Raw genomic sequence first — 72,089 nt, 5'->3', positions numbered from 1 at the left:
CATTTTGCATTTTCATACTGTTCATGGGGTTCTCAAGGCAAGAATACGGAAGTGGTTTGCCATTCCCTTTTCCAGTGGACCACATTCTGTCAGACCTCTCCACCATGACCCGCCCATCTTGGGTGACTCCACAGGGCATGGCTTAGTTTCATTGAGTTAGACCAGGCTGTGGAATCCCTTAGAAGAAATGGAGTAGCCATCATGGTCAACAAGAGTCCAAAATGCAGTACTTGGATGCAATCCCCAAAAAGACAGAATGATCTCTGTTCACTTCCAAGGCAAACTATTCAGTGTCACATTGGTCCAAGCCTATACCCCAAGCAGTAACACTGAGGAAGCTGAACTCATACGGTTCTATGAAGACCTACAAGACCTTTTAGAACTAACACCCCCAAAATATGCCCTCATCATAGGGGACTGGAATGCAAAAGTAGGAAGTCAAGAAATACCTGGAGTAACAGGCAAATTTGGCCTTGGAATATGGAATGAAGCAGGGCAAAGGCTAATAGAGTTTTGCCAAGAAAATGCACTGGTCATAGCAAACACCCTCTTCCAACAACACAAGAGAAGACTCTACATATGGGCATCACCAATGGTCAACACTGAAATCAGATTGATGATATTCTTTGCAGCCAAAGATGGAGAAGCTCTATACAGCCAGCAAAAACAAGACCAGGAGCTGACTGTGGCTCAGATCATGAACTCCTTATTACCAGGTTCAGACTTAAATTGAAGAAAGTAGGGAAAACCACTAGACCATTCAGGTATGACCTAAATCTAATGCCTTATGATTATACAGTGGAAGTGAGAAATAGATTTAAGCGCCTAGATCTGACAGATAGAGTGCCTGATGAACTACGGACAGAGGTTCGTGGCATTGTACAGGAAACGGGGATCACGACCATCCCCATGGAAAAGAAATGCAAAAAAGCAAAATGGCTGTCTGGGGAGGCCTTAGAAATAGCTGTGAAAAGGAAAGATACAAGCATCTGAATGCAGAGTTCCAAAGAATAGCAAGAAGAGACAAGAAAGCCTTCCTCAGCAATCAATGCAAAGAAATAGGGGAAAACAACAGAATGGGAATGACTAGAGATCTCTTCAAGAAAATCAGAGATACCAAGGGAACATTTCATGCAAAGATGGGTTGGATAAAGGACAGAAATGGTATGGTCCTAACAGAAGAAGAAAATATTAAGAAGAGGTGCCAGAATACACAGAAGAACTGTACAAAAAAGATCTTCACCAGCCGGATAATCACGATGATGTGATCACTCACCTAGAGCCAGACATCCTGGAATGTGAAGTCAAGTGGGCCTTAGAAAGCATCACTACGAACAAAGCTAGTGGACAGTTGAGCTATTTCAAATCCCGAAAGATGATACTGTGAAAGTGCTGCACTCAATATGCCAGCAAATTTGGAAAACTCAGTAGTGGGCACAGGACTGGAAGAGTTCAGTTTTCATTCCAATCCCAAAGAAAGGCAATACCAAAGAATGCTCAAAGTACTGCACAACTGCACTCATCTCACACTGTAGTAAAATACTGCTCAAAATTCTCGAAGCCAGGCTTCAGCAATATGTGAACCATGAAATTCCAGATGTTCAAGCTGGTTTCAGAAAAGGCAGAGGAACCAGAGATCAAATTGCCAACATCCGCTGGATCATGGAAAAAGCAAGAGAGTTCCAGAAAAACATCTATTTCTGCTTTATTGACTATGCCAAATCCTTTGACTATGTGGATCACAAGAAACTGTGGAAAATTCTGAAAGAGATGGGAATACCAGACCACCTAATCTGCCTCTTGAGAAACCTATATGCAGGTCAGGAAGCAACAGTTAGAACTGGACATGGAACAACAGACTGGTTCCAAATAGGAAAAGGAGTATGTCAAGGCTGTATATGTCACCCTGCTTATTTAACTTCTATGCAGAGTACATCATGAGAAACACTGGGCTGGAAGAAACACAAGCTAGAATCAAGATTGCCAGGAGAAATATCAATAACCTCAGATATGCAGATGACACCACTCTTATGGCAGAAAGTGAAGAGGAACTAAAAAGCCTGTTGGTGACAGTGAAAGAGGAGAGTGAAAAAGTTGGCTTAAAGCTCAACATTCAGAAAACGAAGATCAAGGCATCTGGTCCCATCACTTCATGGGAAATACTTGGGAAAACAATGGAAACAGTGTCAGAGTTTATTTTTTGGGGCTCCAAAATCACTGCAGGTGGTGATTGCACCCATGAAATTAAAAGATGCTTACCCCTTGGAATAAAAGTTATGACCAAACCTAGAAGGTATATTAAAAAGCAGAGACATTACTTTGCCAACAAAGGTTCGTGTAGTCAAGGCTATGGTTTTTCCTGTGGTCATGTATGGATGTGAGATTTGGACTGTGAAGAAAGCTGAGCGCTGAAGAATTGATGCTTTTAAACTGTGGTGTTGCAGGAGACTCTTGAGAGTTCCTTGGATTGCAAGGAGATCCACCAGTCCATTCTAAAGGAGATCAGTCCTGATGTGTTCTTTGGAAGGAATGATGCTAAACCTGAAGCTCCAGTACTTTGGCCACCTCATGCGAAGAGTTGACTCATTGGAAAAGACTCTGATGCTGGGAGGGATTAGAGGCAGGAGGAAAAGGGGACGACAGAGGATGTGATGGCTGGATGGCATCACGGACTCCATGGACGTGAGTCTGAGTGAGCTCCGGGAGTTGGTGATGAACAGGGAGGCCTGATGTGCTGCATGGAGTTGCAAAGAGTCGGACACGACTGAGCAACTGAACTGAACTGTTGGTGGAATATTGTCAGAGATTAAAAAAATTTTTTTTGGAAAATGTTTCTAGCTAACAGACCTTTGATAGAGTTGAGTAGAAGTGGGTTGTCTTCATTAATTAAAATTAATTGGAGAAGGGAGTTTGTCCTAGAATTGTGAAGCCAGTGGCACGAGTGCTGAACACAGCTGTGTGGGATGTAGAGACAGAGTTATTAATAGGCTCAGGTCTTGGTGTGCAACATTTGGGGTGATTGGATAATAAGATCTTAAGAATCCAAGCCTGTGAGGATTGGTAATCCTGTTAATGGGAGACTTCATAATGAGGGCTGTATTGGGGAATCACATTGCTTTCAGCAGTTTATCTACTCAGAGTGGGGGATACTGATTTTACTGTGGTTAGAATGGCCAGAAGCTTTGGAATCTAAGAGGCTGCGAAGGAGGCCCCGCTTCCTTAAAGAGCTGGGGTATCTTCCATTTAGCTCACTCAGGGACCACAGACGGCAGTGAGATTGGGGCCTTTCCTATGACTTCTTCACTGAGCTCAATCGAGCCAAATCTCAAAGACCTTTAAAAGTTTGTGATATCCTAGTTCCTGGCATGTTTTCCCAGGAGGGACAGTTTCTTGGTCACCATCGGAGAAGGCAATGGCAACCCACTCCAGTACTCTTGCCTGGAAAATCCCATGGATGGAGAAGCCTGGTAGGCTGCAGTCCATGGGGTCGCGAAGTTGGGCACCACTGAGTGACTTGACTTTCACTTTTCACTTTCATGCATTGGAGAAGGAAATGGCAACCCACTCCAGTGTTCTTGCCTGAAGAATCCCAGGGACGGGTGAGCCTGGTGGGCTGCCGTCTATGGGGTCGCACAGAGTCGGACACTACTGAAGCGACTTAGCAGCAGCAGCAGCAGCAGCAGCATACTGAGTGCCCAGTGCCCTTGCATTTGTGCCTTGTATATTTCTGTGTGTTGCCCAGGCCCAGTGGTCTCTGCTGTTTAGCCCTGTTGCTCAACAGAGCACAGAAAACTGGCGAAAACATGTGGGAAAGTGGAGAGGAAGCTATTGGGGGTCTAGGAGAGTTGTGAGAGGAGGCAAATTTTGGCCTCTGGATGAGCCTTATGAATGGTATATCCGTGTGTTGCAAGCATAGTGGTGGGACCCCGTGCAAGCTCGCTCTGCCACCTATGAGAGAGGCCAGTGCTTTGAGAAGACGACTTCTTGATGCAAACAATGCGATTTCATTTTGAAAACTAGCCGACCAAGAAGATGGCTAACTAATATCTCAAAAGAGCCGTCTTGTTGGTGTCTGGATGCCAGATTCTTTTATGAAACTAAAGAAGCAGTGAGGAAATAAAGTCAGAAGGGAGGATCGAGAGGGAGAGGCAGTGGGGAAGTAAGGTAAAAAGGGCCATCAGTAAAGGGCCATCAGTCTTGCAGTACATCTCAGGGACAGCCAGCCTTCTGTGTTCATCTCTTCTTTCCTGCAGGCATTCACACTTTGGGAGGTCAGAATATCTCCCTGTGAGCTCAACAAAGGCACTTTAGTTTAACAGTCAGGCCAAGAGGTAGGGTCCTCTGAGGCCAGCCATTATGGATGATTACAATAACCACAGCAGTGAGAAGCAAGGCAAAGAAACCGTTCCAACTTGGAATCAGCATTGGCTCTTCCCTGCAACAGTTGTAGAAACATGTTGTGTGGAACTGTTGACAAGGGTGATCTCAGTTTTGACTGGAGGACCTGGATGTGGGCTCATGGCTAACTGTGGGTTGCCTGGAAGTGGGGCAGGCCACAGTGTCTTAGCTCAGTTTCCCTGGGACACAGATGCTGTGACTGAGGTTTGTGTACTTTTGTTGATTGGGAAAGTCATGATCACACTTACGAAGGAAGGAAGAAAGTGGAGTTGGGAAGAGGACTGTTACCCTGCAGTGTGTTAGAATCAAGGCCTGAGCTGAGCCCACAGGGAGGGATGGGTGCATTGGCCCTGGAGGTGGAATCCAGAAGGTTCCCCACAGCATTGACTCCATGGAGTGGATTTTGTGATGTCTTTTGGAAGGGCAATAATCATTATGCAACCTGTAAAATTACTGTTGGTGAAATCCCAGAGGGGCTTCCCTCATAGCTCAGTTGGTAAAGAATCCACCTGCAATGCGGGAGACCTGGGTTCGATCCCAATACCAGACCATCTGACCTGTCTCTTGAGAGATCTTTATTCAGGTCAGGAAGTAACAGTTAGAACTGGACATGGAACAACAGACTGGTTCCAAATAGGAAAAGGAGTACGTCAAGGCTGTATATTGTCACCCTGCTTATTTAACTTATATGCAGAATACATCATGAGAAATGCTGGGCTGGAAGAAGCAAAAGCTGGAATCAAGATTGCAGGGAGAAATATCAATAACCTCAGATATGCAGATGACACCACACTTATGGCAGAAAGTGAAGAGGAACTAAAGAGCCTCTTAATGAAAGTGAAAGAGGAGATTGAAAAAGTTGAGTTAAAGCTCAACATTTAGAAAACGAAGATCATGGCATTTGGTCCCATCACTTCATGGGAAATGGATGGGGAAACAGTGGAAACAGTGTCAGACTTTTGCGGGGGGGCCTCCAAAATCACTGCAGATGGTGATTGCAGCCATGAAATTAAAAGACGCTTATTCCTTGGAAGGAAAGTTATGGCCAACCTAGGTAGCATATTTAAAGTCAGAGACATTACCTTTCCAACAAAGGTCTGTCTAGTCAAGGCTATGGATTTTCCAGTGGTCATGTATGGATTGAGAGTTGGACTGTGAAAAAAGCTGAGCGCCAAAGAGTTGATGCTTTTGAACTGTGGTGTTGGAGAAGACTCTTGAGAGTCCCTTGGACTGCAAGGAGATCCAACAAGTCCATCCTAAAGGCGATCAGACCTGAGTGTTCATTGGAAGGACTGATGTTGAAGCTAAATCTCCAATACTTTGGCCACCTCATGCGAAGAGTTGACTCATTAGAAAAGACCCTAATGCTGGGAAGGATTAGGGGCAGGAGGAGAAGTGGATGACAGAGGATGAGATGGCTGGATGGCATCACTGACTTGATGGACATGGGTTTGGGTAAACTCTGGAAGTGGTGATTGACAGGGAGGCCTTGCGTGCTGCTATTCATGGGGTTGCAAAGAATCGGACACGACTGAGTGACTGAACTCAACTGAACTGAAAATCCCGGAGATGATTTTGTTGCTTCCGTTTAGTATTTTCTGTTATTTTGAGTTGTAATGAAGAAGGTTTCCGGTTCATTTGGAAGGACAACAAAAGAGACCTTGGAGTGTATCCTTGTTAGATGTTGAAGTCTCACTGGAGCATGTACATCAGCGTACACATGTACTTTTTATTATTAGAGTTTGGAGATGACAGTTTTTGGGCTGGCTGAGGTCACTGTGACTGATAAGAAGCTGTCTTGAAACCAGTTTGCTCCTTGGGCGCCTTCATGTGTATTATTCCATCGTAAATGCATGAGTTGTTAAACCTTGGAAACTTTCTGGGGATTGCATAGCACGATGGATGGATTATTACTGCATGTGTGGATTGTCTGTTGAACCAGATGAAATTTCATAAGGGTCTTTCAACCTAGATGGAAAATGATGCTAAACTTTGATGGTAGAGGGATTTCGTGAGGGAGGGGCCATAAAAAATCTCAGGATGTAAGGAAGGATCGGGCTCCCCAGGTGCTGCTAGTGATAAAGGATCACCTGCCAATGCAGAGACATAAGAGCCGCGGGTTTGATGCCTGACTCGGGGGGAGGGCATGGCAACCTACTCCATGGGCAGAGGAGTCTGGTGGACTACAGTCCACAGGGTCGCAAAGAGTCAGACATGACTGAAGCGACTTAGCTCACAGGCACAGGGAAGGATTATTCATAGTCTCCAAAAACCATCAGCTCCATAGCAATCTGGAGTACAAAGGCTTATTCTGGAGATGATGCAGCTGTTATTTCTTGATGCCAGTGCAATGGGGTTCTCTCCATGTCTTTCCAAATCATGTGCATGTACCACATACCTGCACAATACAGATACACAGGGACTCTTGTGAATGGTTGGTGAGAATGTAAATAGTACATGGAAAACAGTACGGAGTTTCCTCAAATACTACAAATAGAACATGCATAGGACCTCACAGTCTCACTTCTGATTATTATATCCAAAGGAAGCAGAATCAGTATATTTTTAAAGAATATTTGTTCATTTATTTGACTCCAGTGGGTCTTAGTTGTGGATCATGGGATCTTCATTGCATCACACAGGACGTTTCATCGTGGCATGAGGGCTCTGGAGTATGCAGCCTCTGTCTTTGCAGTGCCTGGGCTTAGTTCCTCCATCTCATGTGGGATCTTACATGCCCATGTTATTTCTGAGGCTGCTATATCTGAGGCTCCAGAAGCAAAAGCAGGGGTGTGCCCTGCTTTTATGAAGGACTGAACACGAGTTCTCTTTGTTGCAAGGCAGATTCTTAAGCTAGAATTCCTGTGACCACCAGGAATGTCCTGTGAAAAATCAGTGATTTGAACGAGTTACCTGCATTCATATAACCAATATTTCTTTATTCACAACAATCATTTGTTGTAGAAATAAACTAAATGTCTCTTGACAAATAAGTCAATTATAAAAACGTGTGTGTGACAGGCTTCCCAGGTAGTACTATTGGTTAAGAACCACCTGCCCCTACCGGATACATAAGAGATGAAGGTTTGACCCCTGGGTTGGGAAGATGCCCTGAAGGGGGGCGTGCCAATCCACTCCAGTATTCTTGCCTGGAGAATCCCATGGACAGAGGACCCTGGTGGGTTAAGGTCCATAGCGTCACAAAAAGTACGACATGACTGAAGTGTCTGAGCACACAGCACATGAGACACACTGTGACCTGAGGCCCTTTACTGCAGGGCTTGCTCCTGGACAAATGTCTCCTTGGGCAAAAGAACACAAGGACACTGGAAGGGAACAAAGAAACTGTAGTCACCCACATGCGCAGTCAGGGCAATTCTGAACGATAAGAAATTAAAAGGCCACAGACCAGCTGCTATTTCTGAGGTTCCAGAAGCAAAAGCAGGGCTATGCCCATGATCTCTGCCCACAGCAGCCCCAAAGGGAGTGGAGGGGAGGGGCAGATCACCTCAGCTTCCGTCCTGCCCAACCCACGAATCTCCCCCTACCCTCACCCCATTTAGGGAACCGGCCTACCTCCCACTCCCACCTGTTGGAAACAGCAAGGGAAACCTACTTTTTCTTGCTCTTACTGCGGCAGGAGCCCCAGTGAAGCCTTGTCTGAATTTGTCCTCTGGTCTGTTAATTATTTCCATTTATTAAAGACGCTAAGGTTCCAGGTAAGTTATGTACAAACACACACACATATACATGTATGTGTGTGTGTGTATATATATATATATATATAAAATATATGTCCGGAAATAATATATATGTTATATATATATATGGACATATTATTCAGCAAAAAAATGTAGATTTTTGTCTCTTAAGTGGAATGAATGTAGAGAACATTATTCTAAGTGAATTAAGACAGAGGAAAACACGTATGTGCTAGCTTACATGTGGAATATGAAGAAGTGACACTTAGTAGTACCAGACAGTAGGATGGTAGTTATCTGGAAGTGGGACATGGTGAAGATATATGGGAGATGTTGGTCCAAAGGTAGGGACTTTCAGATGTAAAATGAGTATGTTCTGGGGAGCTATGTGCAGCTTGCTGACTGTAGTTAATCCTACTTTGTTACTACGGCTTGAAATTTGCCAAGAGAGGAAATCCTGTGTTCTCACTGCAAACACACACACAAAAAAACATGGGAATTGAGAGTTGATGTGTGTTTTGAGTTGCTAAGTCATGTGCAACTCTTTTGCAACCCAATGGACTGTGGCCCGCCAGGCTCCTCTCCCCATGGGTTTTCCCAGGCAAGAATACTGGTACGGTTGCCATTTCCTTCTCTAGGAGATCTTTTTGAGGCGGGGATTGAACCCAAAACTCCTGCACTGACAGGCAAATTGCTACTTAGCCACCACAGAAGCCCATCTTGATTACTGGATTGTGATAAATATTTCACAGTGTGCATATGTCATATCATCACATTGTGCATGTTATATGTACACATACCCTTTTCATTAGACAATTCAACCTCAATAAAACTGGAAAAGTGGGCAGTATGCAGGGCTTGATTTCTTGAGTGCTGCTCATCCAGGCTGTAAATTATGGCAGTGAGGCACTTTGCAAATACCTTTGTACCCTGATTAGAGATTTTCCTTCAGAAAGTCTGGGTGGGGCTGATTCCCAGTGATATTTAAGGGGCCCCAGTGCATCTAGCCTTGAGCATCAGAACTTTTGAGTCCTTCACTCCTGAAGGCTGAGGTGCTCGACTCTGCATGAGGATGGACTTGAGCCTGGTCTATGACCTCAAGGGAATTATTGGCTCAGCTGAGGTCCTCAGCGCTGCTGTTTATATGTGACCTCATCTGGAAGGAAGTATGGTTGAACAAAGTGTGTAAAAACTCCTTGTTTTTCTCAGTGTGGGTGTTTACTGTCCTGAGTCCCTCCTGTGATAGTGGGCAGTAGAGGACTGTCTGTTCCACACGGTGAGGTCTTCCCTGTGTGTGGTTGGGGCATGGGAAGGGAATGTGTTAACTGTAAGCATTAAACAAAATTTTTTTGGCTGGCCACTGTGAGCCATTATCTAGGGGATACTGAGGCCAGGCTTGTGAACACAGAAAAGTGAACTGCTTGGAGCGGATATCTCCCTTTAGTTTTAGGGTCCGCAGGTTAGCCAGCAGGCACTCTAGGGGGTGGAATATTGGGGATCGGGTTTGGAGGCTGTGGATCCCATGGCGATCACCAAACGGAGAGTAACCCTCACTGCCCGAACGTCTTCGGGTGCCAAGGGAAGCCGGGGATCCGCACAGCCGTTCGGAATGTCTTCCTCCCGTACTGAGGGACCGAGGAAGGCCGAAGCCGGAGGGTCCGTACAGCCGTTCGGGACGTCTCCCTCCCGAGCTGGGGACCGAGGAAGGCCGAAGCCGGAGGCCGAAGCTGGAGGTCTACACAGCCGTTCGGGACGTCTCCCTCACGAGCTGGTGACCGGGAGGACCCAGTAAGTGGCCACTGGTTACCGGGTCCTAGGAAGTGGTCGCCAGGGAGGGCAGGCTCCAAAGCCGAAGGGACTTACCCCGTATCCTGCCGTCCGGGGGGTTGGTCAGCCGCCTGGGTCCGGGGCGCTACCGCGGCGGTGGAGCTCGAGGGGGCCTCAACCGCGAGTGCCGGAAGGCCTCACCTCGAGCCCCACGTTGGGCACCAGATGTAAGAAACACCGCGGGAAGAAAGAGCCACCTCTATGGACCGTTGGTGAAGGCCTTTATTGGGCGGTCGCTCTCGGGCAGAACTCCCTGGGGCGGGGAAGCAAGGAGACAAAGGGAGTCTGCGAGGTAGGAGGGGTGAGGAAAGGTTTTATAGCTAGGGCTGGGTTCCCATATAAGGAAGAAAGCGCGGGTTTCAGCGGTGTCTAAGGGCTCCGTGTCGGCTTCCTGATTGGATGGCTTGGTTGTCGGCCCGCCTCCTGGGCTTGTCTGCGGCTCTCTGCCGGGACATGTCCCGACATGTCCGACCTTGCCCTTACCTTTCAGTTGCCTAACTTCTGGGGATGGCTCTGTCTGTTCCTGGCATATGGGGACATCAAATAGTAGGCATCCTTTTTCAAGAGTTAGCCATATGACCTCATCCCATATTTGATAAACATCAGGTTGAAAACCATCAGATCTAGTCCCATTTACCTTCTTATATGCAGCAAAATAGTCATTAAACCAAGTTAAAATATAATCAAAATGAAAAGTCACATTATGTCCATAGTTAAGGTATGATGTGTTATTCCAGTCCATCTTATGGTTGCTAGATGTCATCAGATTTGCAGAGTTGAAAAAAGTCCTTCCCTTGAAGCAAAGAAACCCACCATGTGAAGCCTTCAGTTGATGAGGAGGTTGAAAAGCTGAAAGCTGAGTCACATAGTTCATTCTAAGGCTTCAGGATCGATGAGAATATCTGTACGCAGAAATGGTCTTCTGTGGAGACATTCCCTTTCTCTTATGGGCATGAAAGCCATGGATTAACCTTTAAACCAACTGTATTGTGTTTTCTGAGTTAGCGTATGCAGATGTCCCTTAATAATGTCATTAGCCTTTTCAACCTTTCCTGAAGATGGGGTCTCTAGGAACAGTGTAAGTGATACCATATTCCTAGAGCTTTTGACACCCCTTGAGTTACAGCAGCTTTAAAGATGGAGCCATTGTCACTCTGCACTTTGGAGTTAAGATCCCACTTACAGCATGAGAAGTCAGTACAATAAGATATCATCCATCATTGAGCTTGATAACGATAGGAACAGTATTTTGTGCTTGACCCACAATTTTTTCATCAGCCCACACTCTAGGATTTACATTTTGTTCGGTTAAAAAGAGTGAGTTCCATAGTCCTGAAAACAGAGACTTCAACCTTATTCAGTATATCCCTCCCTGAAAGGGGTGAGGGAGACTCTGGCACAATTAGAAACTTGTGAGAAAATAGTAGAGTCCCAGTTGCAGCTTAAAGGATGACTGAAATAATAGCATTTGGCTTGTCCAGGCAGTCCTGTTATGGTAGTGGATTGAGAGGAAAGCAGACTATGGGCTTCAGTGAGCACAGAGAAAGTTGCCCCAGTGTCCAAAAGAAAATCAACTGATTGGCCTCCCACAGTTATTAATACCTGGGGTTCCTCAGGTGTAGTTAGGATGGGAGCTTGTGTGGGGACCCCTGGGCACTTTCAGTCTCGATTGTCCTGAGAGTCTGACCCCTGGGACCTATGCCTCATAGGGCAGTGTCTTCTCCAATGTAGTCCTTTGTAGACTGGACAGGGAGTTAGGGGTGGCTTAGATGTTTGAGGGCAATCCCACTTGAGAGGCCTCTCCTTCCTACAGTAATAACAAGCTTATCCCTTTTCACCTGGTTCCCTCTGGGCATTTTCCTCAGGCTGTTTCAGAGCAGGTCTCACAGCCATTGTTGGGGCTTCATTCTTTTGCCTGGTTCTTTTTTGCCTCCTATTTTCTTCATCAAGTTCTCTACCATAATATACTGTCTGAGCCAGCTACAACGGTTTTTCTAAAGACTGATTTGGTCTGAACACCTGTTTTAGTAGCTTACAGTGGATATCTGGAGCTGAATAAGTGAGAAATCTATCTTTTAAGATCATTCCTCCCTCTGCACTTTCAGGATCAATGTCAGTAAACTTGCAGAGAGCTTCCTGTAGTCTATCTAGGAATTTACCAGGAGCTTCTTTTCCCCCTTTTCTATGTCAGCCAACTTAGCATAGTTTAAAGTCTTAATATGTGCTCGCTTCAGTTCTTCAAGAATACATCCAGCAAAGTGGCTCTGTTACAGAAACTGCTTGGCTCCTAGTAGGGAGGAGGGCTATTTTGTGTTCCCTCTTTCCTCTTGTCTCACATTCAAGCCATTCATCTCGTAAGGTAAAGTAGGTCCTGTAAAGCCTCCTATGTACTTCTTGGGTCCTCTAAATAGTCTTGACCACAGTTGGGACTGTTTGAAATTCTACTGAGACTGAGGCAACCTCTCTTGGAAGAGTGCCTTGACTCTCAGCCTGTTCAGTTAGGAGTCCCAGATACAGGGGCAAAGTAAGAGGACAGGAGGGAGCTGAAGGTTTCACACCCAAATATGCAGCCTTAGGACACAAGTTATGGCACTTCTGGAACTGTTTACCTCAGGTCAGAACTTGAGCCCACATGGCTGGAACTCGAGCCTGGGTATTTGTTGGGGTTGATGCAGCCTGACCCATTTCAAATCCAAACTGGAGATGATGTCTCTAACTCCTGTTCTATTCAAAATTTTACCCTTAAATCAGAATCTACCACACTATTTGATCAAGATTTGCACTTATGATTTTATATGCTATCCCTTCCAAGGGAGTCTCCCAACCAGTTGTTAGTGCCCAAAGTTGTCACAAAAAATTGGCACAAAGACTTCCCCAATGGTGTTGATGATGAGCTGGAGGTAATTTAGCTATAAGTTGGGAATAAAGGGTCAACACTTGTAAAGCTTAGAGAGAGGGGATAAAAGCAATCTTCTGAGGTGAACAGAAGAAACAGAGCAGAAATGAGCAAGAACAGAAAAACCTCAGAGTCAAACAGTATAATTATGTCTTGGACCTGCTGTTGGACATGTGTAAGAATACAGGATTGACGTGCCTGTGGAGGAGCTGGAAGGCTCTGAGCAAATACTGAAAATGTATTTGCTCCACTCTTGAGGAAAGTTGGAAGCTGGACTGAGCATAACAAAGGGTTATGAGCCTTCATCGAGTGCCTGAGGCTGGGAACGGATGACGAAGGGTCATACGCCCTGCCTTGAAGCGTTCAAAGGCTTCATTTTGACCACCTATTTCTTGTAGCAAGGGCTGTTGTTTCTTGATAAGACTCCCCTTAGAGTTTCGCCAAAGCTATGTTATGTCTCCGGCGGTGGGAACTGTATTTTATGCTTGAATGCTTTGATGTTTATCGAGAAAGGCTACGTGCAAGTCTGCTTTATGCTCTGTTCCCTGAGACCATAAAACTGCGCAGCTGGATAATAAACTTTGTCAGTCCACTAGAGGCTGTCCCTGACTGTTCCTTTCAGAGCGCGGTTCTCCGAGCCTTACATGTGCCAGTCACAAATAAGCAGACAACAGCAAGTATTTTCCTCAGCATACCTGACTCAATGTCCCAGGGACCTCTTTAGGACCAAGACCTGACTCTAAAACTTTTCTCACCTTATCACCGCCCCATCTGCATCACCAGCTGATACCGTTTACCACAGCCTGTGACTCGAACCCAGCCAAAACCCAGTTTGGGACTTGAATCCACATGGCTGGGACTGGACCCAAGCCCAGGCAAAACCCTGATTGGGACTTGAACCCATGTGGTAAGCCTCGAACCCAGCCAAAACCCTGCTTGGGACTTGAACCCACGTGGTAGAGACTTGATCCCAGCCAAAACCCACAGTACTGTTTTCAGGACCTGATGAAGCTCAGGTTCTTGATGTCTTATCACAGAAAGAATTCAGTGAGAGACAGAGTGAAAGGTAAGAAATGGATTTATTCAGATACAGAAAGAAGCACACTCCACAGACAGAGTGTGGTCCATCGCAGAGGGCAAATATAGCCAGTGAAATTTGATATGGTTATTATAGACTGGGTAATTTCTTATGCTAATGATTGGGAGGATTATTCCAACTGTTTTTGGGCAGGAGTGGAGATTGTCAGGATTTGGGCCACGCTTCCCTGGTGGCTCAGAGGTTAAAGCGTCTGCCTGGAATGCAGGAGACCCGGGTACGATCCCTGGGTTGGGAAGATCCCCTGGAGAAGGAAACGGCAAACCCACTCCAGTACTCTTGCCTGGAGAATCCCATGGAGGGAGGAGCCTGGTAGCCTACTAGTCCATGGGGTCTCAAAGAATTGGACACGACTGAGTGACTTCACTTTCACCGTGGTCTTTTAACAGTGGGTGGAACTGTCATGGCACCTCTGGGTGTGTCACTTCACTTTCTGATTGAGGATTAAGGTCTAGTCTTGTCTGCCATCTTGGTCCCATTTGATTCTAATCGGTTTATGTTGTGTCCTTGGGCTATGTCATCCTTTGACATAGTTGTGCCCTGCTGCTTTCCTCCTGTTACACTTCTACTCATTTCTCTTGTTTTCTACAGAAAATTTGAAGGAGTGGTTCTTGGAACTGCTAGCTCCCATGTATAAGAGAGAAAAAAGCTACATCCACAGCTGTGGCTTTTTTCCACCAGAAATGTCCCTCCCTCTTCCAGATGGGGATGTAGACAGACTTTCCACCAAAGCTTTCCTTCTGTGGTTGGACTTGATCTGTCCCTTACTGACACAGGTGCCTTGCTCATCCCTCCTGCTTATATCACCTAGGTGGGGTGGAGATGCACTAGGGGTAGACCTGATGGCATCCCAAATTGATTTCTAGTTTCTTACCACCAAGGCATTGTTTGATTTGCCCTGTTCCTCTGATGCCCCCTGGGGTGGAGCAGAGTAGCTTTCCCAGAATGTTTCCCAAGCTAGGAATACTAGAGGAAGCATCCATCTTATGTGTGCCTTTCCACATTCCTGAGTACAGTGCTGACCACAATAGAAGCATTGAGTTATCAAGGGATGAACAAAAAACCCAAGGTGTCTCTTCTGAGTGTCACCACACCAGGATATGTAATAGCAAAAGGGTTGGCCAGCAAGGAGAAAGTGATTTTTGTCCTTAAGCTACTAGGGCCAATTCTTCCCGTTCATTTCCACAGATTCCACAAAAGGAATATATAAGAGGAGTTGAGACAGAAGCCACTGGAGAGCTTTTTCTGGTCTGCTAACAGCTAGCACCACCAAAGGAAGAAGACCACTGTACTTTTAATCTGAGATTCTGAACATATGTTCTTCGAAACTTCATGCCTGCTATCAGTATGTCCATCCATAAAGTTTGGAGACACAACTGTAACAAAGAATCATTTTCAGATGACTGGCCCCTGAGGCAGGCAGGCAAGAGAGTGACCGCTAGCTTGAGGGACCTGAGGGACGTTCCTGGAGTTAGGGCTCCGCCTCAATCCCAAACATGCTTTTGTAAATTTTGGCTCCTAGCAGGGCTAGGCGCTTCCACACTTGGGGTCTAAGTAAAAGTCCATAGTAACAGCACGGATCTATATCTGCTTTATTGGCTATGCCAAAGCCTTTGTGTGGATCACAAAAAACTATGGAAGATTCTAAAAGAGATGGGAATACCAGACCACCGGGCCTGACTCTTGAGAAACCTATATGCAGATCAAGAAGCAACAGTTAGATCTGGACATGGAACAACAGACTGCTTCCAAATAGGAAAAGGAGTACGTCAAGGGTGTATATTGTCACCGTGCTTATTTAACTTATATGCAGAAAACATCATGAGAAACGCTGGGCTGGATGAAGCACAAGCTGGAATCAAGATTTCTGGAAGAAATATCAATGACTTCAGATATGCAGATGATACCACCCTTATGGCAGAAAGTGAAGAAGAACTAAAGAGCCTCTCCCTCTTGATGAAAGTGAAAGGGCAGAGTGAAAAAGTTGGCTTAACAACTTTCAGAAAACTAAGATCATGGCATCCGGTCCCATTATTTCATGGCAAATAGATGGTGAAACAGTGGAAACAGTGGCTGATTTTATGTTCTTGGGCTGCAAAATCACTGCAGATGGTGACTGCAGCCATGAAATTAAAAGATGCTTACTCCTTGGAAGGAAAGTTATGACCAACCTAGACAGCATATGAAAAAGCAATGACATTACTTTCACAACAAAGTTCCATCTAGTCAAAGGTATGGTTTCTCTAGTATTCATATATGGATGTGAGAGTTGGACTATAAAGAAAGCTGAGTGCCAAAGAATTGATTGTTTTGAACTGTGTTGTTGGAGAGGACTCGTGAGAGTCCCACGGACTGCAAGGAGATCCAACCAGTCCATCCTAAGGGAAATCAGTCCTGAATATTCATTGGAAGGACTGATGCTGAAGCTGAAACTCCAATATTTTGGCAACCTAATGCAAAGAGCCAACTCATTTGAAAAGACCCTAATGCTGGGAAAGATTGAGGGCAGGAGGAGAAGGGGACTACAAGGATGAGATGGTTGGATGGCATCATTGACTCAGTGGAGATGAGTTTGGGTAAACTCTGGGAGTTGGTGATGAACAGGGAGGCCTGGCATGCTGCAGTCCATGGAGTTGCAAAGAGTCAGACACGACTGAGCAACTGAACTGAACTGAATAGCATGGATCACAAGTCCCTTGAAAGTTTATAATCTGACAGATTAGGTTAGGAGTTCTAATTTCCCACGCAATTAGGAAATGGTCAAAGGGATCAGGAAAAGGTGACCAAGAAAGGAAAGCTCAGTCCACACACTTCACCCATTTCTGGCCATTCCCCTCGCAGGGACATTCGGTGTCTCTTGGCATTGGCAGGTTGGTATAACCCCCTGGCAAGACTCCCCTTTGGGGGGCTGCCTTCAGTCATTATGAGGCACCCCAAAACCATAGAGCAGGGCTCATCAATTGCTTCGCACAGGGCATGTCATTCATTCACACAAGCACCCTGTAGAGTTAGTAAAGCAGAAAACATGTATACTGAGAAGCAGAGAGGCTAGAGCTCTGAGCGTTCTTACCTTGTCCTGAAGATCCGGGACGAGCCCCAACGATGATAGCTTACAGTGAACAATGTCAGATTCGTGATCTCTGAAGAAGATTTAGCTTCGGGACCAGGGACCAGGCTTGAACATGCAAGGGCTTTGGTGTAGCAGAGTTTTATTAAAGTATGAAAGGGGACAGAGAAAGCTTCTGACATAGACATCGGAAGGGGGCGGAGAGTGTCCCCCTCACTAGTCTTAGTAAGGGAGTTATATACTTTTTCAATTGGTTATTACAGTAAGTCAAAAGAATGTCTCAAGGTTGTAAAGGTCTTACCAGACCCACTCCCACAATTTACATTTCAAGATGACGGGATTAGTCACAAAGTTCTCAAGAAGGAGAAACCTGTCCTCAAGCAGGATACATTGTTGTTATATAAAAAGCCTCTTGATGAAAGTGAAAGAGGAGAGTGAAAATGTTGGCTTAAAGCTCAACATTCAGAAAACGAAGATCATGGCATCCAGTCCCATCACTTCATGGGAACTAGATGGGGAAACAGTGGAAACAGTGTCAAACTTTATTTTGGGGGGCTCCAAAATCACTGCAGATGGTGACTGCAGCCATGAAATTAAAAGATGCTTACTCCTTGGAAGGAAAGTTATGACCAACCTAGATAGCATATTCAAAAGCAGAGACATTACTTTGCCGACTAAGGTCCATCTACTCAAGGCTATGTTTTTTCCTGTGGTCATGTATGGATGTGAGAGTTGGACTGTGAAGAAGGCTGAGCGCCGAAGAATTGATGCTTTTGAACTGTGGTGTTGGAGTAGACTCTTGAGAGTCCCTTGTACTGCAAGGAGATCCAACCAGTCCATTCTGAAGATCAACCCTGGGATTTCTTTGAAAGGAATGATGCTGAAGCTGAAGCTCCAGTATTTTGGGCACTTCATGCGAAGAGTTGACTCATTGGAAAAGACTCTGTTGCTGGGAGGAATTGAGGGCAGGAGGAGAAGAGGACGACAGAGGATGAGATGGCTGGATGGCATCACGGACTCGATGGACGTGAGTCTGAGTGAACTCCGGGAGATGGTGATGGACAGGGAGGCCTGGCGTGCTGCAATTCATGGGGTCGCAGAGTCGGACACGACTGAGTGACTGAACTAAACTGAACTGAATCTTAGTACAGAGTTTAAACTTAGTTTTTTTGTTGTGTAATCATCAGCTCCGGGCTTAAGGAAGAAAACATTTGTCCTTTTCTTCTCCTTGAGAATTCCAGACCCCTATCTATCCTCCTTGAGAGCCCCAGACCCCTCTCTCCTCCTCGGGTACCCTGGACTTATCAACCTATCTAGGAATTGACTCTCTCAGATCTTTAACAAAAGAGAAGTTTGTTTATTAAATTCTTAGAGGAAAGTTAACCTTTCCCCGAGTCCTCAGCCTGTCCTTCAACATATGTATTCTTTCACCCTCCAGTGGTGCTGCAGCTCCATCAGACACAAAGGCAAGGTTTTTATGCACAACACTCGCCATCTCCCTGCTGTGAGCTGGTTGTTCTTGAGTTTGAGGAGCATGACGTGGGCTGCCTTACTGGGCTGTCTTGACCCCTCTTCTTTGTGGGCTTGGATCTATTGGCTATGCAATTCTTAATCCATATAGATCAGAGCTGATGCCCCTAGTGTCTAACCCCTGATCCGGTGCTGCTTTCATCACAGTTGTCTTATTTGGAAGATATAATCGGAAAATGAGAAAATACTGGCTGCTCTTTAATTTTATCTGGCACCTCAGAACCTGTATGGAACTGTCTCAGTCCCTGTCTGCCTCTTGAGATCCCTCGGCCGTTTCTGCTGTTCTCCTTTGGCTGCCATACATGTCAGAGTGTGTGAAATAGCCTGTGGAATGGATCCTTTGTGCCTGTTACTTAGGAAAACTATAAGGACAGCAGTCGAACAAAGGGAAAATGTGTAAATCTTTTGGGCTCTTAGCTTGGCATCTCTGGGTGGACCAAATAGTCCCATCTCAAGGTCTTATGATATGAGACCCCCACATCTTGTAGTTTTCCGCCCTTGTACTGGTCTGTCTAGTCTGGGAGTGTAGACTCTTCCTGACTTTGCTTTCTCCTTAGTTTGTATAATTTTTCCTTTTAAATTTGACTTTCAAGTATGTGGTTCTAAGGTCTGAAGTCATGTCCAGTTTCTTTGTGTGTTTACGGGGCAGCTCCTCATGGACTCTCTGTGTTGTGGGTTTACTGGGTAAGAGAAAATTTTTAAAGGAGAATACTTTCCCTTATTGGTTGTAATATTTTCCTGCTGCATACAGAATTACCACTTGAAGCTACTTAGTATAGTGGTCATCATGTTCTGTGATATGAGAAAGCATCTGAAGACCTTGACCTGTACATCTTTTTCTGGCTTTGAGTGATGTCAGAGAAGCCTGTGTGAAGAACACTGTGATAATGTTGTTCATGTGTACTATCACCATACTCTTTGAGCCTCACCAAGAGGTGTAGGAACTTCTCCTAACAATGGTATTGTCCAGGTTCACATCCTCATATTTGTGAGGCTGTTGACTTAACTGTTGCTGTTGCTGCATGCTGGTCACCTGGGTGCTATTGATCATTCTGCCTCCACACTTAATTTTGTAGTAACTTAATGACAGAGCTTAGGTAGTGGAGTGATAAGTTCAGTGATGAACCATCATTTGTTTTTTTTCAAGGCATTGCTACTTTCTTTTTTAAAAATTTTTATGTATTATAAATGAATGTCTTTTATTTTTTTATCATTAAGTTTCTATTTGATGTTACTCTTTGTGTTTTATTTGCATTATGGTGGGATGGTTGGTTGAGAAAGTGCCCCCACCCCTATGATGGAATTGGGGATCAGTACTTTTTAGAGTTCTTTATGTATTCTTGATGTTAAGCTATTATTGAATATATGCTTGGCAAATATTTTGTATTATAGTGTACATTGTTTTTTCACTCTGCTGAGAATAGATTAGTGCACAATACTTGATAATTAGGATGTGTTCTGTTTATCTTTTTATTTTGTTGGCATGAGCTTTTGTTGTTGTATCTAATAAATCATTGGTGAGTCCACTGTCAAGAATCATTTTTTGTTCATTTACTTATAGGAGCTTTATACACTAGGGACTGAGGTTTAGGTCTTTGAAGCATTTTGAGTTAAGTTTTGTGTATAGTGTATAATAATGCTCCAGCTAAATTCTATATATGAATATCCAGTTTTCACAACACCTTTGTTCCATAGATTGCCCTTCCCCCTTTACTTAGTCTGGAAACAATTGTGTAACAATATGTGACCTTACACACTAAAGTATTTTTCTGAATCTGTTGTGTTCCTCAGGTGTCTGTCCTTATATCGGTACCATACTGCTTTGATTAGTGTAGTTTGGGAATCAGTTTTGAAATAAAGACATGTGAGGCTTCTGACTTTGCTTTCTAGTTTGTTTTTGCTGTTCATTGTCTTCTGTGATTCCATAGGAACTGTAGGATAGATTCATCTGTTTCTTAAGCAGAGTTTGGATTTCACTAGGTATTGTTTTGAATCTTTTGTTAACTTTGACTATTATTGACATCTTGACAATATCAGCCTCACAATATCTCTGAAGCATAGGGTGTTACATTTATTTGTGTCTTCTCTAATATTTTTCAGAAGTCATTAGTTTGCAGTATAAAAATTCTTCCCTTCTTATATAATGTTATGATGAAGTATTCTTTTTTAAATTTTCTTGTCAATTGAATTACTTTGATTTTTCATTTTCAATCTTTAGAAACCCAATTGGGTTTGCATGTTGATATTGTATCTTGTAATTGCTTTGAAGTCTTTCATTATTTCTATATATTTTTTTAACTTGTTAATGTTGCAGAATGTCTATTATGGGTGTGTCATCTTGTAGGACATATTTAGAAAGATATTTTGTTTCATAAAAACAGTACTATCGAATTTTTTTCTCTATGGTATATATATTAAAGTTCTAAATAGCAACATATTATTAGATAAACTCATTTTGGATTCTTCAGCATTACAATATATTGTGTGTTCATTAGCATTTATTTGTGTACAGTAAGTATGCAGAATATATCTATAGTAGAATACATTTTTCTCCTCAATTATGAGACTGTAATACGTTTACTGTTAACTGGTACATGCTTTGAAGTCATGGTGGAAAAATTGTGTTTTTGTGTGAGCTGACATGTTTTACTAGTGCAAGTGTTTTTGTCATAGGCTGTTTGCAAGTATTCTTCCCTAAAATCAATTTTAATTATCTTTTACAACTCTTTTTTTTTTTAGGAAACAAGCTTATTGCTCTAGTGTTTCTAAGAATGTTAAGATCATATTTGGAAAGATTCAAAAATTTTTGAAAATGAAAAATATTACATAGTTGGGAAAAGTTTTATAACTGTGATAGATGTATTGCTTTTGGTGTAATAGACACTGAGACACTTATTGATGAATTTTAGTGAATAGATTCTTTATGTCTTGTAGATCTATCTATCTGATACATGTGGTCAACCAATTACAACCCAAAACAGACAGTGATACAGGAGAAGTATTCCAAACAGCAATCTTGGGAAGACCTAAAAGTCATGAAATCAAACATTACCTCAGAGAACTTCAGGAAGACATGTATGACTTTGAGTGTCATTGGAGAAGTGGTGGAAGAAATAACAAAGGAACGCGTATAATTCATGATGGAAATCTCACTGATGGCAGAGGTCAACAGTGTAGAAAGGACGTGGAAATCAAGCCTTTTGTAAATAGGCTTGGATTAAATGTGCAGGATAAACTGCAGATATTTCAAACTGACGGGATAGTTTCTGAATGTAATAAAGTTATGAGGTAGTCAACAGTAGTTTGTCACCTTCACCATTTCAAGGAATATCTCCTGGTGTCCAAACTAACGTTTCTAATATATTTGGGAATGATTATTTGCATCCTTTGTTACTGACACAAGATCCAACAGCATACCAGGAAAGAGCTTCCAAGTGTATTGAGTGTAGGAAAATCTTTAGTCATGTCTCAGCTCTCAGGAATCATCAGATAATTTATTCAGATGAGATATTACAAAAGTGTGGCATATGTGTCAAGGTCTTCAGTACAAATTCACACCTTGCAGTTCATCAAAGAATTCATAAGGGAGAGAAACTTTACAAATGTGATGAGTGTGGCAAGGTCTTCAGTCATAAAACAACCCTTGCAAATAATCAAAGAATTCATACTGGAGAGAAACCTTTCAAATGTAATGAGTGTGGCAGAAGCTTTAATCACTCCTCAAATCTCTCTGCTGCTGCTACTGCTGCTAATTCACTTCAGTCGTATCCGACTGTGTGCGACCCCACAGACAGCAGCCCACCAGGCTCTCCTGTCCCTGGGATTCTCTAGGCAAGAACACTGGAGTGGGTTGCCATGTCCTTCTCCAGTGCCTGAAAGTGAAAAGTGAACGTGAAGTAGCTCAGTCATGTCCCACTGTTAGCGACCCCATGGACTTGCAGCCCACCAGGCTCCTCCATACATGGGATTTTCCAGGTAAGCATACTGAAGCAAATCTCTCTAGACACCAGATAATTCATATAGGATGTATATTATATAAATGTGAGGTATGTGGCAGTGTCTTTAGTCGAAAACCAAACCTCAGATCATCAGAGAGTTCATAGTGGAGTAGAGCGAAGAAAAGTGGGAGAAGGTTATAACTGTAATTTTTGTGGTAAGCTTTTTAGTTACAGTTCATTCCTTTTAATTCTTTAGAGAATCTGAGAGGGTAACAGGCAGGAAGGCCAGGGGTCTCCAAATGGAGGAACTAGGCTGCAAATGCCTGGAGAATCCCAGGGACGGCGGAGCCTGGTAGGCTGCAGTCCATGGGGTCGCTGAGTCAGACACGACTGAGCGACTTCACTTTCACTTTTCACTTTCATGCATTGGAGAGGGCAGTGGCAACCCACTCCAGTGTTCTTGCCTGGAGAATCCCAGGGACGGGGGAAGCCTGGTGGGCTGCCGTCTATGGGGTCCACAGAGTCAGACATGACTGAAGCGACTTAGCAGCAGCAGCAGCAGGCTGCAAGCGTCAGACATTTTTATCTCTTTTAAGCTGCAGTAGGAAACAAATTGGGTCTGCAAACAGAGGAAATAGGCTGTAAGTGTCAGACATTTTTAATCTCCCTTAAGTGGCAGGAGGAAACAAACTAGCGATATTTTTTTCCTTCTGTATATAAATTTAAAAGGAGGTATCTCTTAAAATACTGTGTTGCCACAATGACACCTGGTTTCTTCTGAAGTTAACTATTCTCAAACCTTGAGTTAACCAATGCATTTTTTTTTAATGGAAATGTTTGTCTTAAGCTATGTTAATGTACTACTCATTTACCCCAAACTCCGTTTTCAAGTCAGTTCTGCCTAATGGCTCAGAACCTACTTGACAAACCAGTATGTTATACTCAGATATTGTTCCCCTAATCTATGTAAATGAAACTATTCGTATGGTAATCTGCCCTTCTACAAGATTCAAGTCAATCACTTTATGGCCCGGGATGAATTGTCTGGTGCCAAGATTATCCCGAAATGCATCTTATGGATGAGGGGCCTGGTGCCATTCTGAGTTTCAAGACATTCCTTTCTTTCATTAACAGACTGGTAGTGATTATATAACATCCAGCTGAAGACTAGCAGGGGGGTACTCTTTCTGCCCCCTTCTGATGCCTATGTCAGAAGGTTTCTCTATCTCCTTTATACTTTAATAAAACTTTATTACACAAAAGCTCTGAGTGATCAAGCCTCGTGTCTCGCCCCAGATTGAATTCTTTTCCTCCAGAGGCCAAGAATCCTGGCGTCTTGTAGGTCAGCAACAACCTTTCAAATCCCCATGGGAGAGAAACCCTACAAATGTAATCAATGTGGAAAGGACTTTAGTGAAAAGGCAACCCTTGCAAAGCATCAAAGAATTCATACTGGAGAGAAACTTTACAAATGTAATGAGTGTGGAAAAGCCTTTAGTCAAAAAGCACATCTTCAGCTTCATGGGAGGATACCTACGGGAGAGAAACCTTACAAATGTAACGTGTGGCAGATGTTTCAGTTGAAAATCACACCTTACAAGTCATCGGAGAGTAACATTTTGTAGAGAGACTTTTCAGATGTTTTGAGTGGGAAAAATCCTTTACTCAGGTCTCAAACCTCACTAAACATCAGAAAATCCACAAATAGGAGACATCATCCAGGTGTGATATATGCTGATCTTTAACTGTCAGAGTTCAAAAGAAACTATACCAATGTCATGAGTGTGGCAAAACTTTTGTGAGTGGAAGCCTCACGATCAGATAATTCATAGAAGAGTGGACCATTACAAATGTAGCGAGGGTCTCAGAGTACTTAGTCTGCATGGATACCTTATGATCCATATTAGAAAGAAACATTAAAAATGTAATGAGTGTGGTAAATTCTTCAGTGCACTTTCAAGCCTAACTCGCCATCAAATGATGTACAGAGGTGAGAGCCCTTGAAAATATAACTGAGGTTGCTCTGCTTTTGGCAGTGGTTCATATGTTATGCTTCATGAGAATATTCACACTGGACCGAGTGCAGATGATATTGAACGTGGTCAGGCCGTTGAAAATCTAGTCATTCTCAAAAAGTTCATCACCAGTGCCAGGAATGTGAGCAGTCTTTTCTCATTGGTCCCCGTTGCACCAGTAATCAAGTTGTTTGTACTGCACCAAACAGTACTAATGTTCTGAATTTTGAATAGCTTTTAGCTTCTTCCTGCTGCTACTGCTACTGCTAAGTTGCTTCAGTCGTGTCCGACTCTGTGCGACCCCAAGGATGGCAGCCCACGAGATTACCCCGTCCCTGGGATTCTCCAGGCAAGAAAACTGGAGTGGGTTGCCATCTCCTTCTCCAATGCATGAAAGTGAAAAGTGAAAGTGAAGTCGCTCAGTCGTGTCCGACTCTTAGCGACCCCATGGACTGCAGCCCACCAGACTCCTCCATCCACGGGATTTTCCAGGTAAGAGTACTGGAGTGGGATGCCATTGCCTTTGCCGTCTTGTGCCTTAAACTTACCAAATATATCATGATTTAAATCGCAGTGAATATGGCGAAGCTTCATGTTCTTGTTCATTTATCACTAGATGGCAGAATGTTCATCTTGAAGAGAAAGCACACAGATGTAAAGTGTGTGGCAAGGCTTTTACCCAAAGATCACAAGTTGGGGGAACTACTGGAGGAACATCTCCCAAATACAATGAGTATGGGAAAAGCTTTACGTTGAGTTCAGGTATCAGGACTTGAGCAATCTGATCATGAGAATGTTCAGTTTCTGACCATGAAGCCTAGCCATGAGGAAAGCTCAGTTTATGAGTCTTTGGGATGGACTGGATATGGATCCCAGGTGCCAAGTCATAGTGATGGGAGCTTCTAATCATGCTATGCCAGCAAACATGGAAAACTCAGCAGTGGCTTCAGGACTGGAAAAGGTCAGTTTTCATTCCAATCCCAAAGAAAGGCAATGCCAAAGAATGCTCAAACTACTACACAATTGCACTCATCTCACATGCTAGTAAAGTAATGCTCAAAATTCTCCAAGCCAGGCTTCAGCAATACGTGAACCGTGAACTTCCTGATGTTCAAGCTGGTTTTAGAAAAGGCAGAGGAACCAGAGATCAAACTGCCAACATCCACTGGATCATGGAAAAAGCAAGAGAGTTCCAGAAAAACATCTATTTCTGCTTTATTGACTATGCCAAAGCCTTTGACTGTGTGGATCACAATAAACTGTGGAAAATTCTGAAAGAGATGGGAATACCAGACCACCTGACCCTGCCTCTTGAGAAACCTATATGCAGGTCAGGAAGCAACAGTTAGAACTGGACATGGAACAACAGACTGGTTCCAAATAGGAAAAGGAGTATGTCAAGGCCGTATATTGTCACCCTGCTTATTTAACTTATATGCAGAGTACATCATGAGAAACGCTGGGCTGGAAGAAGCACAAGCTGGAATCAAGATTGCCGGGAGAAATATCAATAACCTCAGATATGCAGATGACACCACCCTTATGGCAGAAAGTGAAGAGGAACTGAAAAGCCTCTTGATGAAAGTGAAAGAGGAGAGTGAAAAAGTTGGCTTAAAGCTCAACATTCAGCAAATGAAGATCATGGCATCTGGTCCCATCGCTTCATGGGAAATAGATGGGGAAACACTGAAAACAGTGTCAGACTTTATTTTTGGGGGCTCCAAAATCACTGCAGATGGTGACTGCAGCTATAAAATTAAAAGATGCTTACTCCTTGGAAGGAACATTATGACCAACCTAGATGGCATATTAAAAGGCAGAAACATTACTTTGCCAGCAAAGGTCCATGTAGTTAAGATTATGGTTTTTCCAGTAGTCATGTATGGATGGGAGAGTTGGACTGTGAAGAAAGCCGAGCGCCAAAGAATTGATGCTTTTGAACTGCAGTGTTGGAGATGACTCTTGAGAGTCCCTTGGACTGCAAGGAGATCCAGCTAGTCCATTCTAAAGGAGATCAATCCTGGGTGTTCATTGGAAGGACTGATGCTAAAGCTGAAACTCCAATACTTTGCCCACCTCATGCAAAGAGTTGACTCATTGGAAAAGATTCTGATGCTGGGAGGGATTGGGGGCAGGAGGAGAAGGGGACGACAGAGGATGAGATGGCTGGATGGCATGACCGACTCGATGGATGTGAGTTTGAGTGAACTGCAGGAGTTGGTGATGGACAGGGAGGCCTGGCATGCTAGGATTCATGGGGTCGCAGAGTTGCACACGTCTGAGTGACTGAACTGAATAAGGAAAAGAATGCCTATGAGATTTCGAATCAAATAGCCTGCTCTGAAACAAACCTAAGCGTTGGAGTTGGCTACTAGAAGGGCATCTAAGAAGATATTGCTAAGATTGAAATATTTTGACATGTGTTTTGGAAAATAACGTGTAATCTGCCATTTTTGAATGTTCTGAAAATGTTGATTAGATTCCATGATTTGATGGGGGTATGGTGCTCGTCCATAAATCCCAGATCTTCAGAAGACTATATTTTTCAGACTTTGTTACCCACATTTGAGAGAACATTGTTGTTCATTTGGACAGTTATGTCTGACTCTTTGCAACCCTGTGGACAGCAGCATGCCACCCTTCCCTGTCCTTCATCATCTCCCAGAGCTTGCTGAAACTCATGTCCATTGAGTTGATGATGCCATTCAGCCATCTCATTCTCTGTCTTTCCCTTCTTCTCCCGCTTTCAATCTTTCCCAGCATCAGGGTCTCTTCTAATGAGTCGGCTCTTCACATCACGTGACCAAAGTAGTGGAGCTTCAGCTTCAACATCAACCCTTCAGTGAATATTCAGGATTGATCTCCCTTAGGATTGACTGGTTTGATCTTGCGGTCCAAGGGACTCTCAAGAGTCTTCTCCAACACCACAGTTCAAAAGCATCAGTTCTTCGGCGCTCAGCTTTCTTCACAGTCCAACTCTCACATCCATACATGACCACAAGGAAAAACCATAGCCTTGATTAGACGGACCTTTGTTGGCAAAGTAATGTCTCTGGTTTTCAATACGCTATCTAGGTTGGTCATAACGTTCCTTCCAAGGAGTAAGCGTCTTTTAATTTCATGGCTGCAGTCACCATCTGCAGTGATTTTGGAGCCCCCCAAAATAAAGTCTGACACTGTTTCCACTGTTTCCCCATCTAGTTCACATGAAGCGATGTGACCAGATGCCATGATCTTCGTTTTCTGAATGTTGAGCTTTAAGCCAACTTTTTCACTCTCCTCTTTCACTTTCATCAAGAGGCTTTTTAGTTCCTCTTCACTTTCTGCCATAAGGGTGGTGTCATCTGCATATCTGAAGTTATTGATATTTCTCCCGGCAATCTTGATTCCAGCTTGTGCTTGTTCCAGCCCAGCGTTTCTCATGATGTACTCTGCATATAAGGTTTAGAAAGGGAAATAATTTTAGAAAGGGAAATAATTAAAACACGTTGAATAGAAGAAACAACAACACGGTTTATAATTATTTAAAGTGTCTTGCTCTTTTTAAGGCTGTGGTAAATGACCCAAATGATCACATCCCTTAAGTTCTCCATCTCAGACACCCAGGTACTGACCCTGAGTTTGTTGAACTGAGCACTATGCTGAGTTTGCTGTTTTGTAGTGTGTCACTAGGGAATAGCCCATTTCTACTTAGGGAGAGTTTTGTGTTTGGAATTTAGACTCGTCCCATTCTTGTTTCTTAAAACTGCCCAAGTACCCAGATACCTGAATTGCTTCAGCCTCTCTAGCAGGGTTTGAGCGCACCATGCTGTGAGAAACAGCTTTTTATTGAGAATAAACCCTTTCAGGCTTAAGAGGAAGTATCTTGGCTTCCGACATAACCTGAAGCTTTTACCTGAGCACTGTTACAGAAGGTAACTTAATGTTGTCAGGGTAACAGTCCCCGCCCTCTCCGCGCCCCGCCCCTCCCAGGAACAGTGCACACAGCGGGTGCTCGCCCCGCCCCTGGTCGGAAGCCGCGGCTCTAAAAGCAAGAGCCCTTTCACACGGAGCCGGAAGTTGGAGAGCGCGGAGCTGAGGTCCCCGAGCGGCGCCAAAGCGTCCTTCTAGAGTAAGTTTGCAGAGCTCGCCACCCCTCCATCCCCCACCTCCGCCCTCGCTCACTCGTCCTCATGGTGTGGGAATTGCCAGCGACCTGAAAACCCTGGCACCCGGTGCTCGGCCCCGAATAAACGCTGCTGCTGCCGTTGCGGCCCAGTTATCTTTTCGTTTGGGTTTTAAGTGTTGCTGAGGCGGTTTCGGTCCTCGGTGCGCGTAGACACCGCCTCTGGCGACATTTTCCTGCTTAAAACCCTTGTTTCCTCTGGCCTCGCCAAGTAAAGCCCTCTCTCGCGAGTTGGAGCAGCAACCCGCCGCGTCGCCTTCTCGACCGCTGGAGGCAGAGCCGGTCGCCCCCGCTCCCTGAGAGGCCGCGCCCTCTCCCTGGTCCCGGGATTCCGCAGAGCCCGCCCCGCTCCTGAGCCCCCTCCCTCCCAGCCCCTCTGTCCTCGCGTCTCCTGAGGCCGCTCCTTGTGCCCCGCAGCAGCCCCCTTTCCTGTCAGCCCGTCCCCTCACCCCTCATAGGGCAGGTGACCTGGGCCAGCCATGTGACAGCCAGTGCTGTTGCATGCCCAGTTCAACTCGGTCGGAAAAGGTGCTCTTCCGGTCCGGGGGCGTCTCGTTCTGTCGCCCACTCAGTGAATTCAGGAGGCAGGAGGATCAGGGGAAGCAGAGTCAGAAGGACTGAGAGAAATAACTGAAACCGAGGAGAAAAGCATCAGAGAGAACCAATGGGAAAACTGAGAATGGCTGAGGGACTTGCAAAGGGATAGTCAAGTCAAAGAGTTTAAGCCTTGAAAATAGCAAAATGAGTAAATTAGAAAGCCAGATCTCCAGGGATTGGACAGCATAGGGAGAACTGCCCTGTCTTAGTGATGGGAGCGGGGAGGCGAAGGGCGGTGAGGGACGTCAGAGGTGGAAAACCTAAGTGGGTTTTGGCCGGTTTTGAGTCCAGATCTCTTGGGTTAGAGTGCTGAGTTGTGTTTTCACCCGGTTCGAGTCCCGCCACATGGGTTCAAGTCTCAATTTGAGGTGGCCGGTTTGGTCATGGTGCTAGCAGAGAAAGAGGTAAGGAGCAGAGGAAGAAAAGGCTGGAAGGAAGCATAGCCACATGGCCTGCCAGAGAGTGGGGAGGAAGGGAGAGTTACAGTGAGAGAAGGGGAGTAATCTGGAGCGCAGAGAGGGAGCCAAAATGGGGGAGGAAAGAGGCAGACTTAGGTATGGATTTTTGAAAGACTCAGGAAGGTTGGAGAGAGCATTTGGAGGGGGAACGAATTGCAGCAGCCTGGGACAGGACACGTGTGAGGGAGGAAATAGGACAAAAACAGCAGGAGAGCAGAGGGGGGGAAAGAGACACTGAGACCCAGATAAAATAGGGAGATAGGTGAACAGAGGGGTAAGCTCTATCCAGGTGTGGCCAGTTGTTTGGATACAGATGATTTTTTTGGTTATACAGAGGAGGATGAGAATTTCAAAACTCCTGTCTATAAGGCTTGTGTCTTTTTTTATTAGTTGTGGCAGAAGATGACTTTTATTTGCAAACCCTGTTGAGCCTGGGGCAGTGGCAACTCAGTGGCAGTGGCACTGAGTTTTGAGTGACCCCCTTCCCTTGTCTTATCATGAGACAGAGGTCAGGGAAGAAGAGACCTGGGGCAAGAAATGACTGACTCTGTCACTCTGTGGTAGCTTTTTTTTTTTTTTAATGACTTTTTTTGGCTGGGCTGTCTTCGGTTCTGTGCCGTGCACTCAGGAGTTGTGGCTCCCAAGTTCTAAAGCACAGGCTCAGTAGTTGTGCACAGGCTTAGTTGCTTGTACTTGTGGGATCTTCCTGAACCAGGGATAGAACCCATGTCCCCTGCATTTTCAGGCAGATTCTCATGCACTGTATCACTGTTGGGTAGCATTTTTAAAGGAACACTTTTTTTAATATAATGGATTCACACTTTCTCCTTTCTTTATGTATGGTGCTTTTTGTGGCTTGAAATAGGTCTTAATTCATTCCGTTTCTGTAATGATTTTTAACTTCAGAAATAAGCATTTTTAGTTTACAGTATTCTACTCTTATCCTTTTCTAAATATGATTATTCTCCACATTTTTTTTAAACTTAACACCAGATTTTTAGATTAAAAATAATTCTCAGGTTTTTGTTTCAAATTTTTTTCAGATTCATTCTTTGCCTGAGTGCTTTCTTCCCTTCATCTCATACATTTGAAATTTTCTTTGGTAAGTAGTAAATCATCTTAGACTATTTTGTGCCATACTTAGCAAAAGTGTCACCTCGTTTATCAGTTCTAATGAGGTAGATGAACCTAGAGCCTATTATACAGAGTGAAATAAATCAGAAAGAGAAAGACAAATACTGCATATTAATGCTTATATATGGAATTTAGAAAGATGGTACCAGTGATCCTACATGCAGGGCAACAAAGGGAGACACAGATGTAAAGAACAGACTTTTGGACTCAGTGGGAGAAGGCGAGGGTGGGATGATTTGAGAGAATAGCATTGAAACATGCATATTACCATATGTAAAATAGAATGATCAGTGCAAGTTCGATACATGAAGCAGGGTACCCAAAGCCAGAGCTCTGGAACAACCCAGAGAGATCTGGTGAGGAGGAAGGTGGAAGGGGGTTAAGGATGGGGAAGACACATGTCCAATTCATGTTGATGTATGGCAAAAGCCATCATAATATTATAAAGTATTATCCTCCAATTAAAATAATTAAAAATTAAAAATGAGGAATCTGGAAAAATAAAAGTTAATAAGCAAAGATCACTTCCCTTCTCTTTCTCTGAATTCAAAGAGAAATACATCTTGGAGGGTTTTATGTATGGGACATCGTATAATAAAACAGACATATTTTCAGCTGTGGTTTTACCAAAGACATGAATTGTGTGTATGTGTTTATGTGTGCACACACAAATGGATATTTCTGGTCTCAGCTCTTTACCAGAGAATAACAGAGGTATGACATTAGATCTTGTGAAATTAAAGGCATTTCTTTGAGAAATGGGAAAAATAAAAGAACATTTAACATGATAAAAGCAACAAAATAAAATGCTTCGTTCTTTCCTTTCAAAAAAAAGGGGAAAAAAAAACACACCTAGTTTAACTGGTTAGTCTAATGGTCTGTTTTCTCCATTGCTATGATCAGTGAAAAAAGTGAGCTGTGAGGTGATATGAAGATGTTTCCCTCAGGTCCCTTTTTGATTTTTCTGTGCAAATGAGGAAGGATGAGCTGGACTGACCTGAAACCTTCCAACAGAGCCTCTCTGTTCATGATGAAAAAGATTGTTCAGATTCTATTTCTAAGCTGACCCCTTACAGTGTTTGTTGTATCAGTGGATGTATATTTGCAATTCTGTATTTTTAAAATATTTTACTGCAATCTCATAATAAAGAATTATCTGCTTGGTATCAGTTTGACCCAATCTTGAAAGAAAAGTTTCTTTTGCTCAGATACATGACAGATGTTCCTGGTCTTAAATGGAATGGGCAATAAGGACAAACTTGGCCCTCTTGCCCTTCAGCCTCTTATTTCATTATTCAGTTATACCCGGTTCTCTTCACTCAGCTCAGACCTTCTCATAAACGGCTTCTCTCTGGTCCTGAGGGAGCCCACTTGTAACATGGAGATGAGAGACTAGACCAGAAACTCTGAGCGTGAGCATCACTGACCCCTGAAATAATTAGCCAAATTGGCTGTGTGTCTGTGTGTGGCAGTTCTGGTTTGGAGGGAGTGTCTGGTGGTAATGAGAATTTTAAATAGATCCCAGTCCTCCCTGAATGAAAAACGAAAAGGAAAACTGTAGGATGGAGGCAGGATCACAGGCTCAGAATTAGATGACTTCTGTGAATAAGGCTAAATCTGAAGGGAGATTTCTTTTACGTCCTGACGTTCAGACCTCCTCTGGCTTTCAATTTTTCCTGGGACAAAAGCTTGACTCTTTGCTGTGGCTCCACAGCCCTCTGTCAAGCTCAGGGCCCTGTCAGTGTCTCTAGCCTCATCCTGGGAGTTGACCCTTTGCTCATGGTTCAGCCTGTCCTGGTCTCATTTACCTTTTCTCTGTTTCCAAATACCAAAACCATTTCTGTCTGACATCTTAGTTTCTTTTCTCACCTTCAAGTCACCCTGGCTGAGGCCCTTTGTCACCCTTCAAGTCTAGGCTCAGAGAGGTCTCCCTATGCCCTCCTAACAGTCTCTCTCCTGTTACCCAGGTTTATTGCCTGTGTATCAGTTGCCATCCGCAGAAATTAATGCCCTTCTTCATGGGTTATTTTGAGTCCTTCCTGGTTCCTCTCTTTTTAGGGCTCATAGTGTTCCGCTTCTTCCCAGCGTGGCTGCAGTACCTGTTACTGGAAATGTCTTTAGATGACGGGACTATGGGTTGGGCTGAAATAATCCTCAGGGAAGACCAAGAGAACAGGGCAGGTGATGAAGATGTTTCCCATGTTCTGGACATTTCAGCTGTAATTGATCTTTACCCCCATGTGACTTCTTAAATATTCAAAAGAAAAGCCAAGAAATATAGGAAGTCCTGAAAAGCGCTACAGAACTGGTGTCCTCAAGCAGTGGGCTAAGATGTCCCCAGGTTTAGTCTGCTGTGTTTAGTCCACTGCAGCCCCTAGATCTAAGCTCTGTCCATCCAGGGATCGGTCACCATCGTGGACAGCAGCTTTGCCGTCTACGAGTTCATGTGCTCAGTGTCAGCGATTGTGATTTCATCGCACTGAGGATGAGCAGAAATCCCAAACCTAATGGGGCAGGAAGGAGACGCTGCCCCCTGTGCCCCCGCAAGAGCTAGAATATCTTCCAAGGAGGTGTCTGTGGCGAAAACAGGAGATAGTGAGACCTGGAGACCCTTGCTTTGAGACTTGCTCATCTGAAATGTCTTTGTTCGTGGACTCCATAATGTCCCCAGGTGGTGGCAGACTTTCGCAGGAGGGCCAGTCTCTTGATTTTCATGCTGAATGTGCAGTGTCCTTTTGGTGGTAGCTCGTGGGCACTCCTCTTGTGATCCCCTTTGCCAAGAAACCCCTGTGCACTTTAGTCTTGCTTAGTCTAGTCATGCAGGGAGGAGAGGGAGACAAATGGGGAAAGCGGAGAGAGCCTGGTGGGGTCTGCAGGAGGCTTGTGGCAGTACTTGGGGGCATCAAGGTGAGCCCGGTGAATGGAGTGTGCGCCCATCCCAAGTGTTGCAGGGACAAGGGGTGTGTGGATCTTTTGGAAAAGAATGTCTCAGTTCAGGCTGGAGAACCTGGAAGCGGGTTTGTTGGCATGGAATGGTTTGAGGTTCCAACGCCTTAGCTCGTGTTCCCTGGGATAGCAGTGCTGCGGCTGACACTTGCCTGCACAGGTTTGATTTGACAACTGGTGACCCCACGTGAGGAGCAATGAAGCACGTGTTATTCAGCCAAGAGAAGTCTTTTCCACTGTTAGAACTGTGGCCTCGGCTGAGACCACAGGTACCTGTGGGTGCAGGAGGAGGGGAGCCTTGGGCTTGAGGGGCTGGTTCTAGCAGGTGCCCCCAGCATCTACTCCACACCCTGGCTTTTGTTGGCTCTTTTAGCAGGCAGGCACCATAGAGTAACAGGGAAAATCTCAGGTCATTTTTTGCATCAACTTTGGTATCATTGTGTACTTGGAGTTGCCAGTGAAGAAAGTTTCATGTGCATTTTGGAAGATACCAAGAGAATCTAGAGTGTTTCCTTGGAAGATGGTGAGGTCTCAGTGGGCCATGTGCATCATTGGATTTATCCCTCTTTTTCATAGTCTTTGGAGGTTTCAATCTTTGACCTGGATCACTCACTGTAAATGAAAATATAGTGTCTTGTGTCTGTGGATCCTTGGGTGTCCTCTTTTGTATTTTGCCTCATGCATGAGTTATCAGGGCTTGGAATGCTTTGTGTTTGTGTAAGAGGGTTCAAGGCTCATTATGGGCTCTATGAACACTGTTGGACACCATGAAAGTTTGTAAGTTTGTTTGAGGCCTGCTGGGAAATTAGGAGTACTAAGGTTACGATCGCAGAATGCTTGTTAATAAGGTGGTCCTGCTCGGTAGGGATCTCTGGGCCCAGCCTGAGAAGAGTCATAAAGTCCTGTGACGTAGGGGAAGATGGCTCAGAGAATCAGAGGGCAGTGATGCACAGTGATCTGCTACCTGGAGGCTTGTCCTCTAGAAGATGCAGCTGCAACTCTCTTGCTGCCTGGCCAGTGCTGGGTTCTCTGTTATCCACCCCTCTCCTTCCCAAAATAAGCAAACACACAGGCATAGTACAGAAAACACGGAATCTTAAGTGCACTGTTGGTGGTAATGTAAATGGTACTGCTATGTTGGAAAACAAAATGGAAGTTCTTAACAAATGAACATAGAACAGGCCTACAGCCTGTCAAACTCATTTCTGACAGATATCCAAAGAAAAAGCGATCAGTTTTTCAGGGATATGTCCACAGTCCCATGAGTGTGACTGGATTTGGAGTAGCCAAGGCATAGACACAGGCCAGATGTCTCTTGACAAAAGAATAGGTAACAAAAGTGTGGTATGGAATATTTATTATATTTTGTATATTCATGAACTATTTTTTCTCTATCTATAAATATACAAATCACGAATCCTGCATTTATGCCAAAATGAATGAACCTACAGAACATTATGCCAAGTTAAATAAGCCTCACAAAGGAGGACAGACGCTATGTGGAAACTAGACTTGTCAAACTCATAGAACCATCGAGTAATAAGGCTGTTACCAGGAGCTGTTTGGAGGGGGAAATGAGGCACTGTTAGTCAAAGAGTAGAGATTTTCCTTTGTAAAATAAGTAAGTTCTGGGGATGTGAGGTATTGCATGCTGCCTGTAGTGTTTCTATATACTTAAATTAACCCAGAGAGAAATAATAAAGTGTACTCATAGGTGGAAGTGTAACTTACTCGACTATAACAATTGTTCAGTGTATGAATCTATCACATGATCACTTTGTACACAGTACGTTTATACCATTTTTGTTAGTTACACCTTAGTAAGGCTGGGAAAGAAAGAGAGTTGGGAGGAGCTTTGCTCCTCTGAATGGTGCTCAGTCCAGGCTTCACATTTCATTGCTGAGGTGTTTTGCATACCCATGTTTTGTACCCTCTGACCAGAGATTCCCCTTCAGGTAGTTTGTGTTGGTCCACAGCTCGAGAATGTTTAAGGTGTCCCAGTTGATTCCAGTCTGGATCCCTCACTGAGCATCAGACTCTGAGTACTCCCAGTCCTGAGGGCAAAGATCTGGGCTGAGGAGGGGGTGCTCTGCTCGGACTGGGGCTGGACAAGGGCCTGCTGTGTGACCTGAAGGGGATCGTGGGGTCAGCAGAGGTGGCCCCTGCTGCTGTGTGCGTGAGGCCTCACCAGGAGGGGAGTGTGATCTGAGGGAAAGTGTGGGAAAGTCCCATGTTGGTCTCTGTGCTGGAATTGACTGTCCTGAGTCCCTCCTGAGACAGTGGCCACAGGGGACTGTCTGTTCCACACGGTGAGGGCTTCCCATGTGGGTGGTTGGGGCTCAGGAAGGGGATGTATTGACTCTAAGCATTAAACAGCATGTTTTCAACTTTCATGATAGACCTCTGAAGACTTGTGTTGCCTGAGGAAGCCCTGAAGTTGAGGAAGAGGAAAGAAAAGGAGTGAGGCATGGCTCTTTGTCAGGTAAGGTCATATTTAGTCTGTCCTTCCTGAAATGCCCTTCTCTGGACTTGCTAATCGTGTTTGACTCTGGAGTATCCTGTCTGGCTCCTGTACACGTACACTCACCTGGGGCCTTCCCTCAGGGCTTGTCGTCTCCACTTAGATCCCGTCTCCCCATGACCTGGTAACCTGGCCCTTGTGAGGAGGCTCCCCTGGGCACCATCCCGGGCAGGGCTTCTCACCCACGGGTTGGAGATGGGGTCTCAGTGCTGTTGGGCAGCAGGGATTGCTTAGGGCCCATCTGGATGCGCTGTCTGCTCTCTGTCAACCAGGGTAAGGAAACTGCACGTGGAAGTCAGGTATCAATATGCACAATAGCTGGTATTATCTGCAAATCAGATCAATTAGGGACAGTTTGTTCTGACTTTTTTAAGGCAGTTCAAACTAAAGATGTGGGTCAATCTCTTTAAATCCTTATTGTTAATAGAATGGAAAGTTCAGAAATAGACATCAGTGATACAGGGTTTTTTAGTTTATCATCAGATTTAAACTATGAAATGGATCTAAGTCTCTGGCAGGTGGAAATTTTCATCACCTCCATTCTTCAGAGGTTGTCATTTCACTCTGTGGATTGAATCCTTTGACACAGAGATGTTTTAACCTTTAATGCAAGCAAGATTCCAGCTTTACTCTTTTGCTGGTAGATATCTATGTTCTCAGTATCATGGTTATTGAGACTGTCCTTGCTCTTTTGTGTATCTTGACATCCTTGTGAATATACCTTACATATACACAAAGAATTATTTCTGAGTACTGTGTTCTGTTCACTTGGTTTATTTGTCTCTTTTTATACCAGTACCACATCACCTTGATTACCTTGTAATAAGTTTTGAAATAGAAAGACCTCCATCTTCTTTCTTCAAGAGTTTTGCTATTTGCTCTTTGAATAGTTATGTGACTTTCACCATGTTTTATGCTGCTTCTACAAAGATTGCCATGGCAGTTTTGATAATGAGTTAATTGGGTGATTGATCCTTTGTGGGGTTATTAAAGAATATCTTTTGATATAGCATGTTTCTTTTGTAGTCTTTATGATTTTTACCTATGAAACTTTGTCATGTGGGAAGGAAGAAAAATATTTTTTTCTGCATCTAGATGATCCTGGTTTTTTTCCCTTTAATCTGTTAATGTAGTGTGTCATATTAATTGATTTTTATATGTTGACTTCTCCTTGCCTTATGTGAATAAAATCCACTTGGTCATGATGTCAGATCTTTTTATTTATTTATCTAAATTATTTTAATTGAAGGATTATTGCTTTACAGAAGTTGTTATTTTCTGCCAAACACCAGCATGAATCAGCCATAGGTATACATATGTCCCCTCCCTCCCATCTTCCTGCCTATCCAACCCCTGTAGGTTGCTAGGAGCCCCTCTTTGAGTTCCCTGAGTCAGTCAGCAAATTTGCATTGGCTCTCTTCTCTACTTTATATATGGTAATGTAAGTTTCCATGTTACTCTGTCCATACATCTCGCCCTCTCCTTCCTCCCCTCCCCCCTTCATCTGTTCTCTATGTCTGTTTCTCCAGATCTTTTTAATATGTGTTGAAGTTGGTTTGCAAGTATTTTAATTTTGCATCAGTATTCATTAGCGGTATTGGTTTCCAGTTTTCCTTTCTTGTGTCTTTGAGAAATCAGCAACTATTAGAATCATGCTTGCTCCATAGAATTAGCAGGGTTAGTGGTAATTCTTTTGTAAATGTTTGGTAGAATTTGGTCCTCTATTTTTCTTAGAGGTTTCTATTTTTTAAATCTCTCAAGTTATATTGGGCTTCCCTAGTGACTCAAATCATAGAGAATCTGCCTGCAGTGAGGGAGACCCAGGTTCTGTCCCTGGGTTGGAAGATTCCCCGGAGAAAGGAATGGCTGTCTTGTCCAGTCTTCTTGTCTGGAGAAATTCCATGGACAGAGGAGCCTTGTGGGCTACAGTCCATGAGGTCACAAAGATTCAGACACAATTAAGCGGCTAACACTTTCACTTTCAACACTTCTCAATTTTTTAATTTCTTAATAAGTAAAATAGTTTGCATGTTTCTGAGAATTTGACAGTATCTCCTATATTCTGTCATTTATAGGCATTATTGGTCATCAGTCAGTCAGTTCAGTTCAGTCTCTAAGTCGTGTCTGACTCTTTGCGACCCCATGAATCACAGCACACCAGGCCTCCCTGTCCATCACCAACTCCTGGAGTTCAGTCAAACTCATGTCCATCAAGGCGGTGATGCCATCCAGCCATCTCATCCTCTGTCGTCCCCTTCTCCTGCCCTCAGTCCCTCCCAGCATCAGGGTTTTTTCCAATGAGTCAACTCTTCACACAAGGTGGGCAAAGTATTGGAGTTTCAGCTTTAGCATCAGTCCTTCCAATGAACACCCAGGACTGATCTCCTTTAGGATGGACTGGTTGGATCTGCTTACAGTCCAAGGGACTCTCAAGAGTCTTCTGCAACACCACAGTTCAAAAGCATCAATTCCTTGGCACTCAGCTTTCTTCACAGTCCAACACTCACATCCATACATGATCACTGAAAAAATCATAGCCTTGACTACAGGGACCTTTGTTGGCAAAGTAATATCTCTGCTTTTTAATATACTATCTAGGTTGGACATAACTTTCTTCCAAGCAGTAAGCGTCTTTTAATTTCATGGTTGCTGTCACCATCTGCAGTGATTTTGGAGCCCCCAAAAGTAAAGTCTGACACTATTTCCACTGTTTCCCCATCCATTTCCCATGAAGTGATGGGACCAGGTGCCATGATCTTAGTTTTCTGAATGTTGAGCTTTAAGCCAACTTTTTCACTCTCCTTTTTCACTTTTATCATGAGGCTTTTTAGTTCCTCTTCACTTTCTGCCAGAAGGGTGGTATCATCTGCATATCTGAGGTTATTGATATTTCTCCTGGCAATCTTGATTCCAGCTTGTGCTTCTTCCAGCCCAGCATTTAGGTGGTCTGGTATTCCCATCTCTTTCAGAATTTTCCACAGTTTCTTGTGATCTACACAGTCAAAGGCTTTGGCATAGTCAATAAAGCAGAAATAGATGTTTTTCTGGAACTCTCTTGCTTTTTCCATGATCCAGTGGATGTTGGCAATTTGATCTCTGGTTCCTCTGCCTTTTCTAAAACCATCTGTTCACGGTTCATGTATTGCTGAAGGCTGGCTTGGAGAATTTTGAGCATTACTTTACTAGCATGTGAGAGGAGTGCAATTGTGCGGTAGTTTCAGCATTCTTTGGCATTGCCTTTCTTTGGGATTGGAATGACAACTGACCTTTTCCAGTCCTGAGGCCACTGCTGAGTTTTCCAAATTTGCTGGCATATTGAGTGCAGCACTTTCACAGTATCATCTTTGAGGATTTGAAACAGTTCAACTCGTATTCCGTCACCTCCACTAGCTTTGTTCGTAGTGATGCTTTCTAAGGCCCACTTGACTTCACATTCCAGGATATCTGGCTCTAGGTGAGTGATCACACCATCGTGATTATCTTGGTCATGAAGATCTATTTATTGGTCATAGTAGTTCCTTATCTTTAGAAACTTCCTTTAACCTCAGTTGTAATCACTCCTGTTTCATATCTGTTTTTAGTTGTTTGAATCTTTTTTTCTCTTTTCCTTAGTCTAGGTTGGGGTTTTCTTATACAGTTTTTTCAAAACATGAACTCTTGGTTTGTTGATTTTTATATTTTTCTGCTTTCTATGTTATCTCTGGTTTAATCGTTCTTATTTACCTGTTTGCTTCTGCTAAACTTGAGTTTAGTTTGTTTTCCGTTTTCTGCTTCCTAGAGGTCTAAAAATAGATTTCCATTTAAGATCTTTTCCCTTTTTTACTGTAAGCATTTAACAGTTCAGAGTTTCCTTTTAGTACAGTCTTCTCTGTGTTATAAATTTTGCAATGTTGTCTTTACATTTTCATCCATATATTTAAAAATTTCCCATGAATTTCTATGTAATTTTTTTCTTAGACCCCTTTGCAGTGTAAGAGTGAGTTGTTTAATGTCCACATTTGGGGAATTTTCTTTTTTTCTTGTGTTTATTACATTGTTAGGGAACATACTTTTATGGTATCAGTCTCTTAAAATGGTTAATTTTGGCCTAACGTGGTCTCTCATAGACAGTGTTTTATGTGTCCTTGAGATGCATGTGTTTTATGCTTTTGGGCCGTGTGATCTGTGTATGCCTGTTCAACTTGGGCGTTGAAAACTTGTACTACTCCTGTGCCGCTATTTCTGTCTTCCTTTCCTTTAATGTTTGCTTCATTTTTATGAGATATCTAATGTTAGCTGTATATATATTTTTACTTGTTACAGCTTTTTGGTAAATTGACCGTTTTATCATTACACAATGTTTATCTCATTGCACCTTTCTTTTCCTTCAGTTCATTTTGTCTGATATAACAGTCTCCCCTGCTCTCTTTAGGATGGACTGTCTTTTTCCATCCTTTCACTGTTCACCTTTCCATGTCCTTAGGTTTGTGAGTACTACCTGTTTCAACTCTCTGACAAACTCTGCGTCTCTTGCCCTGTAGTTTTCCTCCTTTTACTTCTTCTGGTGGCCCCTGCCCATGTGCATCATATGGTGGCGAAAGACAGGCACCCTGGACAGCTCCTTTCATGCCACTGTAATTTCAGAAGGAATGTATTGAATGTTTCCTTCCCATCATGATGTTTCTTGAGATAGTCTTGCTTAATAACTTTATTTTTTTCCATATTCTTTTTTGCCATGATTTTTAATTCTCCAAGAATTTTTTGTACTTTACTATTGTGATAAATTTTTTTTGGTCATAATCTAGGACTCTTCTAATATCAAATCGCTATTTTATTAATGGAAAAAAAAGCAAAGAAAGTCTTTGGCTTCTGTTAATGCCTTGCTATGTAAATTTAAATGGATAAAATTATATTTGTACTTTTGTATATGGTAATTTTCTTATGAATTGAGTTCAAGTGTTTTTTTTTTAATGTTTTTAATAGTTTTCTTTTGGTAGGCTAATATAGAATCTTGTTGACAAACTCAGCTGAGTACAAAGGATATATTTTTATCATCTGAAATGTGCTGAAATACATGTGAATAAAAGGATGACATAAAATTGTCCATAAAAATATGTCAAGAGACAAATCCTCTCATGTCAGTTAATTTTTTATAGATAAGCATGCATGCATGTGCAAATCTGTGGTTTAGATAGAAGACATCATGATTTAAAAACTACATATCACCTTTTTTTTTTTTTCAGTTGAAATTATGTTATCAGTATAATCTGTGGCCTTGGAATTTTCTAAGCAATCCTGTTAGTGTTTTAAGTAGTAAGTTACTAACACTTGTGTTTCTGTATCCACATCTATAATGACCTTTCATGCCATTCCACATTGTTCACCTTGGACTTTTTTTTTTTCCACATTAATACTATATTTATTTGTTTTCCTTCTGTCAAACACTGAGCCTACCACTTTCCCCAGGCTGCCTGGGGAGTTACAGGAAAGGGAACATATAGGGCAGACACAGGAGAAAGAGCTATGGGAGGTGGAAACAGCTCCTTCACATCGTGAAGAAGATGAGCTAGACCACCATCAGGCAAAACAGCCCATAGCCTTTGAGAGGGCCAAGCCCATGGCGTAGAAGAGCTACTGTTTCAGAGAAGGGTTCCTGGCATAACAGTGATGAAGCTCCCGAACACAGTCCCACTTCAAGCCCCGGAGCCAGCCACTCCTTCTGTGGTAGCTCCAGCTCCAGGGAACTTGGCTGCTGTGTCAAAGTCCCTTGAAATGGCACTGGTTTGGAAGCTGTGGCTAGGAGTAAGTGAGATGGTCTGGGGACCTGGGGCTGCCAAGCTGCTGTGGCTCTCATGGGTCAGTGTCTCCAGTCCTTCACCACCACTGTGGACAGTGATCACTCAACAGAGGGAGGAGGTTCTTCTGATCAGGGAGGAGGTGGAGACGAATTTGGCGCAGGCGTCGATTTTCAGGGGATGAAGGCCTGAGGCCCAAGAGCTGCTCCCCCTGCAGAGAAGACAGAGGGGCAGCGAGGAGGCTCACCTTGGACTTCTTTCAAGTTTTCTTTAGGAGCCCTCTGTCAAAGGACTTGCAATGTTCTCTGTATTACTTAACTGTTAGATGCTTAAGCTTCAGTTGCTGAGCCCAAGCCTCTGAGTTCAGGTGCTTCGTGTAACATTTCTTACCTTGTTGATCTGAGTCAAGTTTCTCAGAGTGTCTGTGACACAGTTTTTCTTCTGTAAGGTGGGAACAGATGGTTCTTTAATGAGCTATTATATTGATGACAGGTTCTTGCCTGTAAAGTACTTATTTAATGTTTAGAGTAATACTACAGTAATTTAGAGCAACAGGAAGCCTTCAGACACTTTTGGTCCTTGCTGCTGTTATCAACGTCATAACTGAAACTTTTGACCTTTCCATTAAAAGTGCCATGGACTTTGTCATCTCTGAAGACACCACTCATGCTGTACTTCATCGAGATAATGAGTTGCACTCACTGGGTAGAACATAATATCTGACATTTCTGTATAGCCAAAACAGTGTTGAGCTTTATTCAAATATATTTCATGGATTTTGAACAGTGATGAAAAATCCGTATTAATTGGAGGATCTCATAACGCCATATGAAAAAACATAAGAAATTAAAATTAAGAGATGCATAATTTCTCCCGATACCCCTGCATGGATCTGTTAGAACACATACTTCAACCAAGTCAATCCGTACCCCTTACCACCCTTTCTCTTTTGCATGAAAATGAGAACTTTTCATGGCCCTTTTGGTGACATGTGGTTTCATTTCAGGAACGACTGACCTCTGAGGATGTGGCCATCAAATTCACTCAGGAGGAGTGGGAATTCCTGGATCCTGCTCAGAGGGCCTTGTACAGGGACGTGATGCTGGAGACCTATAGGAACCTGCTGTCTGTGGGTGAGGATGACTTCTCCAGAGCTGCCCTTGGGTATCTGCATTTTCCCTGTGTGCCCCTTAGGCGGACCTGATGTCTTTCATGTGAGAGTTCTGGTGACTCGGGCATGACACAGGTTCACAAGGTTAACCTGACCCTCTTCAGGTGCTGTGTCTGTTTCATGTCACATCTGAGGTTGTCCCAGAGCTTAATTATGTACAAAGCTCACTGGCAAATGTTAAAAAAAAAACCCACCAAAAAACCTGATTTCCTATTTTCTGCCTTTTGACTTTTGGCTCAGTGTTTAAAAAAATCCACAGCTCTTTAGATTTGTTTCTTCTGATAACCCTGAATATCTGTTTCTTTTTATTTGTTTTTGCTTGCTTTTTTTTTTGGCTCCACCATTCTGCAAGTGGGATCTTAGTTCCCTAAGAATTAAACCTGCACCCCCTGCATTGGAAGTGAGAGTCTTAACCACTGGATCACCAGATGAGTCTCAGAATTTCTGTTTCTGATCTGAATATTATCTTCATATTGGAGCATGAGAAAAAGCTCTGAATAGTGGGAAGTGATGTAAAAATAGCCAAAAATACAACATATAAAGAAGAATGAGTATCTCAAAAGGGCTGTTTTTTTCTGTTTAGGAGTGGGACAAGCTGGTGGATGGGATCCGCTGTGGTTGTTACTTAGGAAAATATAAGGAGAGTGGGTAGAGAGATTGTCTTTTTGATCCTAGATCCTACGAGGGGAGCATATGTGAATCTCGCAGGCTCTTAGCTTGCCGTCTGTAGGTTGAGCGCATGGTCCCATCTCAAGATGCTGTAATGTCTGACCCTCATGTTGTGTTAGTTTTACTCTTGTGCTGCTCTACCCCGTCTGGGAATGTCAGCTGTTCCCGATGTTCCATTCTCCTTACTTTGTATCATTTTACCACCTAAATTTCTTTGAAATATATCCCTGAGGGTCTGAAAGTTTATCTGGTTTCCTTGCTGTGATAATCCACCTATGTTTAATTGGCAGCCTCTGCTGAGTCTCTGTGGAGTGGATTTACTAACAGACACTAATCCTAATGTTATTTTCTTGCTCTGCACAAACTCACCACTTGAAGCTATCCAGTAGAATGGTCAATATGTTCTAAGATTATGAGAGAGAAAGTATCACGAGAGCCTGTTACATCTTTCTAGGTTATTTCCTGGCTTTGGAGACTCTGTCAAGGGCACCATGACAGTGTTGTTCCTGTATATCAAGGACCATATATTTTAGCCTCTGTAAATGGTATGGGAATTTAGCCCAGGACAACTTTGTCCAAGTTCACATTCTCATATCTATTGGGCTATTGGTTGCACTGTTGTTCTGTGCATTGTCAGTATTTTTTTATTTTATCATTGAGTTCAAAGTTCTGTGTTACTCTTACTGTTTCTGTTCTGTATTTGCAACACGTTGGATGGTTTATTGGGGAATGATCCCCACGGCAGAACTGGTGACCTCAGTCCCTCTTAAAATTCTTTATATATTCTTTATACTCATTTACTATCAGATGTATGATTTCCACATATTTTCTCTTTTACTGTTGATTGTCTTTTCAAACTCACTGCACTTTAATGCATAGTTCAGTTCAGTTCAGTTGCTCAGTCGTGTCTGACTGTTTGTTACCCCATGAATCGCAGCACACCAGGCTTCCCTGTCCATCACCAACCCCTAGAGTTTACTCAAACTCGTGCATCGAGTTGGTTATGCCATCCAGCCATCTCAGCCTCTGTCGTACCTTTCTCTTCCTGCCCCCAATCCCTCCCCACATCAGGGTCTTTTCCAGTGAGTCAAATCTTTGCCTGAGGTGGCCAAAGTATTGGAGTTTCAGCTTCAGCATCAGTCCTTCCAATGAACACCCAGGACTGATCTTGTTTAGGATGACTAGTTTGATCTCCTTGCAGTCCAAGGGACTCTCAAGAGTCTTCTCCAACACCACAGTTCAAAGGCATCAATTCTTTGGCACTCAGCTTTCTTCACAGTCCAACTCTGATATCCATACCTGAGCACTGGAAAAACCATAGCCTTGACTAGATGGACCTTTGTTGGGAAAGTAATGTTAATGTCTCTGCTTTTGAATATGCTATCTAGGTTGGTCACAACTTTCCTTCCAAGGAGTAAGCGTCTTTTAATTTCATGGCTGTAGTTTATAATTTTGATATAGTTCAAATTATTAATATCTGGTTTTATTTTGTGGCCTGTGGTTTTGTTGTTACATCTGGTAAATCATTTGTGGGTCTAATTTCCAGAAACATTTCCTGCATGTTTACTTCTAGGAGTTTTATACATTTGGGACTTAGGTTTAAGTCTTTAAACCATTTTGAATTCATTTTTGTCTATAGTGTAAGATAATGTTACAAGTAAATTCTTTTGCTGGTGGGTATTCAGTTTTGTCAACATGTCTTATTTCATAGACTGCTTCCAACATTTAGTAGTTTTTATACCCTTGTGAAACATTGTTTGAATATCTCCGCAAGAGGTGTTTTTGTTTTTGTTTTAACCATTCTTTTTAGGTATGCTGCTGCTAATTCGCGTCAGTCGTGTCCGACTCTGTGCAACCCCACAGACGGCAGCCCAACAGGCTCCTCTGTCCCTGGGATTCTCCAGGAAAGAACTCTGGAGTGGGTTTCCATTTTCTTCTCCAATGCATGTATGCACACTAAGTCACTTCAGCCATGTCCGACTCTGTGCGACACCATACACAGCAGCCCACCGGTCTCCTCTGTCCCTGGGATTCTCCAAGCAAGAATGATGGAGTGGGTTGCCATTTCCTTCTCCCCTTTTTAGGTATAGTTAATTTACAATGTTCTGTTTCAGGTATACAGCAGTTCACAAGATACTTAATATAGTTCCCTGAGCTATATCGTAGGTTCTTGTTGTTTATCTATTTTATATATATATTCAGTTCAGTTCAGTCACTCAGTCATATCCGACTCTGCAACCCCATGAATTGCAGCACGCCAAGCCTCCCTGTTCAGCACCATCCCCTGGAGTTCACCGAGACCCACGTCCATCGAGTCCGTGATGCCATCCAGCCATCTCATCCTCGGTTGTCCCCATCTCCTCCTGCCCCCAATCCCTCCCAGCATCAGCGTCTTTCCCAATGAGTCAACTCTTCTCGTGACATGGCCAAAGTACTGGAGTTTCAGCTTTAGCATCATTCCTTCCAAAGAAATCCCAGGGTTGATCTCCTTCAGAATGGACTGGTTGGATCTCCTTGCAGTCCAGTGGACTCTCAAGAGTCATCTCCAACAGCACAGTTCAAAAGCATCAATTCTTCGGCACTCAGCCTTCTTCACAGTCCAACTCTCACATCCATACATGACCACAGGAAAAACCATAGCCTTGACTAAACAGACCTTAGTCAGCAAAGTAATGTCTCTGCTTTTGAATATGTGATCTAGGTTGGTCATAACTTTTCTTCCAAGGAGTAAGCGTCTTTCAATTTCATGGCTGCAGTCACCACCCGCAGTGATTTTGGAGCCCCCCAAAACAAAGTCTGACACTGTTTTCCACGGTTTCCCCATCTATTTCCCATAACGTGGTGGGACCGGATGACATGATCTTCGTTTTCTGAATGTTGAGCTTTAAGCCAACTTTTTCGCTCTCCTCTTTCACTTTCATCAAGAGGGTTTTTAGCTCCTCTTCACTTTCTGCCAGAAGGGTGGTGTCATCTGCGTATCTGAGGTTATTGATATTTCTCCTGGCATTCTTGATTCCAGCTTGTGCCTCTTCCAGTCCAGCATTTCTCACGATGTACTCTGCACATAAGTTAAATAAGCATGGTGACAATATACAGCCTTGACGTACTCCTTTTCCTATTTGGAACCAGTCTGTTGTTCCATGTCCAGTTCTAACTGTTGCTTCCTGTCCTGCATACAGATTTCTCAAGAGGCAGGTCAGGTGGTCTGGTATTCCCATCTCTTTCAGAATTTTCCACAGTTTCTTGTGATCCACACAGTCGAAGGCTTTGGCATAGTCAATAAAGCAGAAATAGATGTTTTTCTGGAACGCTCTTGCTTTCTTGATGATCCAGCAGATGTTGGCAGTTTCTTCTCTGGTTCCTCTGCCTTTTCTAAAACCAGCTTGAACATCAGGAATTTCACGGTTCACGTATTGCTGAAGCCTGGCTTGCAGAATATATATTAGTTTGTATATATTCGGACTCCTAATTTATCTCTCCCTTTCCTGCCCCAGCCACCATCCTGCACTATCCTCTTTGGTAACCATAAGTTTGTTTCTTATGCTGGTGAGTTTATTTTGTGAATAAGTTCATTTGTATCATTTGTTTCAGTTCAACATATAATATCCTATGATATTTGTCTTTCTCTGTCTGATTTCATTTAGAATAATGCCTAAGTCTGTCTATATTGCTGCAAAAGGCATTACTTCATTGTGTTTTATGCTGTGGAGGTGGCACCCCACTCCAGTGTTCTTTCTTGGAGAATTTCATAAACAGGGCAGTTTGCAGGCTGCAGGCCATGGGATCTTAAAGAGTTGGACATGGCTGAGCTACTTTCACTTCACAATATTTCCTTGTATGTAGGTACCATGTATTCTTTATCCCTTTGTCTGTCAATGAACATTTAGGTTGCTGCCGTGTTTTGGCTGGTATAAATAGTGCTGCTAAAATCATTGGGGTGCATGTATCGTTTTGAATTAGTTTTCATCCTTTCTGGATATATGCCCAGGATTGGAATTGCTGGTTCGTGTGATAGCTCTATAGTTAGTTCTTTATGGAAACTCCAAGCTGTCCTCCAAAGTGGCAGTACCAATTTATGTTCCTTCCAACAGTGTAGGAGAGTTCTCTTCTCCACACCCTCTCAAGCATTTATTGTTTGTAGACTTTTTGATGGTGGTCATTCTGACCAGTGTGAGGTGATACATTTTTGTGGTTTTGATTTGCATTTCTCTCCTAGGTAGAGACATCAAACATCTTTTCAGGTGACTGTCGGTCATCTGTTTGTCTCCTTTGGAGAAATATCTGTTTTGATCTTCTGCCCAGTTTTTGATTGGGTTGTTTGTTCATTTGTTTTATATTAAGCTATATGAACTGTTGGCATATTTTGGAAATAAATCCCTGATAGGTAGCATCATTTGCACATATAGTCTCATAGTCCAAAAGTTGTATTTTTGTTCTTTTTTTTTGGTTTCCTTTGCTTTGCAAAAAGGTTTTAAATTTAATTAGGTCTCATTTGTTTGATTTTGCTTTTATTACCATGACTCTAAGGGATAGATTCAAAAAAATTTTGCTGACATTTATGTCAGTGTTTTGCATTTGTTTTCCACTATGAATTTCATAGTATCTGGTCTTGCATTTAGATGTTTAATACATTTTGAGTTTATTTTTGTATGTGGTGTTAGAGAATATTGTAATTTCATTCTTTTTCATGTAACTATCCATTTATCCCAGCATCACTTATTATAGAGACTTCTTCATTCTGTATTTTTTCTTCCTTTTTATATAGAATAATTGACTACAAGTAAATTGGTTTATTTCTGGGTTTTCTGTCCTGTTCTACTGATCTGTGTTTCTGTTTTGTGCCATCATCATACCACTTCCCTGGTGGCTCAGACGGTAAAGTGTCTGCCTACAATGCAGGAGACCCAGGTGCAATCCCTGGGTCCAGAAGATCTCTGGAGAAGGAAATGGCAACTCACTTCAGTATTCTTGCCTGGAAAATCCCATGGACAGAGGAACTGGGTAGGCTACAGTCCATGGGGTCGCAAAGAGTCAGACACATCTGAGCAACTTCACTTTTACTCTGATGACTATAAGTTTGTAGTATGGTCTGAACTCAGGGAACATGATTCCTCCAGCTCTGTTCTTCCTTTTCAAGATCGATTTAGATATCAGAGTCTTTTGTATTTTGGTACAAATTAAGTTTTTCTTTGTTTTATGAAATATGTCGTTAATTTGATAAGAGTTGCATTGAATATGTAGATTGCCTTGGATAGTATGGTCATTTTGACTGTTATTTCTTTCAATCCAAGATCACAGTATATGTTTCCATCTGTTTGTGTCATCTTTGCTATCAGTCATCAGCATCTTGTAGTTTCATGAATACAGTTCTTTTGACTTTTTAGGTAGGTTTATTCCTTAGAATTTTATTCTTTTCTCTGAGATGGTGAATGGGATTGTTTCATTAATTTCACTTTCTCATATATCATTATCAATGTATACACATGCAGCAGTTTTCTATATTTTATGTATCCAGAAAGTTTACTCTGTTCATTGATAAGGTCTAGTAGTCATCTGGTGGCTTTGGGATTTTCTGTGTGTAGCATCATAGTGACAGTTTTACTTCTTTTTTTTTTTTTTTTACTTGAATTCCTTTTATTTCTTTTTCTTTTCTGATTGTTGTGGCTAGGACTTCGAAAAATTTGTCCAGTAAAAGTGGCAATAGTGAACATTCTTGTCTTATTCATGTTGTTAAGGGGAATGCTTTCAGTTTTTCCTTGTTGAGTATGATGTTAGCTGTGTGTTTGACATATACAGTGTTAATTATGCTGAGGTAGGGACCATCTGTGCTGACTTTCTGAAGGGTTTTTATCATAAATGCCACTTGAATTTTGTGAGAAACTTTTCTACATCTATTGATGATCATATGGTTTTAAGTCTTCAACTGTTACTGTGGTGTATCAGTGATTAACTTGTGGATATTGAGAAATCTTGCATCCCTGCAATAAATCCCACTTGATCATGGTATGATCCTTTTATGTATTAGTAAGTGTTTGAATCTGCTCTTTTGGACTCAGGGGAGGTCTAGGAGAATAAAGCCTTTTTCTACAAAAAGGTGTTGGATGCCTCAGAAAGGCTTTTGTAACTGGGAAGGTCCTCCAGAGTCAGTTTCAGTCCCTCCTTTGATACTCCTCGATCTTGAGATGAACATGTGTGGAAGAAGAAACAAAATAAATGTCCAATAGAGAGGTTAATCATACTTGGCAGAGGAACCCAGGTTTAGATAGCCTTTTCCTGGATTTTCCTTCTGATTTCTGCTAATAAGATTCTTACACAATATCCTGGAATATTGTGTATGCTTTTCTTGAATATAAGCATTCCATTGTAACTTACAAAATTCACAGTTGGATACATTACATTGTAAATAGTATAACAGGTATTATCCTGCTTTCTCCATATATCATAGTCACTTTTAAAATCTCTCTTGTTTCTGTCCCATACCCATAGTATAATGCCCATGAACTTGCTGAACGAGTTCTTTTCTTTTAAGGTCAGTATATTAGTTTGCGCTCTCAGTTATTTTCACAAAGACATGGCAGTCACAAGCTGATATCTGACATAAACCTGTGTACCCTATGCTCCACACAGGCCCTTTCTTAGTCCTGACCATTGCTCACATAGTACTTTGATATGGACGGAAGCATCGTTCTTACCTACCACATCCCTCCACCTTTTACATACTCTCACTGTAAAGATAACCTCTGGTCATTTATTGAACAAGTTTCTCAGGACATGACCTAAATCACTTTGTGCATCCATGATGACTCACAACCCATTTCTAGATGGGATGGTTGAATAATAATTAAACAGACTACTTCTATATTGTATCTTCCTTGATATTTTCTTTCCAAGTTCCTTGTATTTTTAAAAAATATTTTCTAATCTATTCATTCAGTGGGTGGTCATGTTTACAAATAAGTTTTCTCAGTCTGTATGTTCAGATTCATATCCTGTTTCTGTTACCACTTTGTGCACCAATTGGGTGTGTCTCCTGCTCTGATTAGAGAAAAACATGTTAATTTACCTCAAGCCTTTCAAAGCAAATTAGTGCTGTTGGTTGGCTTACAATAGTGCATGTTTTATAGTAAATACTCAAAATTTACTTTTGTTTAAAAAATGTAATATCTATATTCTGTCCTGTTCTTTATGATGTTACCTACATTATATCTTTTTTAAATGTTATTAATTTTATAATTGAAGTATAATTGCTTTACAGAATTTTGTTTTCTGTCAAACCTCAACTACATTATATCTTGTATGCTTTTCACTTGCAACATTTTTCAGCAATATTGTGTCTGACCCTAGTCAATAAATACCCAAAGCACTCACTTTTTATTTATTATATTTTGGTGCCATTAAACCAGGTAATTAAGAATAGTGCATGGCTAGAGAGAAGCCTTCCTTGGTGGCTCAGTGGTAAAGAATTCACCTGCTAATGCAGAAGATGCAGGTTTGATCCCTGAGTCAAGAAGATCCCATGGAGAAGGAAATGGCAACCCACTCCATTATTCTTGCCTGGGAAATCCCATGGACACAGGAGTCTGGTGGGCTACAGTCCATAGGGTCGCAAAGAGTCAGGCACGACTGAGCGACTGAACAACAACATAGGTATGCATTGCTTTGATTATTGGCTGTTAGAAAACTGGTGACTATTTTACATCTTAATTTATGTGTCATTTACAGATGATGGTCTTTTAGCATGTGTTCTGCAATACAGCTGACACATACTACTTGTTAACATTGTAAAATGCCTTTTCTTTTTGGGTATGTAGTTCTATAGCAGATTTAGAAAACTATGTTGTTTCCAAAAAATTGTTTTGGTCATATTCTTCATTTTCTCATTTGTTTTCAATTGTAAACAACCAATTATGTATAGTTACTTGGGTAAGCTTGCTTTTGGATTATTTACTATCACAATATGTAATATATTGTTTAGAATTTATTTATGTACCGTAAGTATACAGAATACAATGATAGTGTAATGTTTTTCTTTTCAATTTGAGACAACTGTTGATTGATAGGTTCCTAGGGGTCCTGGTAGAAAAATACTCCTGTTTCTGAGAGTTGGCATAAGATTGTCCAATGTGAGTGTGTTTGGCATATGGTTTTTAAAACTAAGCTACCTTAACAGTGAATTTATGTTATCATGCTTTCTTAAGTTAAGAATTCTATTCCTTTAGTGTTTCTAAACACTTAAGGTCATCATTGTGGTGTTTCATAACTTGGTGTTAAGTATTACTTTTAGTGTAATCTATATTCACCATGAAAGATTTATTTTTGAATTATTGTGAGCAGGATACCTGTGGTTCTTTTTATCTTGTAGATATCTCTCCTACACATGTGATCAAGGATTTACAACCCAAAGTGAACAGTGATAAACGAGAAACATTCCAAACATTGATGCTGGGAAGACCTAAAAGCTGTGAAATCAAACATGTTCATCTTTGGGAAAGTCAGGAAAATATGTGTGACTTTGAGTGTCAGGGGAGAGATGACAAAAGAAATTACAAAGGCACACCTGTAAGCCTTAATGGAAGTGTGCCTGATGGAAGAGATTCATATGATGGAAAGGATGCAGGAATCAAACCCTTTGGAAACAGGCTTGGATTTAAGTCTCAGGAGAAACTGCAGATACTTCAAACTGGCAGGATAATTTCTGAATATAATAGAGTTGAGAGGTCTGTCGACAACAGTTTCTCATTTTCACCACTTCAAAGAATTCCTCCTTGTGTCCAAACCAGTGTTTCTAATATATATGGGAATGATTTTATGAATCCTTCAGTAGTATCGCAAGATGTCAAAGCACACAGGGAAAAACGTTACAAATGTGATGAGTGTGGCAAGGCCTTTCGTGTAAAGTCAGTCCTTTTAAGTCATCAGACAGTTCATACTGGAGACAAACCTTACAAATGTGATGAGTGTGGCAAGGCCTTTACTCACAGCTCAAACCTCAGGAGACATCAGAAAATTCATGCAGGACAGAAATTTAAATGTGATACATGTGACAAAGTCTTCAGCCGAAATGAAAACCTTGCTGGTCATCAGAGGATTCATACTGGAGAGAAACCTTACAAATGTGATGAGTGTGGCAAAGTCTTTTCTCACAGATCAACCCTCAGGAGACATCAGAAAATTCATATAGGAATGAAATTATTTAAATGTGATATATGTGACAAAGTCTGCAGCCGAAATGCAGACCTTGCTGTTCATCAGAGGGTTCATACTGGAGAGAAACCTTACAAATGTAATGAGTGTGGCAAGCAGTATAGTTACTCTTCACAGTTAATAAGTCATAAGAGACTTCATACTGGAGAGAAACCTTACAAATGTGATGAGTGTGGCAAGGCCTTTCGTGTTAAAACCTTCCTTATAAGTCATCAGACAGTTCATACTGGTGAGAAACCTTACAAATGTGATGAGTGTGGTGAGGCCTTTCGTCTAAAGTCAACCATTTTTAGGCATCAGACAGTTCATACTGAAGAGAAACGTTACAAATGTGATGAGTGTGGCAAGGCCTTTACTCACAGCTCATACCTTAGGAGCCATAAGAAAATGCATACAAGAAAGAAATTATTGAAATGTGATATATGTGACAAAATCTTCAGACGAAATGTACACCTTGCTGGTCATCAGAGGGTTCATACTAGAGAGAAACATTACAAATGTGATGAGTGTGGCAAAGCCTTTTGTGTAAAGTCAGTCCTTTTAAGGCATCAGACAATTCATACTGGAGAGAAACCTTACAAATGTGATGAGTGTGGCAAGGCCTTTCGTCTTAAAACCTTCCTTTTAAGTCATCAGACAGTTCATACTGGTGAGAAACCCTACAAATGTGATGAGTGTGGCAAGACCTTTCGTCTAAAGTCAACCATTTTTAGGCATCAGACAGTTCATACTGGAGAGAAACCTTACAAATGCGATGAGTGTGGCAAGACCTTTCATGTAAAGTCAATGCTTTTAAGTCATCAGACAGTTCATACTGGAGAGAAACAAGGACGAATGTAATGAGTGTGGCAACAGCTTTCGTGTAAAGTCTACCCTTTTAAGTCATCGGACAGTTCATACTGGAGAGAAACTTTACAAATGTGAGGAGTGTGGCAAGGCCTGGTATAGGGAACAAGGTATAAGGAAGGTTGAGAAGTGCTTGCAAACGAGACTCTCAACCAGGGCTGAACATTCTTGCAAACGAGATGTTCAGTCAAGAATCCTCCGTTCCCGTGGGAAAAGAACATTTATTGCACACAAGGATGTTTCCCTGATTCCTCAAAAGGAACAGACCCTGGGACAAAACGGATTCTAAGTTGATAAGGAAGTTCCCGAAAAAGTCTTAGCTGCAGTAAATAAGGTAAAGGTTGTCTCACCCTGCGCCTGGGCACTGTATAGTCGCTGAATTATGGTGTTTGGCAACTTGCCCTGTAGATTGTTGTGCAAAAGATATAAAGTGAAGCAGCAGTTGTAAAGTAAAAAGATTCAAACCACTCTGCAGTGTTGGTGTTTCATTCCGTCGCCAGCATCTGGCGCCCAACACGGGGCACGACCAAACCGAAAGGGTAAGCACCCCGGGGCGAAACGCTGAAAGGGGGACTTTCGGCAAAAAGAATAAAAGAAAAGAACCGAAAGGGTAAGCACCCTGGGGGCGAGATGCTGAAAGGGGGACTTTTGGGAAAAAGAAAATAAGAGAAAAAGAACAGAAAAAAGAGAAAAGAAAAAGAAAAAACCATGGAGAATTCCCCGTCTTTAAAGTCACAATATATGGAGCTGGTTAAGGGGCTCCTGCGTTCTATAGGAATTACAATGTCTACTCGCCGTTTGAGTAAGTTGTTCTGCCTCATAGAGCAGCATTACTATTGGTTTCAATATCAAACAAAAGTACAGCTGAATTTGAAGGAATGGAGAGTGGTAAAGAAGGACTTAAGAAAGCAACATCAAAAAGGAAATGTGATTTCCTTTAAGGCTGTGGACTCTATGTAGCGCTATAATGCAAACTTTAAAGTTATTGGCTGCTGATGGTGAGGCCGTCTCATGTTCCCTTAAGGATGATTCCCTGTGTGAGGATGTGCCTGTGAGTGAGGAAAAGGAAGGCAAATGTGAGGAGGGGGCTTCACCTCGGCCTCCACCCAAACCTCCGGATGACAGTACAGATTCATTCAGAGAGACAGATAGAGATGTGAGTTCGGGGGAGGATTCAGATTCTATAGAGGCAATGACCGCTGCCTTTTGGAAGGTTTTATTAAATAGAAAACAAACTTCCAAGGCTGTTAACCCTTCTGCACCATCTTACGCATCCCTATTTCCGGTAGCTGTCGACAAGGCTGAGTTAGGGAGAGAGAGTCAGTGGTTTTGGAAGTACGGGACAAAGTATATTTTGGGAAATGCTTATTAATGACTCTCGTCCTTTTATGTCACTGATCATTGAAGATAGACAGTTTGAAGGATTAGTGGATACAGGAGCAGATGTTTCAGTTATTTCTCTCCAGCAGTGGACTAATGACTAGAAAAAAGAAAAAAGTCCTCTTGTTTTAACAGGCTTAGGATCTATAGCAGATGTGTGGAGAAGTGCTCAACCTTTGTCATGCCAATTGTCTAATGGAAAAAAAGGATTTATTTCTTTTTACATTGTTAATACACCTATTAATATCTGGGGAAGAGATATTTTACTTTCTTTAGGAACAACACTCACCATCTCGTCGGGAAACTTGTAGCCACTGCTCAGATTCCTCGAGCTCTCCCATTGAAGTGGTTAACTGATGTCCCTAAATGGGTTGAGCAGTGGCTGCTTCCAAAAGTGAAGCTCAAGGCTTTCGAACAATTAGTAGAAGAACAGCTTCAATCTGGCCATATCGAACCTTCCACCTCTGCTTGGAATTCTCCTGTTTTTGTCATTAAGAAAAAATCTGTTAAATGGAGAATGTTGACTGATTTAAGGGAAGTTAACAAATGTATAGAACCTATGGGAGCTTTGCAATTAGGTCTCCCTTCTCCTGCTTTGATTCCACAGAATTGGTTTTTGATGGTTTCAGATTTGAAGGATTGCTTTTTTACTATTCCTTTGCAAATAAAAGATAGAAATAAATTTGCTTTTACTATTCCAGTGTATAATCATGGGCAGTGTCAGTTAACCTTACTATTTGGATGGGAAACTTTACTTTGAATATTAATGATCCTAGAGGGCTGTTTCAAGTTCATTTGCATATTAATAAATCTAACTCTGCTATAGCATGTGTAAAATTTCCTTATTCTTTACTGTATGGACAATGGATTTGGAATGAAATTTTGGGAGTTATATCATGTTCTGATTGTAACTTGACTCAACGTATAAACCGTTCCTGGTGGGAAAATGTTGAAGACAAGATGGTCCATTCCAGTAATCACTCTTCGGTCACTGTGAAAGCACGGGCTGGACTCTGGTTGCCTGGGAATCTCACTCGGACGTGGTCGGGCTCTTTTGCTGTCCCTCCTCTTGTGAACGCTGTGCACACTCTTCTCCATCGATCCCGAAGAATGCTTGGCATCATCATCGCATCATTTCTCACTGTGGCTTCAGTAACAGCAACAGCAACTGTAGCAGGTCTTGCTTTGCATCAGGGCATACAGACTACTGATTTTGTCAGGGAGTGGCATAAGGATGCTCATTTATTGTAGCAACAACAGCATGATTTGGACTCTCAATTGGCTACTGATGTATTGAATTTACAACACACTGTTTCCTGGTTAGGAGATCAAGTGACTGTGTTAGCTACAAGGAGTATGTTAAAATGTGATTGGAACTCATCTCACCTATGTGTAACCCCTGTTCCCTTTAATATGAGTGAGAGTTGGGAAAAAGTGAAAAGATCTTTAGTGGGACACCAGAATTTAACTGCTGAAATTATGGAATTGGAACAAACTATATTGTCAACTTTTAGTAAGACGCTGCCTGATATTCTTGGTTCTGATATACTGAAGAGTCTTCAAGAAGGATTAAATAACCTCAGTCCTTTAGGGCAGGTATCTACATTGTTAACATCCTTTGTGAATACTTTGTTAATTGTTGCTAACAATTGAAAGAAGCAGCTTTGAGTATTCAAGTGCTTAGTCAGCACCTTCAAGAAAAGAAAGATGTAGGGAACGAGGTATAAGGTAGGTTGAGAAGTGCTTGCAATCGAGACTCTCAACCAGGGCTGAACATTCTTGCAAACGAGATGTTCTGCCCAGTGTAGGGAACAAAGTATAAGGAAGGTTGAGAAGTGCTTGCAAACGACACTCTCAACCAGGGCTAAACATTCTTGCAAATGAGATATTCAGTCAAGAATCCTCTGTTCCCTTGGGAAAAGAACATTTCTTACACACAAGGATGTTTCTGATTCCTCAAAAGGAACAGACCCAAGGACAAAATGGATTCTAAGTTGATAAGGAAGTTCCCAAAAAAGTCTTAGCTGCAGTAAATAAGTTAAGGTAAAGGTTATCTCACCCCATGCCTGCGCACTGTATAGTCGCTGAATTATGGTGTTTGGCAACTTGCCCTGTAGATTGTTGTGCAAAAGATGTAAAGCAGCTGCAAGAAACAGCAGTTGTAAAGTAAAAAGATTCAAACCACTCTGCAGTGTTGGTGTTTCATTCTGTCGCCTGCAGCCTTTACTGACAGCTGAAATCTCAGGAAACATCAGAAAATTCATACAGAAAAGAAATTATTTAAATGTGGTATATGTGACAAAGTCTTCAGCCGAAATGCACACCTTGCTGGTCATCAGAGGGTTCATACTGGAGAGAAACCTTACCAATGTGATGAGTGTGTCAAGGCCTTTCATGTTAAGTCAATCCTTTTAAGTCATCAGACAGTTCATACTGGAGAGAAACTTTACAAATGTGCTGAGTGTGGAAGAGTCTTTGGTCAAAAAACACATCTTTGACTTCATTAGAGAATTCATACTGGAGAGAGACGTTTCAGATGTGATGAGTGTGGCAAGTTCTTCAGTCGAAAGTCACACCTTACAAGTTATCGCAGAATACACAGAGAAAGCTTTCAAATGTTTCAAGTGTGGAAAATCCTTTACTCAGGTCTCAGCACTCACTAAACATCAGAAAATCCATACATGAGAGAAACGTATGTGAATGTGGTATATGGTAGAAGTCTTCAAAATTCAAAGTTCAAAATTCACACCTACTGTTGGTCAGAGAATTCATCTTACTGAGAAACCATACAAATATCATGAGTGTGGCAACATCTTAGGCCTCATGAGAAAATTCATACTGGATAGAAGCCAGATATATATGTATTTATTAGGTCTGTAGAACATGAATTCATTCTAGAAAGATTCCTCACCAATTTCACGAGTGTAAAAACAAACAAACAAATAAACGTATCCTCACAGCTCACATCTCGCCATTAGTATCAGAGTATCCTGGAGAAAACACACAGCAATGTAATGTGTGTGGCCAGGATCTTACCCAAAATAGGAACATAGTGGAGCCAGACTCAGTGGTTGTGGCAAATCCTTTACCTTTTTCACTATATGTATTCTCTGATGACTTAATTCAGGTACTCAGCAACTGCTGTCAGTCCATATTTGAAGAGAAGCTACAGAGATCTTTTCGTGTAGAAGAAACCCAAATTCTAACTCAACAAAGATGATTCTTTGGGACAGTAGTCCGCCATCTTTTTGGTCTCCTGGCTTTCTAAATAAAGTCACTATTCCTTGCCCAACAAGTAGTCTCTCAGTTGATTGAGCTGTTGTGTGGTGAGCTCTAAGAGCTTGGCTTTGGTGATACATTGATCAATCGCATTTGCTACATGCGTTTCATGATGGTCTCTTGGAAGGAATCAGTGAGATGAAGGGGCTGACTTCATTAGATATGATTCATTCACTTTCGTGTTTCCTGGAAAAACACACAGCCTGAATTATGAAATTCAGTGGTGTGTGTGAATTAGCAAGAGGGAGGGCGGAAAATAACGTAAAGCTAGGACATGACTCATGGACATTAGGATCAGGAAGCCCTTCCGTACATAGTCCAGCCTGTTATAAAACATAATGTTCTACAAACTGACCTTGAACAGAGTAGGCAAGATGTTAAAGGGCCTGGGCTTTTCGTAGGAGGAGAGGGACAGTTACCAGGGACTGATGGTGTGCTAGGAACAATGCATAGGAATAGGGTCATAGTCTCCATTGGACAGAAATAACTTGTATGTATGATTAAAGAAGAGTTACTCTTATTTGTGGAAATTGAAGACAGAGCTGTCACGGTCTTTGTAGACCAGGACCTGGGGACTGGAGTCGATGAGAAGAAGGATGCAGGGGACCCAAGTCTCGAGTGAAACCGGGTGCTTTATTTGAAGAAACACATGTTTATTATATCTTCATACAAGGCAGCTTTAGGCAGTAAAAAGTATTGAGCAAAAACAAAGCCAAGCAAATAGCAATCTTCAAAGGGCCAGAAAGCATTCCATATCCTGAGAAAGAGGGGCATAACTGAATAGATTACCTTTAAGTAAAAAGTCATGGAAGGGAGTCACTGAAAGAAATCCAAGCAGGTGCCCTTTCTCATGACCTTAGTCCTGAGAACTGCCTGCAGCTCTGCTCGTTCCTGTTTTCCAAGAACGGGTAAGGAATAGAGTCCTTGAGAAATGGCACACAAAAGAAGATAACATATTGGATCCCTTAAAGTTGAACGTCCCCTGACAGTTCCCCCTTTTTATTTTTTCATAATTGGAGATGACTGTAGATACTTTTGTGAAAAAGGCCCTGACCAATTGAGTTTGTTTAGTTTGAACAATTTTAGTTGAAAGGCATCAGTATATTATAAATATAATCACCAGGATAATTATAGTTCCAGATCCAATACTATGTGTAATGCCTTGAAACCATCTTTGAGGGTCTAGCCCATATAATTGATCAGCTAGATGTTCAGCTAAGGTTTCCAAATGTTAGAAGAGGGTAGACTCTTAGAGAAGGTTTCAAGGATTTCCTTTTGCAACAATTGTACATTTAAGGAAGCATTATTATCCATATCTTGCAAATGAAATTTGATTTGTTCCCAATTGTAAGCACTATGGTTGGACCGAAGAGAAGTGATACAAAATTGAGTGCAATTCCAATCACAATATAATAATACTTGTTTTTGTGAATCTATTAATTCATCTCCAACCCATTGGATGGCTGTTTTTTAATTCCTGGATTTTATCTTGAACTTTTTCATCTATCTGAACCTGAGTGACCCATATAATAGTATGAGCGTCTTTAGTCCAATTTTGAATAAAGTTTTGTGTTTGAAGTTTGTAAAGCAATGTCTGTGACAGCGGCAGTGGTGCAAATGGCTATTAACCCCAAAATGCCAAGAATCAACCATCTGATGAATCGCTTAGATCGCCAGAGTAATTTAGAGAGCAACGGGGAGGCAAGTCTTGCCATGGGATCCTCTTTCCAGGGTTATTGGAGATCTACTGGCAACCACAGACTGTCGAGATCGAAGAATCAAAAGGGAGTCTTTCTTTTAGAAAAATAGAGGAATTAAGTATACAGTTTGCAAATATACAAGTCGCAGAACATAAAGTGTTTTTAAATTGTAAGTTTCCTATGGCTATAACGAAAGGAAGGGGAACACGAACTTGTATAAAATATGAATGATTATAATGGAAAGGATAGTTACTATGGTCCCTGTGAAATATCCAGTCCAACTTCCAAGTTTTTCAGTATTTGGAGCAAATTGCCAGGTGTCCCATTGTTCAGGCCCAATTCATTTATTTGAGGTGAAGAGGTGCCATTCCGCCGTCAAGCCAGCCAAGGAGTCCTTTGTCATGGAAGTGTTCCATTGAACTGTTGGTAATCTTCCATGTTACTTGAGTAACAGAATCACACATAGTATTATTAATATCATCTGAGAAGTTAGATAACCACATACCATAGGGTCCCCAATCAGCAATGCTGTAATTAGCCACAGACATTAATTTCCATGATTTAGCTTGACGTCTATCTCAATAAACAGGAGTATATTTAAAGTCCTTATAAATAGACCCCTTGCATTCCAACTTTTGTCCTTTTCCTAGAGTCCTGGTAGTATTGACATGGTTCTCATAAAGGGACAGGGCAGTAAACAGTCTAAACGATGTGTGGAAGTTCTCTTTTGGAGGCAGGTGAAAGCCCACGTTTGTCGACTAACATTAATACATAATTCTGCTGGGCCCATGCATAAAGGAAGGCTTTTATAGCCTAGAGGAATGTTAATTAATCTTCCTTCTTCCTCAGGATGAGAGGGCCCCTGCAAGCTCCAAGGAGGAGGCATATGTACTGAGTCAGTAGTGGATACGACCGGTTCTATATCTGTCCATTCTACAACCTGCAATAAAGTGGGGTTAGGTATATAAGCCCAATAAGTGTGATTAATCAAGGCAGCCTGAGCGGGGGAAGGAAAAGCAAGCAAAGCAAGCATAGCAACAAAAATATTTTCTGGATTTATGGCATTCCCTGTTGAGAAACTAGATTTTCAGCTTGATTAGTAAGGGTTTTTATCTGTCTCCGAGTGGGGAGATCATAAGGTCGAGGACCTTGAGTGTGGCATTTCTTAGAAAATTTTAAAGTTGCCATGGCTTGTACTGGAAACTCCTCCTCCTGGGGATTTCACCTACAGGGGTCCAGCACTGGCAGGATCCAGGGATATCCTCAGGATGAACGGCGTCGGCGAGGGGGAGGGGAGAGAGAGGAGAAAGAATAGAGGCTGATATTCCTTGGTTTACAAAGAAAGCCAATAAAGCCCCAGACAAGGGACTTGCTCTGTTCACGGAGGCTGCAGGCACCCTCTCGCCAGAGTGAAGACAGAGCGCCTTCTTGATTGGGTCTTAGAAGCCCAGGCAGAAAAGTGAACTCAGAGAGCCCCTGTGCTCCAAGGGATCAGCCTGAAAAAGAGAGAGAGAGGGAGAAAGGGAAAGAGAAAGAAAGAATGACACAGGGAGACCAAGCTTTGGTGAGCAAGGCCCATAACTTTATTTTCAAAAGGAACTTTTATACTCTGACTTGTACATAGATGGAAATGAAAAATGCAGAGTCATGCAGAGTTAGCCCAAACATTCCAGCAGTTTTGCCCTTATTGAAACTAGGATTTTTTCTGCATACCTTTCCCACAAACAATGTTGTGTACATTATCTTCTGGCCTTGGAGGCCTATGGGCATTTTATGACCCTCTTGATAAAGGCTGCTCAACCAGAAAACTTACTTTCCCTTGAAGTGTTTTTTCTTTACATTTCTAATCTATGTCAGCCTCAAAAAGTGCTAAACAGAGTTACATTCTCACTGAGCAAAGGTGCAATGAGTTACAACAAAGAAAGAACCAGTTAGCTCAAAGGTCTGATGTGGTTAATTCCAAGGCTACTACTTGTTTTTCTTACATTCCAACTACAGTAACTATTGCAGGTGCACAGTGGATAAGGGATATGGGAAGTTGGCAGCAAGCATTGGCTCAACAATGAAATCCTACACCAGCACTATTCTAGTAATTTTTAACTCTTTGAAAGGCTCCATATTTTTAGAATGTTTTAGGCTTCCCATGCCTCTCATGATTGGGAGGCTGTGAACAATCACATGCATAGCTGCAAGAGTCTGGATAAACCTGTCAGGCAAGCTAGAAAGCCATCAGAGGGGTTTGAATTGAAACACTCCTATCATGGCCAGGAGACTTATTAGCTAAAGCCCTAAGTTGACTTTCTCCAGAGAAAGGTGGTCGGGGATAGTCCCCATTAATGTCAGAAGAGTTGATGAAAGGCATAAAATAGACAGTTTCTGGTTTTGGGGTAGATGCTCAAGCAGGTCTGCCGGGGTCCAGCCCCAGTGGATCCAGGGAATTCAAAGGGTGGACGGCATTGGCATGAGAAATACTTGTTTATTTATTCATATAAGATTAGATTAGGAAGAAATAGTGTAGTAGGGAGATTAAGTGGAGAAAGAGGGCTGAATAGCTTGGGTTATGCAGAAGATCAATAAAATTCCAGACAAGGAATTTGCACCATCTACGTTGGGCCACCGGCACTCGCTTGAATATCTAAGGGTGCCTCGCCTTAGGCTCCCTTTCGCGCGGGTCTTAACAGCCAGAGCAAGTAAGTAGACCTGGCGGGCCTCCGCGCCCCAGGTGGAAATTCAGCCTGAAATTAAAGTAAAGAGCAGAGGGAGGGAAAGAGAGAGAGAGACGGGGGAAACCAGTCCAGCGACTGGCTCTCCTTCTATTGTCCTTCAAGGCCTTTTATACTTTTGATTATACATAGAGATCAATGGGTAATACAAAATTATGTGGCATTCGCAGCCCAGACTCTTTCTGTATATCTTTTTGTATACAAAAGGTCTCAGGTGATTTACATTATCTTCTGGCTAAGAGGCTTCTTAACACTTTTTGGCTCTCTTAATGAATGTTAATTTCGTTTCCCCTGAAGTGTTTTTCTTTAATTTACATCTCCTTAAAGCGCTAAAGTTCCGTCTCTATAGAACAAAGGCGCAGTGGGTTATAACAAAGAAGGTACTTAACTCAAAGATCTAATGTTGCTAATACCAGGTCTACTACTTGTTTTTCTATATACCAACTATATCTAAAAATAAAGGATATGAAAATTTGGCAGCAAGCATTGGCTCAACAAATGAAACCTTTAATCAGTCCTATTCTAAAGATTTTGACTCTTTGGAAGCCCCTACATTCCTAGGATGTTTTAAGCTTCCTGTGCCTTCTGCGGTCAGGAGGCCTCAAACAATCACATGTGCAGCTGTACGAGTCCTGCAGGCAGGCTAGAAAGCCATCAGAGGGGTTTTTGGATTGAAACACTCTTTCAAATGCAGAAGACTAAAGCCCTGAATTGACTTTTAACAGAGAATGTCTGAAGAGTGGAAAAACAGAGCACAAAACCCAGCAGATTTTTGTTGGGGTACATGCTTAGGAATTTCCAAAAGGGCCCCTGAAGTCTGAGCATGCCTTGCGTATGTCAGCTTCCTTCCTCATGACCTTGTCACAGGTGGGATTCCTCACACTGGCTCCTGGCACAGGTCCAGGGGGTCCCTCGAGTCCTGATCAGCCTTGCTCGTCAGGTCTCCTCCACATGACCTTGTCATGGGTGGGATCTCCCGTGCTGGCTCCCGGCATTCACCGTTTCTTCTCTGTCTTGAATGCTGGTGGTTCCCCTGGGGCGGATCTTCCAAAAAGGAAGACAACTGATTTTGTTGGGTCCATCTGGAGAAATAGAACCATACCCTTTTCCCTGTAATATTAATTTTCCAATTTCCATTGTTTAGTCAACCCGTCTTTATATCAAATGAGCAGAGGAAGGGAGGTATCCTTTAATGCCTCGAAATGTTTTTCTGCTTTTTTCAAAATATCCCCTTGCAGTAAGTTAAAAAAAAAATTTAAACAAATAAAGCTGTATTAGCAGTAGTTACAGGATTAAAGAATATATTGTGTTGGAATCTGTTGGGGTCATTTAATGGACCAGAACCTGGCGGTCTGTTGTTAATGATAAGAAAGAGAAACAGAGAGAGAGAAAGAAAGAAAGACACAGGGACCGAAGCTCTGGTGGAGCAAAGGTGCTTTAATGATCTTTCTGTGAGTATATATAGGCTGTTGCACAAGAAATTTCTTTCGATAATGATAAAGATCAGAAAACCAAACGTACAGCAACTGTTACCAAGGGAACAAGGAATTAATAATGGTCACAAGGTCAGGAGACAATCCATATCTCAAGAAAGAGGATCGAGACTAAGCAGCTTTGTCATAAGGAGAATGTTTACTGAAGGAGATTCAAGCCTGTCTCATCCTATGATCTCAGTCCTGGGAGCGGTGTGCCATTCCACTGGTTTCTGACAACAGAAACTGATAAGGAACAGAGGATTTATGAGGAACAGCACATTGGAATCCTCCTGTTAAACATTCCCTGACAATTCCCCCTTATTTATTTATAATAATTGTAAAAAGGGCTCTGACCATTTGAGTTTGTTTGGTTTTAACAATTTTTGCATGAAGGCAACAGTAAAGGACAAATATAATTGTCCAGGCAATCACAAAAGTTACAGTTCCAGACCCGATGCTGTGAGTAATGCTTTGAAGCCATCCGCGTGGGTCTAGCCCAGATAATTGGTCAGCTGGTTGTTCAGCTAAAGTTTCCAAATTAGTGGAAGAGGGCAGATTTTTCGAAAAGGTTTCAAAGATTTCTTTTTGTAATAATTGTACATTCAGAGAAGCATTATGTATGTTTTGTAAATGAAATTTGATTTGTTCCCAGTTGCAGGTACTATTATTGAATTGAACAGGTGTAACACAAAATTGAGTAGAATCCCAATCACATTTTAGCATCACCTGTTTTTGTACATCTGTTAATTGGTCTCCAACCCATTTGATGGCAGTTTTTAGTTCCTGTATTTCATCTTGAATATCTTCATCTATCTGATCCTGAGTGGCCAACATAATAGGACCATCTTTAGTCCAATTTTGGATAAAATGATGTGTTTGAATTGCGGTTTGTAAAGCAATGCCAGTGACGGCAGCAGTGGTGCAAATAGCTATTAATCCCAAAATGCGAAGAATCAGCCATCCAATGAATCGTTTAGATCGCCAGAGCAGTTTAGTAAGTAACCAGGAAGCAAGTCCAGCCATGGGGCCTTCTTCCCAGGGATGCTGGAGATTTATTGGTAACCACAGACTACGTCGAGATCAAAGAATCAAAAGGGATTCATTTCTTAAGGAAACAGAAGATTTAAGTATATAATTTGCAATTTATACAAGTTACAGAATGTAAAGTCTTATTGAATTGTAAACTTCCTATAGCTAGAACAAAAGGAAGGGGAACACAAGCTTGTATGAAATATGACTGATTATAATGAAAGAAATAGTTTCTGTGACTACAGTTGGTCCCTGTGAAATGTCCAGTCCAAATCCCAAGTTCTTGGGTGGATGCAGCAAGTTTCCAGATGTCCCATTGTTCAGGCCCAATCTGTTTATTAAGGACGATTTCAGGATGAGGGGGTGCCGTTCCACCGTCAACCACCCAAGAAGTCCTTTGTCATGGTAATGTTCCATTGTAATGTTACTAACCTCCTATGCTACTTGAGTAGCATAATCACACACAGTACTGTTAATATCATCTGAGCAGTTAGATAATCACATACCATGGGGTCCCCAATCGACAATTGTATGATTAGCTACAAACATTAATTTTCCTGATTTGCCCTGACATTTGTCCCAACGAACCGGAGTATATTTAAAGTTCTTATTAGTAAACCCTTTGCATAGTGTTCTTTGTTCTTTCCCTAAAGTTTCAGTAGTATAAACATGGTTCACGGACAAAGAAAGGGCAGTAAATAATCTAAGCTACACAGGGCAAAAGCCCAAGTTTGTCAGCTAACGTTTATGCATAATTTTGCTGGGCCCATACACAAAGGAAGGACTTCATAACCTGCTGGTGCTGCTGCTAAGTCACTTCAGTCATGTCTGACTCTGCGACCCCATAGACCCCACCAGGCTCCCCTGTCCCTGGGATTCTCCAGGCAAGAACACGAAATGCATGAAAGTGAAAAGTGAAAGTGAAGTCGCTCAGTCGTGTCCGACCCTCAGCGACCCCATGGACTGCATCCTTCCAGGCTTCTCCATCCATGGGATTTTCCAGGCAAGAGTACTGGAGTGGGGTGCCATTGCCTTTTCTGCTTCATAACCTAGAGAGATATTAATTAGTTTCCCTTCTTCAGGGTGTGAGGGCCCTTTAAGGCTCCAGGGAGAAGGCATATATATGGAGTCATTGGTTAATACGATTGGTCCTTTCTCCGTCTATTCTACAACCTGAAGTAAAGGGGGATTGGGTATGTAAGCCCAGCAAGTGTGATTAATTAGTTCAGCTTTAGCGGGCGGGGAGGCGGAAGCAAGCAAAGCAAGCAGGGCAACAAAAATATTTTCAGGACTCCGAGGCATTCTCTGTTGAGAAACCAGATTTTCAGCTTGATTATTGTAAGGGTTTTTATTTGTCCCCAAGAGGGGAGATCATAAGGTCGATGCCGCTGAGGGCGGTGCTTTCTGGAGATCTTTAGAGCCACCATGGCCTGTATTGGAATTTCTTCCTCCTGGGGTTTTTGTTGTCTCGCCTCTATCTTGAAGGCCGGAGGCCCTATTGGGTCAGATCTTCCGAAGAGGAAGCCATGTGAGTTCGTTGGATTCATCTCGGGAAATACAAGCATACCCCTTTCCCTGTAAGATTAATTTCCCAGATTTCCATTGTTTATTCAACCTGTCTTGGTACCAAATGAGCAGAGAAGAAGAGTCCTTCAATTCCTGGAAATATTTTTCTGCTCTTGTCAAGATATCTCCTTGCAGTAAGTTTAAAAAATTTAAAACAAATAAAGCTATATTCACAATAGTTATAGGCTTAAAGAACATATTGCATTGGAATCTAGTAAAGTCTGCTCTGGGTTAGGAAGATAAAAGTGTTCCTGTGTATTCCCCCTTATTTAATTTTTTATTTGTAGTTTCAGTGTGTAATGTGTTTGTTTAACTATGTCTTGTGTTTGTGGATTATAAGGAATGTCTGTAATCTGTTTAATAGATAATGAATGTAAAAATTGTTTGAACTGCTTAGAAATACAGGCAGGGCCATTGTCTGTTTTTACAGATTTAGGTGTTGTCATTATTGCAAAGTAAGCTAACAGGTGGGTTGTAACATGTTGTGTAGTTTCACCTCGGAGAAGTGTGGCCCATATAAAAGAAGAATGTGTATCGATCAAGACATATAAGAAGGAAGAGGAAGAAAGTTCAGGGCCATGAGTTACATCCATTTGGCATAAAATACTCTTTCATTTGTCGTAAACCTTTTTTATATGTTTGTATTCATCATTTTATTAGCTATTTCTTATATCTTTTTGTTAAAAGCACACATCTTTTCTTTAGCAACTATGAAGTGTCTTGTATATTAGCATTTTATAGATTGGTGAATATATTTATTATATATTATATTTATTATATATACATTTATATGTATTTATTAATAGTTGTAAAATCTCTTTAGTTTTTATGTAAGAAAAACTTTTTGTAAGAGGAAGTTAGTGTTCAGTAATTAATGTTTTAAAATCTTACTTTATTTGGAAATGACCTAGCTATTTAATAAACTTTTATTATTTAGTTTAGTACAATTTTATGAATTTAAGTTACCCCAACCCTAAGAGATTATTTGATAGACATTTTAAAAATATAATTATTTTTAATAGAGTTTATCTAAAAGTTATCATCTCATTTATATATTTATATATATATAAAGAGTTACTTTTTTGTTGAGAAATTTAGTTTACCTTAAATCTAGGCACAATAAAAGTATTATATAATGTTTATTTGAGACATGTCTTAATTAGATTAGCAACCAATTATATTTAAATTATATTTATATTTAAATAAACATTTAATATTGAATATTTTTCAGTTCATGTGAACTTGAATTTAAATAAAGCTCACTAATTTTATATTATCAAAAAAAGACATACATTGAGACATAGATAATTTTAGCTAGATATAGTTTTCTGCTTGAAATTTAAAATCTCTTTTTGATATATATATATATATATATTTTTTTTTTTTTTTCCCCCTGTGTTCCACCAATTTTTTTAAGGCTGGAGTCCCAGATAGAGTGGGCTGTGTATCCCAAGGACATGATAAGAGTTAACTTTAGGTTTTTTCTTAGGCCTGTTTTTGTTTCCCAGGCAGAATTGGAGCTCCAAAAAAGTATTTTAACAAGTTAACCTTTTCCTAACTGCACATGTAAGAAGAACCGGTTTTGCAATTTCAAAAAAGATTTTATTTTAATCAGTTTTCTCTGGAGTCTAAAGAATGAATATCATGGCCATTCAGTGTCAAAAATACCACTTCTCCTTTTTGTAGTTACAGTAGTTACAGTTAATGATATATGCATGAGGGAATTGCTGTCACATTGGATGTAAAGCCTTGGCTACAAAATTTTGACAAATAGGACTGTTAAGTATATCTTGAGTTAACACAGTCTATTGAAATCTTTTATGAGGCCTGATGTGATTAGGAAAAGGGAGAGAGAAAGTGAATCTCTCTCAGTCTAAAGGGTGTAAAGGTATATTTAAAAAGCAATCTTGTAAATCAGTAATAATAATGTGCCAATTTTGAGGAACAGTAGTAGGGGATGGGATCCCTGGTTGTAGTGCACCCATGGATTTCATAGATGCATTAACTTTTCTAAGGTCTGTTAAGAGATGTCATTTGCCAGATTTCTTTTTTATTACAAAAATAGGAGAGTTCCAAGGAGAGTAAGATTCCTCAATATATTTTAATTCTAATTGTGTGTCTATAAGTTCTTTAGTAGCCTGTAATTTTTCCTTTGTAAGGGGCCACTGCTCTGTCCAAATAGGCTCATCATTCTTCCAAGTTATTTTAAGAATTGCTTTGTTAAATGAGCAGTGGCCCCTAGGAAAAATGTGGAATGTATATCTGAGTTTGCCATTGCATAAGTAAGTCCCTTCCTATTAGATTAAGGGGTGCATCTATCACATAAGGTCTTAAAGTTGCAGGCTGGCCTTTTGGTCCTTCTTATGGGTAGATTTGAATATTTTGATAAATACTTGTACTTTGGTTTGAGAAATTCCTGCAATTTGGCAAGAGATGTTTTGTATAGGCCAGGTTTGGGGCCATAAGTGTTTGGAAATAATAGTAATATCAGATCCAGTGTCAAGGAGACCAGAAAGTCTTGAACCATTAATTTTGACATTTATATGTGGTCGGGCATATTGAGATACCAATGATATCCATGCCGGGGTCCGGCCCCGGTGGATCCAGGGAATTCGAAGGTGGGGATGGCGCGGCATCTTTGGAAATGACTTACTTAATTACAGATAGAAAGGGATTAGAAGATTAGCAGAGAAAAAGAGGCTGAATAACTTGGTTCACATGGGATACCAATCACACCTACGCAGGCTGCAGGCGTCTTCCCGTTCTCCCGAAGGAGAGGAGGCACTGAGGCCCCCCCCACCCCCCGATCTTAGAAGCCCAGGCAAAATTAGCAGGCTTGGTGGGTACCCATGCACCAGATGGGAATTCGGCCCTAAAATATTAGGAGAGAAAAAGGGGCTGAATAACTTGGTTTACGTGGGATACCAATAAAATTCCAAGACAAGGAATTTGTACCATCTACGTTGGGCCACCGGTGCCACTTGAATATCGGAAGGTGCCCCTCCTTGGGCTCCTTCTCGCGTGGGCTTGAAAACCGGGGCAAATAAGTAGACTTGGAGGGCACCCACGCTCCAGATGGGAATTCAGCCAGAAAAACGAGAGCAAGAAAGAAGCGACACGGGGGAATCAGTCTTTCCAGAAACTGATCCGATTTCTTTATTTTGGGGTTTGCTTATATACCTTTTGTTACACATAGGGATGAATACAGATCACGCGGGAGTCAGCAGTCCTGACCTTTATCAAAATCAGGTGTTTCACATAAATGTAAAAAAGGTACATCACCTTCTGGCCATGAGTGAGACCTGCTGACATTTTATGATCCTTTCTTTCTGATAACCAAAAAACTTATTTCTTCCAAGGGTGTTTTTTCTTAAACCAGGCACCACCCTCCAAATAAAGTTACATTCCTATAGGGTGAGGGTGTAGTGAGTTACAATCAAGAAAGGAATTTATTTAACCCAAGGTTAACAGGATTAATCTTAAAGGTTAATACTTATTTCTCCTATATGCTTAAAGGTTAATGCTTATTTCTCCTATATGCTAGTTATATTCATTATAAGGGTAGGGAACATGGAGATTTAACAGCAAACATCAGCCCAACAAATGAAAATCCTTTCACCAATGTTCCCCTTAATATCTATTTGGTCTTAAGATAGTGATAAAGTTACGTTTTTGAATAACAAGGACACAGTGATTTATAACAAAGTACAGTGATCTATTACAAAAGAGAAAATCCATTAACTCAAAAAGTCTAGTATTGCTAACTTTAAAAACTACTATATTTCCTTTTCTGTAGTCCAAATATATTGATTAATACATTCCCAGGTGCCTAAGGATATGGAGGCCTGGCGGCAATCATTGACTCAACAAGAAGAAAAAGCCCTATGCTAATTAAGACTCTCAAAATACTCCAAAATTCTCTGTGCTGTTTATGGTTGAGAGGTACAAAACAATCATGTGGCAGGAGTATGGATAATCCTGTCACACAAGCTAGTCTGTCAGCAGAGAGGTTTGACCTGAGACATCCTTGTCCCACCCAGAGCAGGGAATTAGTAGCAATTATTGACACAACAAATGAAAAAACCCTTCACCAATATAATTCCTAACCAACCCATTATACTAATAATTTCTAATTCCCCAAAAGAATTTGCCTTTAGTAAGTCTAAAACATCTCATGCCTCTCAGGTTGGGAGGTTATAAACAATCACATGTGGCCAGACGAACCTATACAGGTGGGCTAGATAACCTTCAGAGAGGTCCGTAAGCTGAAGCACTCTTGTCACGCCCAAGAATTTTTATTGCCTTGGAGCCGCACATTTACTCCTTCTCCGAGAGAAACGGTTATGGGGGAGAGCCCCCGTAAAGTCAGAGGTGTAGGTGAGAGCATAAAACAGACTCTGGTTTTGGGGTTAGATGCTCGTGAACAGGGGGTTTCCTGAGGCTTGATCACACTTTTGCATATGCCAAGCCTCGTTCCTCATGACCTTTGCCATGGGCGGGGTTCCTCATGCTGGCTCCCGGCATATCCATAAGGATTGTTTTTGATCTGCCGAATCTGCTTGTCCATACATTATTAGACGAGTTAATAGAAATGTAAGGCAAAAGAAGTAATTGAGCAATTTTGTCTTCCTTTTTGAATTGCCATAGAATCTGAGATGACACCATCATTTGAATCTCTCCTTTATAATCTGAATCAATTACTCCAGGGTGAACAGTAATTCCTTTAGAAGTCAAACTAGATTGGCCAAGCAAGAGACCGAAGGTTTGTGGGGGCAGGGGTCCAAAAAGTCCAGTGGTACTCTGGAAGGGACTTGAGGGTAAAGGGAAAAATCATTTAGGGCTGGTATATCGATGGCAGCATGACCGGATGTTGAATGTTTGAGGGAAAAATTAAATAAGCAGGGTGACAATATGCAGCCTTGACGTACTCCTTTTCCTATTTGGAACCAGTCTGTTGTTCCATGTCCAGTTCTAACTGTTGCTT

General features: G+C 42.0%; 1 protein-coding gene across 1 annotated transcript; it reads left to right on the top strand.

The window, feature by feature from the left end:
• Window positions 28,472-57,518, top strand: LOC102175116 (zinc finger protein 160-like). Its single transcript, XM_018062996.1, is given in 6 exon segments — window positions 28,472-28,579; window positions 30,732-30,790; window positions 36,168-36,250; window positions 43,070-43,196; window positions 52,266-53,941; window positions 53,943-57,518. Coding segments are annotated over 4 exon segments (2,118 nt in total). The 5' UTR covers window positions 28,472-28,579; window positions 30,732-30,790; window positions 36,168-36,235; the 3' UTR covers window positions 54,243-57,518.

This window comes from Capra hircus, chromosome 18 (genome assembly GCF_001704415.2).
Source record: "Capra hircus breed San Clemente chromosome 18, ASM170441v1, whole genome shotgun sequence".
Classification (NCBI taxonomy): Eukaryota; Metazoa; Chordata; class Mammalia; order Artiodactyla; family Bovidae; genus Capra; species Capra hircus.
This window is presented reverse-complemented; position numbering and strand designations above follow the sequence as displayed.